The 72,089-nt window shown below is 31.6% G+C and overlaps 5 protein-coding genes across 10 annotated transcripts; 3 read left to right on the top strand and 2 right to left on the bottom strand.

Moving 5' to 3' along the window:
- Nucleotides 1-26,294: 26,294 nt before the first annotated feature.
- On the top strand, nt 26,295-28,520 carry LOC105776578 (WEB family protein At2g40480). Its single transcript, XM_012599307.2, has 2 exons — nt 26,295-26,656; nt 26,937-28,520. Exons 1-2 carry the CDS (start codon nt 26,390-26,392, stop codon nt 28,308-28,310), a joined length of 1,641 nt encoding a protein of 546 aa, XP_012454761.1. The 5' UTR covers nt 26,295-26,389; the 3' UTR covers nt 28,311-28,520.
- A 1,517-nt stretch (nt 28,521-30,037) lies between these two features.
- On the top strand, nt 30,038-32,657 carry LOC105776579 (CBL-interacting protein kinase 18). Its single transcript, XM_012599308.2, has 2 exons — nt 30,038-30,195; nt 30,856-32,657. Exon 2 carries the CDS (start codon nt 31,100-31,102, stop codon nt 32,417-32,419), a length of 1,320 nt encoding a protein of 439 aa, XP_012454762.1. The 5' UTR covers nt 30,038-30,195; nt 30,856-31,099; the 3' UTR covers nt 32,420-32,657.
- Nucleotides 32,658-33,357: 700 nt separating this feature from the next.
- On the bottom strand, nt 33,358-34,290 carry LOC105776582 (germin-like protein subfamily T member 2). Its single transcript, XM_012599311.2, has one exon. It carries the CDS (start codon nt 34,141-34,143, stop codon nt 33,481-33,483), a length of 663 nt encoding a protein of 220 aa, XP_012454765.1. The 5' UTR covers nt 34,144-34,290; the 3' UTR covers nt 33,358-33,480.
- A 3,595-nt stretch (nt 34,291-37,885) lies between these two features.
- On the bottom strand, nt 37,886-40,777 carry LOC105776580 (5-formyltetrahydrofolate cyclo-ligase, mitochondrial). Of its 6 annotated transcripts, XM_012599310.2 has the most exons (8): nt 40,549-40,771; nt 40,332-40,469; nt 40,050-40,217; nt 39,362-39,403; nt 39,232-39,277; nt 38,723-38,793; nt 38,480-38,606; nt 37,886-38,238 (listed from the first exon to the last, which is right to left on the bottom strand). In XM_012599310.2, the coding sequence occupies exons 1-8, from the start codon at nt 40,667-40,669 to the stop codon at nt 38,226-38,228; spliced, it is 726 nt and encodes a 241-aa protein (XP_012454764.1). In that variant the 5' UTR covers nt 40,670-40,771; the 3' UTR covers nt 37,886-38,225. The 6 variants fall into 6 exon arrangements, 3 of the variants coding, with proteins under 3 accessions (XP_012454764.1, XP_012454763.1, XP_052478664.1); XM_012599309.2 differs by having other exon boundaries at nt 40,050-40,469; nt 40,549-40,777; XM_052622704.1 differs by having other exon boundaries at nt 39,232-39,403; nt 40,549-40,774.
- Nucleotides 40,778-56,122: 15,345 nt separating this feature from the next.
- LOC105778005 (adenine/guanine permease AZG1) lies at nt 56,123-58,303 on the top strand. The gene has a single exon (XM_012601550.2). The coding sequence runs from the start codon at nt 56,428-56,430 to the stop codon at nt 58,156-58,158; it is 1,731 nt and encodes a 576-aa protein (XP_012457004.1). The 5' UTR covers nt 56,123-56,427; the 3' UTR covers nt 58,159-58,303.
- The last annotated feature ends 13,786 nt before the right edge of the window (nt 58,304-72,089 follow it).

Raw genomic sequence — 72,089 nt, 5'->3', positions numbered from 1 at the left:
ACTGAGGTAAAACTTGTAACTTTTATAAAAAGAACGGGCATATTAAATCTGAGTGTTTTAAGCTGTAGAAAAAGATCAAAAGGGAGGCTGCGAATCAAAAGAGCAAACAACCAAAAAAATCCAGTGAAGCTGATATTGTAGAAAACTACAATGACGGTGAACTTCTAGTCGCTTCTGTCAATAATTCTAAAGTGAGAGGGGAGTGGATCCTTAATTCAGGCTGCACCTTCCACATGAGTCCCAATCGGGATTGGTTTACAACTTATGAAATAGTGTCTAAAGGTGTTGTTTTGATGGAAAATAATACTTTGTCTAAAATCGCAAGTGTTGGAACGATTAAAGTTAAGATGTTTGACGGAGTTGTCAGAACACTTAGTGACGTGCGACATGTTCCAAAATTGAAGAGAAATTTGATTTCGTTGAGTACTTTTGATTCAAAAGCATACAAATACACAACTGAAAGTGGGGTTTTGAAGATTTTCAAAGGTTCCCTCGTTGTGATGAAAAGGCAGAGAAAGACTGTCAAGTTATATATTTTGCAAGGTTCTACGGTTACTAGTGATGCAACTGTCGCTTCCTCTTCCTTTTCAGATTATGATATTACTAGACTTTTACATATGCGCCTAGGGCATATGAGTGAGAATGGAATGGAAGAATTGAGCAAAATAGGAATTCTTGATGGGCAAGGAAATTGCAAACTGAAGTTTTGTGAACACTGCATTTTTGATAAGTAAAAGAGTGTTCGATTCACTAGAGGAATCCATAACACGAAGGGAATATTAGAGTATATTTATTTTGATCTATGGGGGCCATCCAGAGTACCTTCGAGAGGTGGAGCTAATTATATGCTAACACTTATTGATGAATTTTTTAGAAAAGTTTGGGTGTTTTTCCTGAAGCAAAAACCGATGTGTTTTTCGCATTTAAGTCTTGAAAAACTATGATTGAAAAATAGACGGGAAAACAAATAAAACACCTCCACATAGACAATGTCTTAGAGTTCTGTTCTAATGAGTTTAATGAACTATGCAAGTCAGAAGGGATTGTGAGACACTTGACAATTCATCATATTCCACAGCAAAACGGCGTTGCAGAACGAATGAACAGAACTATCATGGAAAAGGTTCAATGTATGTTGTTGAACGCTAACTTACCGAACTCGTTTTGGATCAACAAGAGGTATGATTTGGTAATCTTGTTGATTATTCTGATTTAAAAATCTTTGGGAATCCTGCATATGCTCATATTGATAATGGAAAATTGGAACCGAGATCCATTAAATGTGTTTTTCTTGGTTATAAAACTGGTGTAAAAGGGTATTAAGTTATGGTGTCCTGAAAATAGAAAAGTTGTGATTAGCAAAGATGTTGTTTTTGATGAAACTGCTATGCTACCTAACTTATCTCTTAAAGACTCTTCCAATAAAGAACAAAAAAAGCATGTGGAGCATCAAATTAATCCAGAATCGACAATAGAGTTGACTCCTTAAAGCAGTACAAAAATTCAAAATAGAGTTGCTTATTCACCACAATGCTTTACCGTCAAAAATAGAACTAAAAGAGAGATTAAAGCTCCAAAGAAGTATGACGAGGCTGATCTAGCTCCTTATGTGGCTGAAAATGTAAATGTAAACTAAGAGTCATATAATTATTCTAAGGCAGTTAGCTGTGAAGACTCAGAAAAATAGATGTTTTCTATGCAAGAGGAGATGGAATCACTCCACAAAAATAGAACATGGGATCTTGTGAAACTTCCTAAAGGCAAAAAGGTTGTTCGTTGTAAATGGGTGTCTAAAAAGAAATAAGGGACTCTAGGAGTTAAAAAACTCAGATATAAAGCAAGGCTTGTTGGAAAGGGTTACAGTCAAATTCAAGGTGTGGACTTCATAGATACGTTCTCCCCAGTTGTGAAGCATAGTTCGATTTGAGCTTTGCTTAGTATTGTAGCCATGCATGATTTGGAGCTTGAACAGTTAGATGTAAAAAATTCATTTTTGCATGGAAAACTTAAGGAGGATATTGACATGCAACAACCAGAGGGTTTTATAGTCTCAAAAAAAGAGGACTATGTCTACTTGCTGAAAAAATCTCTTTACGGTTTGAAACAATCACCAAGACAGTAGTACAAGAGGTTTGATTCCTTTATGACTTCTCATGATTTCAAAAGAAGTAGCTTTGACAATTGTGTTTACTTTAAAAAAACTGTGATGGGTCTTTTGTGTATCTACTCCTCTATGTTGATGACATGTTGATAGCAACAAAAAATAATGAGAGATAAGAAAGGTCAAAGCCCAGCTTAGTGAAGAATTTGAGATGAAAGATTTGGGGCCAGCAAAGAAGATACTTGGTATGGAGATTCTCAAAGATAGAAAAGAAAGTAAATTGTACCTAAGTCAGAAGGGGTACATTGAGAAAGTTCTTTGCAGGTTCAATATGCAGAGTGCTAAACCTGTTAGTACTCCTTTTGCAGTCCATTTCAGACTTTCATTGGCTTTGTCTCTACAAACAGATGATCAAATTGAGTACATGTCACATGTTCCATATTTTAGTGCAGTGGGATCTCTCATGTATGCTATGGTTTGTTCACGTCCAGATTTAACATATGCAGTCAGTGCAGTTAGCAGATGCATGGCGAATCTCAGGAAAAAACATTGAAAAGTTGTTCAGTGGATTTTAAGATACTTATGAGGTACTACTGATGTTTGCTTACAATTTCGAAGAACTAGAGATGGAATTATTGGGTATGTTGATGCTGATTTTGCTGGAGACCTAGATAGAAAAAGATCTCTCATAGGTTATGTCTTTACAATTAAAGGTTGTGCAATCAGTTGGAAAGCCACTTTGCAAACTACAGTTGCTTTATCTACCACTGAATCTGAGTACATGGTGATTACTAAGCCTTGTAAAGAAGCCATTCGGTTGAAAGGACTCTTTAGTGAACTCAATGAAGACTTTCAAATTAGTATATGTAACACCCTTAACCCATATTTGTCACCGAATTAGGGTTACAGAGCATTACAAAACAAATAGAACATTTAAACATACATTTCATACATCATTATAAACATAATATAAAACAATCATTCACATACATATTGTCCTCAAATCGAGCCCTGAAGGCCCTAAAAATACCTTAAAAATAATTCGGGACTAAATCAGAAACATTTAGAAGGTTTACAAAAAAGTTACAAAATTTTGATTGTAGGGGTCACATCGCCGTATGCCTCACACGACTGAGACACATGCCGTGTCTCAAGCTGTGTAACCTTCGAACAAGGGACACACGATCATGTCCCAACCCGTATCCTCACCCGTGTAACTCTCTGAGTTGGGTCACACGGCCGTGTCACACACTTAATTGTCAGGCCGTGTAACATCGTAATAGTCTCACATGCCCATGTGTCAGGCCGTGTGTTAGGTCATGTATCTAATTGACTTGCATACAAAAAAAAAACCTACATGAGACACACAACCGTCTCACCAGGCTGTATGTCACACATGGCTGAGTCACACGCCCGTGTCTCAAGCCGTGTGGACATAATTTTGCCCAAAATCAAGCCATTTCCAACACCAAATCATGCATAAACCTATAGTCTTTTTGTGCACATAACCAAGGCATCAAAACCTTATCAAAACTTACATATAATGACCAGTTCAAGAGTCCGAAATCAACCAACCAATACGCCCTTCAAGGCACCTCAAATACATTCATCCAAAAGTTACCTAAACATGTATATGTTACCACATTTTGATCATCCACATCTAGCTCAATACTTTCCCAAAACATACCACATCTTGACCATATTCAAACCAATTCAACACATACCATTTGGGTCATTCAAACATGCAACACAACATAGTCACATTGACACAAATTAGCAATGCATCAAATGTACCATACCAAAATAACATATACATACCAAATCATCTACTAAATATTCAACTAAACATCATTATAGGTCAACTATACATGCCATTATAACCTTGGCCAAAACATTCAAAAACTATCGATATTTATACTGGATAATGTGATAGGTCTCCGACGAGCTTCCAAATCGACCGAGCTTTCAATAATCTATAAAACATAGGAAAGAAACTATGTAAGCAAATAATGCTTAGTAAGTTCGTAGAACATGAAACATAACTTACCATTTCATCTATATAACATTAAGTATAAGTATAAGTATAATATAATCCAACCACAAGCTTGGCACAAGCCTATGCATCATCATCAAATACACAAATTATTGCATTATACATAATTCACTTGAATTAAACATATGATAATTCATTTCCATATGAACATGTATCATTTGATTCGTTCATCATTTTCATGAGCATGTGCATAATTCTATTTGAAAACTTGCCATTTCAATATCTTTTCTTACCCGTTGATCTATCTAGAATATCATCAGATACTCAAGAAACCTCACACAAAGTGTGCTTAAACATATAACCGTAATATTTACTTTACATCATTACTCACACGGGCTGTGAAATAGGTCTGCTCACACGAGTTGTTGGTCAGAATGTAAGCTACACGATGCTACTCACACAAGCTGTGGAGTATCCGTAACAAATGAAGGACCTCAGCCATCGGTAGGACACTCAAGACCAACACCCGAAACATGAAATCCCTAATAACATGTCATTTGTATCTTACGAATTCCTAAGGTTCAACCGGGACTCAATAACCGTCATAACATTACTTTGGACATACATTATTCAATAACATTATAATAATATACAATTGAATAACATGAATATAGTAATTCGTACATACAAACTTACCTCGACAACTAGGCGTAGAAATGAAATCGACTTATCCGACGCTTTAGCTTTTCCTCGATCTAAATCCGTACGTGGTTTATCTTGATCATGCAAGCAAAAGACTTGTCCGAACCTTAAAACCACAACAATAGAGTTTACTAACCCTATTTTCAGTGGAGAAATAATCTAAAGAATATGATACAATTGTTTTACTTTATTTTAGTTTCATTAATTTAATTAATTATTATTTTATCCCTTGGCTATTAACTAAATAAAACACCAAATTCATGCCCATCTTTGTCCACTAATATTATGAATGGTATAATTACCATTTAAGTCCATTCACTTTAAATTTTCATAACCACTTAACCCTTTTTACAAATAGAACTCTATTTTTGCACCTTTTACGATTTAGTCCTTTTCACTTAATTAATCATGTAAACATTAAAATTTCTTAATGAAGTTTAACATGACCTTACTAGCATCCCATAAAAATTTAAATAATAATAAAATAATAATTTACTCGTCAGATTTGTGGTCTCAAAACTACTATTCTGATTTTACTGAAAACGAGCTGTTATAGTACAGTATTTTGTGACAGTAAAAGTGTCATCTTCCTTACAAAATATCAAATGTTTCAGAGAGAACAAAGCACATTGATGTTCAATATCATTTTGTTCGTGATATTATTACTCGTGGTGATATTGCTGTGAGCAAAATTAGTACTCCTGAAAATCCTGTAGATATGATGACTAAGTCACTTACCATAATCAAGTTTGAGCATTTCTTAGACTTGGTTGGTGTTCATTGTTGAAGTTAAATCCTTAAGGGTTTTTTGGAAGAGGTGGAGAACTTGTTCATTGAGAGTTCACGATGAAGAACTTGTTTGTTGAATAATTCGTGTCAAGGTAGAGATTGTTAGAGATGTGATCCAAATTCATGATAAAATAAAATAAAAGTGTGTAAGAGAAGTTCGAATAGAAGTATACTTCCTCTACTTAATGTTGATTTGAATAAGGTGTTTTTAACCTTATTGCATTACTTCTATTTTATTTTGATTAAAATATGGTTTTACACACCTATAAACAGACATAGTATACTCCTCTTGTATTCATTTGAATTCGACATAGTGAATTATCTTCTCATTTCCCCGTGATTTTTTTCCCAAAAGGCTTTCCATGTAAAAATCTGTGTGTTCTTTATTTTTCTTTCTTTTCCTTTGCGATACATTATCATTATCAACGTTCTATTTTTTACAATGTAAATGATGGAATTTTATTTAACTAGTCTATTCGAAAATAATTATAAATACATATGACGAAAAACTACACTAAGGGCATTAGATTCCAGCAATAACTGGCTTTAGAAGTGAAAGTAGATTTTGGCTTTATTGTATTACATGATTTCATTAGATATATGATCTTAAATGTTTTTTATTAATAATCTAACTTATTTAGCTTTTGATGTGATCATTAAAGTGATAGAGGTGGTTGAAAATTCCAAAGTTAGGGGAAAGTCTAAGATTTGGAGGAATAGATGGGTTTTCAGTTTGTGCACTTCAATTTTCGACATACTCGATATGCTTGCTTAAATTAAATGCTTGATATTAATATGTTTGATTTGCACATTGATTTGTTTGGTTGGCATATGATATGTTTGTTTGAATTGTTGCTTGAGTAGGAGTTGTTTTTGAGTATTAATAGGTTTGTTCAAGATGAAATGTTGATATTGTGTTGATTGAGGCTAAGTTCTTGTTTAAATGAAATTATAGTGACGGCATGATGCATATATGTTAACATGTGAATTTGTGTTGTTAGCCCCTTTTAAACTATAATGGAAAATTCTTGGGTATACTTGACAATTCATGATTAATTTTGCACCCAAGTATAGCATAGTAGTGCTTTGCACATTTTCAGAGAAAGGTTTTGTTTAAGTCGTGGTTTATACACATTGACGTATAACTATTATTCATAAACATTATAATGCTTTACGTATCATAGTTGGTGTAATGGATGGATATACATTTATCTGGTTGCATTTTCATAACTGGTTAATTGAGGCAAAGATTTATATGTATGCGTTAATGATTCAATGTGAAAAATGATTTGTCAAACAATTTTATAAGACTTGATATGATATGTCATTATATTTTTGTATGCCACATGGACGTTTCTTGGTGTTAATTATCTTTTAATTGGGTATATGAATAAGCAAAGCATGATATAAATATATTGACCTTGCTTTTAATTTTAGCATCATATATGGTATCGTTGGAAATTGCAAATGCTCCACTAAGCTTTGAGGAAAGTTCAACGTGTGGATGTTTGTTTTGTGCATATGTTTGTAGGAGTTTGAGAGTGATTCTTGGTTTTGTATAGCATTAGCCTCAGAGATCTCAGCTGGTCATTTGATTTTGTAAAATCTATTTGGTTTTCTAGATGTATTGGCATGTACTTAGGCTTGATTTGTCTTTAGAGTTACTTGTTTTAGGATTGCACATTGTTTGGCCATTGTGACATTTTGGTATATGATATTGGAATAGGTTTTGTATTGGCATGTACTGAATTTTTGACACATGTTTCAGTACTCAAGTCCCAAGTATTGGTACATGGCTTATAACTTGTGTATTTTGGGCAGTGAATATCATTCCAAAGCCTATTTATGTTTGATTTACATATGAGGTCCCTTATTAACAACTATTGTATCTATAATTGTTACTTGAATCTATTTAATGTGAAATTATTTAAGGTTATGATCCATTCTTGGGTTGTTTTAGCAACTAATGTGGCGTCTTATATCAAATCTTCGTTTAGGTTACATGTAGGGTGTTACACTTGGTCTCCAAGTATCTTGACATAATGTCTAGCTTTGTACTACATTGACCAGCCTCATTAACGCTAGACAACAAGTATGGCCAGTATCTTGGTATAACGAATTAAACCTAATTTTTAGATTTCTTTATATTTTTTATTTGTTCTTGTTAGAATTAAGTGACCCAAATCCTTATTTAAATAAAATATTGTGGTAAAATAAAATAAAAGTAAAATCCCTATAGAATTTTACTTCTTTTATTTTATTTTAGAATAACGTTTTTAAACCTTATTAAACTCCATCTATTTGATATTATTAGAATAAGGTTTACAAGCCTATAAATAGACATAGTCTACTCCTCTTGTAATTAATTCAAATTCGACATAGTGAATTTTCTTCTCCTCTGTCCGTGGTTTTTTCCCAAAAGGGTTTTCACGTAAAATCTGTGTGTTCTTTATTTTTCTAATTCTATTTTTCTTTGTGGTATATTATCATTACCGATATTATATTTTTACAAATTGGTATCAGAGCTTCCGGGTTGTTCATTTCAATCACGGTAATGACGTCTTTAAAGTATGAAATTCTGCTATTGGATCGCAACACCAGATTCGCGTTGTGGCAGATAAAGCTACAAGCAGTTCTTGCACAGATGAACTTAGAGGAACCCTACTAGAGGTAGATAAGATGCCTTTAACATTGACGGAGGAAGAGAAGAAGTGCAAGGATCGAAAGGCATTAACACAGTTACATCTGCATTTGTCTAACGAAATTTTACAGGATGTGATGAAGGAAAAGACAGCCGCTGGATTATGGAAGAGGTTGGAACAGATATGTATGTCGAAAACTCTAACTAGCAAGCTACATATGAAGCAGCGTATGTCGAAAACTCTAACTAGCAAGCTACATATGAAGCAGCGTCTTTATGCTCATCGTTTGGAGGAAGGTGCATCTGTGCACGAACACTTAACAGTGTTCAAAAAAATTCTCTCAAACTTGGAAGCTATGGAGGTTCAGTATGATAAGGAAGATCTAGGGTTAATTCTACTTTGTTCGTTTCCCCCGTATTATTCAACCTTTAGAGATACGATTTTATATAGCTGCGAGTCTCCCACAGTTGATGAGGTTTATGATTCTTTAACCTCGTATGATAAGATGAAGCATCTTGTGGTTAAAACCGATTCTCAGGGAGAGGGTCTTAGTGTTCGTGGGAGACAATGTAAGAATGATGATGATGATCGTGGAAGGACATAGGAACGGAATCCTCGCAGTAAATCTAAAGGTAGATCGAAGTCTTCAAATAGAGGTAAAACTTGTAACTTTTACAAGAAGAAATGGCACATTAAATCTGAGTGCTATAAGCTACAGAACAATATCAAAAGGGAGGCTGCGAATCAAAATGGAAAACAACTAGAAAATTCTGGTAAAGCTATGTTGTAGAAGATTACAGCGATGGTGAACTTCTAGTCGCTTCTGTAAACAATTCTAAAGCGAGCGAGGAGTGGATCCTTGATTCGGGTTGCACCTTCCACATGAGTCCTAATCGGGATTGGTTTACAACTTACGAAACAGTGTCTGAAGGTATTGTGTTGATGGGAAATAATGCTTCATGTAGAATTGCATGTGTTGGAACAATTAGAGTTAAGATGTTTGATGGAGTTGTTAGAACACTCAGCGACGTACGTCATGTTCCAAAATTAAAGAGAAATTTAATTTCATTGAGTACTCTTGATTCAAAAGGGTACAAATACACAACTGAAAGTGGGGTTTTGAAGATTTCCAAAGGTTCCCTCATTGTGATGAAAGGGCAGAGAAAGACTGCCAAGTTATATGTTTTGCGTGATTCTCATCATCGGTGATGAAGCTGTCTCATCCTCTTCCTTGTCAGATGATGATATTACTAAACTTTGGCATATGCGCCTAGGGCATATGAGTGAGAATGGCATGGCAGAATTGAGAAAAAGAGGACTTCTTGATGGGCAAGGAATTTACAAACTGAAGTTCTATGAGCACTGCATTTTTGGAAAGCAAAAGAGATTTCGATTCACCAGAAGAATCCATAACACGAAGGGAACGTTGGAGTATATTCGTTCTGATCTGTGGGGGCCATCCAGAATGCCTTCGAGAGGTGGAGCTAATTATATGCTAACTTTTATTGATGATTTTTCCAGAAAAGTGTGGGCATTCTTCCTGAAGAAGAAAAGCGATGTGTTTTCCGCATTTAAGTCTTGGAAAACAATGATTGAAAAACAGACGGGAAAGCAAATAAAATACCTCCGTACAGATAATGGCTTAGAGTTCTATTCTGATGAGTTTAATAAATTGTGCAAGTCAGAAGGGATCGTGAGACACCTGATAATTCGTCATACTCCACAGCAAAACGGTGTTGCAAAACGAATGAACAGAACGATCATGGAGAAGGTTCGATGTATGTTGTCAAATGCCAACTTACCAAAGTCATTTTGGGCCGAAATAGCCTTTACTGCATGTTTTTTGATCAACCGATCTCCATCCGTTGCCATTGAGAAAAAGACTCCACAAGAGGTATGGTCTGGTAATCCTGCTGATTATTCTGATTTAAAGATTTTTGGTTGTTCTGCGTACGCTCATGTTGATAATGGAAAATTGGAACCGAGATCTATTAAATGTGTTTTTCTTGGTTATAAAGCTGGTGTAAAAGGGTATAAGTTATGGTGTCCTGAAAATAGAAAAGTTATGATTAGCAGAGATGTTGTTTTTTATGGAACTGCTATGCTACTTAACTTATCTCTTAAAGACTCTTCCAATAAAGAAAATCAAAAGCAGGTGGAGCATCAGATTAATCTAGAAAATACTACAGAGTCGACTACTAAAGCCAGTACAAAAATTCAAAATAGAGTTGCTTCTTCACCACAATACTCTATCGCCAAAAATAGAACTAAAAGAGAAATTAAACCTCCAAATAAGTATACCGAGGCTGATGTAGTTGCTTATGCTTTAAATGTGGCTGAAGATATAGATGCAAACCAAGAGTCATCTAATTATTCTAAGGCGGTTAGTTGTGAAGACTCAGAAAAGTGGATGTTTGCTATGTAAGAAGAGATAGAATCACTACACAAAAATAAAACATGGGATCTTGTGAAACTTCTTAAAGGTAAAAAGGTTGTTCGTTGTAAATGGGTGTTTAAGAAGAAAGAATGGACTCCAAGAGTTGAAGAACCCAGATATAAAGCAAGGCTTGTTGCAAAGGGTTACAGTCAAATTCCAAGAGTGGACTTCACAGATGTGTTCTGTAACAACTCGGTTTGACTCTAATCGGAATAGTGGTTTCGGGACCACAAATCCGAATTAGAAAAATATTTTAATATTATTTTGTGTGTTTATTTTGTATGCATTTAATTGTGTGAAATTTCCTTGTTTTAATTTCGTCGTTTAAGTGTCCGATTTAATAAAAGGGCTTAATCGCGTAAAATGAAAATTTAGGGGTTAATTATTAAAACACCTAATTGTTGTTGTCTTTATAATTTAGAGGTTTTATTATGAAATTAGCCCACTATGTAAGTTAGTGGGTGGCAAAGGACTAATGTAACCTTATTATATATGTTTTATATATATATTAGTAAAGGTTAATATAGTAAAATAATAATAAGGTTAATATATGTTTAATATAACAATTTAAAATGCCATGTTCTTCATCTTTTGGCCGAATTGGAGAGAAAATAAAAGGGGTTTAAAGCTTGTTTCATTCGGCACTTTCAAGCTTTGATTAAGGTAGGGATTTTGTTCGGTTTTTGATGATTTTTATGTTTTTAAGATCGTTGCTTCGATTACTATTTGACCCATGCTTGAATTTTTTATTTTTATGAATATTTTGAGTTATGCCATTGATGAATAATTGTGTTTTATGATGTTTGATAATGAATAATGAAAGATATGTTTTAGATTAATATATTTTGTATTGGAATTTTTGGTGAAATTGAGTAAATAGGGCTAAATTGCAAAAATAATATTTTAGAGACTAAAATGTGAAATAAATAAAATGTGTGGACTTAGATGGACTATAGGAAGATTTGGCCTAGATATGGTATATACAAATTTTGTGTATTTTGTGTTTTATGCAAAAAGGATTAAATTACAAAAAGTGTAAAATGTTAGGGGCAAAATGGTAATTTGCCCATTTATGTATTTTTGGACTAAATTGAATGTTTTGATGAATAAAAAGGTTAAATTTGATTATGTTTAGATCAAGAAATTAAGAAAACGAATTTGGATCGGGGGAAAACGAAAGTAATTGAATAGTCGATCGTGTTCGCTGATATCCGAGATAAGTCTATTAGCTATTTAATTTTATTGAATCAACATATGAGTATGTATATCAATGGTATGTGTGTTGAGTTAAATTTAAAAGTATAAAAAAATTGGAATTGGAAGTATGAAATTATGTATACATATATATGTTAGATTCGAATGGCTTTGAATATGCAAATATGCATATGAATGTCCATGTAATAAATTTAGGTATGAACATATATGTATAAATTATATTCGAATATACATGTATATATATATGTAAAATTTGTTGTATTGAATTTAGGTATGAAATTTCAAAGGTATGAGATATATTTGAACATTTGTATAAGTTGAAGTGAATAAGTATGTGTACTTATGAATAATAATTATATTAAGTATAAGTATGAAATTATATTCAATTATATATATATGTTAAATTCGTATATGTATGAGTATTTAGGTATATGTTCTTGTTTGAAAATAAGTATAGAGTAATATATGGTTGTTAGATTGAATATGCATATATGTACATGTATAAGATCTTGTATTGAAATGGTATATGAAACTATATAGGTATATAGGAATTCAAATGTTTAAGGTACCTAGTATATTATAAGTTAAATTTTATGATATTAGAAGTGGAATCTATAGTATGAGGTTATATATACATAAATATGTTTCGATTGAATCATTGAATTATTTAAGCTAGATTTGATGATTGGGATTTATATCTATCCATGTGTTTTAAAGATATAAGTTATGAATATTGAGCTGAATTTTATGTGGATTTTATATACAAATAAGAGATACAACTTCTGTGAATTGAGATTCTTTTGTTAAAGCTCAGTATCAATCGGATTTATTGCCAGTGAAATTGTTCAGACTATACGTCTAGCAGGCTAAGTGTCGGTGAATTGAATCGGACTATACGTCCAGCAGGCTAAGTGCCAGTGAACTGAATCAGGCTACAAGCCTAGCAGGCTAAGTCTTGAATGAATCGAATCGAGCTATAGGCCTAGCAGGCTAAGTCTTAGGTGAGCGAATTAGACTATAAGCCTATCGGTGAAGTGCCAGTGAATCTGTTTAAATTAAGTGATTCTAAGCATTGGAGATAAATATATATATGATTTTAATTATATGAAATGGATAAATATATGAACATTGTTTCAAGATGTTTGATGAGTATATAATCGTTCGAATCTTTGTGATTTGTGAGTATGTATATATATATCGGTTGTCATGAAATCGTTTGATATTTAAGTGTGTATATGAATGCATTCGGCATAGGTGGATATATATATATGTATGCATTCGGCATAGGTGGGTATAAGTGAATATGTGCATTCGGCACTTATAGCTGATAAGTATAAAAATTTTGCTTTTGGTATATGTAATTGAACAATTATATATAAATGGATCCGAGGAAGTGCGAACAATAAGTACTCTAGAAATCAGTATATGCAGTTAATGATTATGTTAGTAACTTGATTATATGCATATAATGTATATACCTATGTCTGTTTATGTATATTAGTTAAATATACATTCTTTTAGATTTAAACAAAATGACTTAATATAGCAATGTTTGGTTAGTAATTATATTTGATATTTGTGATTTCAATAAATTTACTTAAAGAATTATGTGACTCTTTTATATGTATTTTTAGATATGCTATAGACTTACTAAGCTATAAAAGCTTACTTTGATTATTTTTGTCCATTTGTATTTATAGATTTTGGAGACGCGTTACGAGCTCGGGGATCATCAGCATAGTCTATCACACTATCAACTTCTTTTGGTATTTTGTTAAATATTTGAACTTGATCTTATGGAATGTATAGGTTTGAGTACGATGTTGGTTAGATTTTGATTGTATATTATAAATAGCTATGCGAAAATGATTTAATTTTCATGTTTGTGATCAGTTTGGTTTTTAAAAAAAATGGTTGTGTTTGTTCGGTAATGCCTCGTAATCCTAATTCAGCGACGGATACGGGTTAGGGGTGTTACATGTTCTCTCCAGTTGTGAAGCATAGTTCAATTCGAGCTTTGCTTGGTATTGTGGCCATGCATGATTTCGAGCTTGAGCAGTTAGATGTAAAAATTGCATTTTTGCATGAACTTGAGGAGGATATTTACATGCAACAACCAGAGGGTTTTACAGTATCAGAAAAAGAAGACTATGTTTGCTTGCTGAAAAAGTCCCTTTACGGTTTGAAACAGTCACCAAGACAGTGGTATAAGAGGTTTGATTCCTTTATGACTTCTCATGATTTTAAAAGAAGTAGCTTTGACAGTTGTGTTTACTTTAAGAAAAACAGTGATGGTTCTTTTGTGTGTCTACTCCTTTATGTTGATGACATGTTGATAGCAACGAAAGATAAATGAGAGATAAGAAAGGTCAAAGCTCAACTAAATGAAGAATTTGAGATGAAAGACTTGGGACCAACAAAGAATATACTTGGTGTGGAGATTCTTAGAGATAGAAAAGAAAGTAAATTGTACCTAAGTCAGAAGGGGTACATTGAGAAAGTTCTTTGCAAATTCAATATGCAGAATGATAAGCCTGTTAGTACTCCTTTAGCAGCCCATTTCAGACTTTCATCGACTTTGTCTCCACAATCAGATGATGAGATTGAGTACATGTCACATGTTCCATACTCTAGTGCAGTAGGATCTCTCATGTATGTCATGGTTTGTTCATGTCCAGATTTATCATATGCAGTCAGTGCAGTTAGTAGATGCATGGCGAGTCCCGATAAAGAACATTGGAAAGCAGTTCAGTGGGTTTTAAGATACTTACGAGGTACTACCGATGTTTGCTTACAGTTTGGAAGAACTAGAGATGGAGTCATTGGGTATGTTGATGCTAATATTGCTGGAGACCTCGATAGAATAAGATCTCTCACAGGTTATGTATTTACAATCGGAAGTTGTGCAATCAGTTGGAAAGCCACTTTGCAAACTACAGTCGCTTTGTCTACCACTGAAGCTGAGTACATAGCGATTACTGAGGCTTGTAAAGAAGCTATTTGGTTGAAGGGACTCTTTAGTGAACTCAATGAAGACCTTCAAATCAATACAGTATTTTGTGACAGTCAGAGTGTCATCTTCCTTACAAAAGATCAAATTTTTCATGAGAGAACAAAACACATTGATGTTCGGTATCATTTTGTTCATGATATTATTGCTCGTGGTGATATTGTTGTGAGCAAAATTAGTACTCATGAAAATCCTGCAGATATAATGACTAAGTCACTTCCTATAACCAAGTTTGAGCACTGCTTAGACTTGGTTGGTGTTCATTGTTGAAGATAAACCCTTAAAGAGTTTTATGGAAGAGGTGGAGAAACTTGTTCGTTGAGAGTTCGCGATGAAGAACTTGTTCATTAAGAATTCGTGTCAATGTGGAGATTGTTAGAATGAAGTGACCCAAATCCTTATTTAAATAAAATACTGTGGTAAAATAAAATAAAAGTAAAATCCCTATAGAATTATACTTCTTTTATTTTATTTTAGAATAAGGTTTTTTAAATCTTATTAAACTCCATCTATTTGATATTATTAGAATAAGGAGTTTCACTCCTATTAGAATAAGGTTTACAAGCCTATAAATAGGCATAGTCTACTCCTCTTGTAATTAATTCGAATTCGACATAGTGAATTTTCTTCTCCTTTGCCCGTGGTTTTTTCCCAAAAGGGTTTCCAATTAAAATCTGTGTGTTCTTTATTTTTCTATTTCTATTTTTCTTTGCGATATATTGTCATTACCGATATTATATTTTTACAGTTCCCTAAATCATGGATGTTAGAACTAGACCAGAACAATTGGTTGAACATATTGAATAAAAAAAACCAATAGGCCAAGAGATTAGGGATGAGCAAAATTCGATTTGATCTAAAAAAATCGAAAAAAAATCAAATTTCGAGTTAATCGAAACAAGTTATTCAAATTATTCGAGCCAACTCGAATAAGAAATTATGGATTTCGGTTAGAGTCGAGTTGAATTTTTACAATTTGAATAACTCAAATAATTCCAATAAAAATCAGTATAAATACCATTTTGGTCCCTATCAATTTTAAAAATGAGCAAATTGGTCTCTCTCTTAACAAAATTACAAAAATTCAAAGTAATTTTCAAATTTTGAAAAAATTTTAAAATTCAAAATATTTATAAAAATTCTAAAATTTGTATTTTAAAAATTATAAATTTTAAAAAATATTAAAAAATATAAAATTTTAAAATTTTATAAAATAATAATTTTGGAATCTAAATAAGTGATTATTGATTCAATTTTATCATACTAAAAATCTTATTTTTTTATTATTTCGCTTTAAAAGAGTTTCAAATATATATTGTTTCAAATTTATGTGTTCGACATGAAAATAGTTATATTGTACAAGATTTTAATTTAACATTATTAATTTTCTAATTTAACTCGAATGGTTTCACTCGATTTGATCGAATGCTCACGACTAATTCAAGTTATCTGAAAATCCAAATAAGAAAAGGCAAAACTATGTTGTTTTGATAAATGTTTATGTAACAGTCCATTTTCAGTGAAATCGGAACAGTGGTTTCGAGACCACAAATCTGAGGTCAAAAAAATTATTTTAATATTATTTTATAGTCTATGGTATGATAGGAATTTCGTATGAAAATTTCATTAAGAAATTTCACCGATTACATGTCTAATTTGTTAAAAAGAACTAGATTGAAAAAAAATGCAAAACTTGTTAATTAAAAGAAATGGTGATTAAATAGCTTAAATAGTAAATAAGGAAGGACTTTAGGCATAAATATGCCTAAAGTAAGTGGCTGAGGTGGCATAAGCTTAGAAAAATGACAAAATGATGTGAAATAAGGACAAAATTGTAAATTTTGCCAAATTTAATGAAACAAATGGAAAATTAAAGGATTCTAGACAATTTCATCATCGTTTTCAGTTCAAAAACAGACATTGAAGAGGGTTTAGACTAGTTTTTCAATTTTTGCTTCTTGTAAGTTCAATTCTTACCCGTTTCTTACAATTTTTATGTTTTTGTGATTGTTACAAATAGGTCCAATTAACTTATACCTTAATTTCTGATTCTATTGAAAATATTAGAAATTATCATTGATGAGTTCATATGATTTTAGTTATTAGATGATGAATTTGAGATGTTGATGAGTATTTAAAATATTTTATTAAAGAATTTTAATGAAATCATGATTTAGGGATTAAATTGAAAAGATGTTGAATTCATGGAAAATTCTAAATTTTATGGAATTCATGGGTTGCTATTGTTATATATGAAAATTTCTAGGCCTGAAATGAAGATTAAATTTCATGAATTTCATTTTCCGAGCCTAGGGATGAAATCGAGATTAATTAAAAGTATAGGGGCAAAATGGTAAACTTTTCCAAAGAAGTGAATTGGACTGAATTGAATATGAAATGTATTGAATTGATGTTAAATTTATTTATATAGATCCGAAAATATCAAAAAATGAGTTAGATCGAGGAAAAGAAAAAGTGTCAGATTAGTAGATTTTCGTACACGAACAAGTGTCGAGGTAAGTTCATGTAACTAAATTGTATATTTATACTTTTTAATTTAATATTGTGTGTGTGAATTAAATTGTGTAATTGACATGTATGAAAATTGAACACATATCCAAGTATACCCGATAAGTGTTAAATCCCGTTTGAATAAGTGAAATTCGATGGATACAGGGTTCCTGATTGGTTGTGGTCTTGCATGTGTTACGGACACACCATAGCTCGGAAGAGCATTTCGTTATTAGCTCTCATGAGCTTCCCGTTATATGGTTCTTGCGAGCTTCCCAATAATTGCTCTTTAGAGCATCCCGATTTGATTGTGACCCTATATGTGTTGTGGACACGCTGTAGCTCTTATGAGCATCTCGATATATGGCTCTCGTGAACTTCCCGATTAAAGGCTCATTGTGAGCTTCCTGATTAATGGCTCTCTAGAGCTTCTCAATATTGGCTCGCTTGAACCTTCCCGATATTGGCTCGTATGAGCTTCTCGTTACATGGCTCACATGAGCTTCCCGTTATATGGCTCAAAAGAGCTTCTTGTTTATGTGCTCGTATGAGCATTCCCAAATATGAATTGACAGATTACAGATTTGTACACTTCAAGTGTACTACCCATGTATTCATCGATATTTCAAATGATTCAACGAGCCAAGTTCTGACATGAGGCCACATGAAATTGAAGTGAACCATTATCTGTATATACTTGAATTACATGAAATTGATATATAAACACAAGATTGAAAAGTTTATATACATGGAAGTTTGATATCCAATGAGTTCATATATGTTTCTTGATATACTTATGTAAAACATGACTAACATGTTTGATGAAGTTATATGTTTAGGCTATTGGCCAAATTGTTGAATGTATTTTGTATAATTACTTTTAATGTAAATGAATGGTAAGTTAATTTCAGTTATATGAACTTACTAAGTATTAAATGCTTACTTTGTTTTATTTCTTTTGTTTTATAGTACTCGAAAGCTCGTAAAGGTTGGAAGCGGGTTGGAGCTACATCACACTATCTCTCAAACTTCTCGGTATATGTAATATACTAAAACTTGGTTATAATGGCATGTATAGGATATTTTGGCCAATGTTGACACATATATGTTTTAAATTGTAACTAGCCATTGGAATGGCTAGTGATGACATGTTTTTATGTATATTTATATACTAGGATATATCATGTTTGTCATGTTTGTGCTTGGTATGGTTGTGTTAGATTTAGTAAATTAGACATAAACATGTATAAGTGTGTATTTGATTAATTTGGTAAGTTTATGTGTTAGAACAAATAAGTAAGTTCATAAAGTTGAACATAGGAGATGATATATCATGCATAAGACTTGGTTTTGGCTTGATTCAAATGTATGGAATTGGCTTGAGGATGTGTTAAAATGTAGTTGTTGGCTAAAGACAAGTTGGGTGAGAAAAGTGGCCTTGAAAATTACCTATTTTCGTCTCCACGGGTAGAGACACGGGCATGTGTCTCGGCCGTGTGTGACACACGGCCTAGCATATAGGCGTGTGATCTAGCCGTGTGTCCCTTGCATCCTTAAAATGGAGAAACAGAATGCCCAGGTATTTTCACACAGCCTAGCACACGGGCGTGTGGCTTGGCCGTGTGACCCCTGCACCTAATTAATGCAAATTAAATTGTTTACACGGCCTAGCACACGAGCGTGTGGCTTGGTCGTGTGGCCCAAGTTAGTAAGCACCCTAAATTGGACACGGGCTGGGACACAGTCGTGTGCCCCTATTTCAAATGTTCACACGGCCTAAGACACGAGCGTGTCTCTTGGCCGCATGAGCCACACGGCCTAGCCATACGGGCGTGTATCCCCTGCACCTAGGAAAAATTTTAAGATTTTGCGAAAAATTCTCTGGGTTTCTAGTTTAGTCCCGACTTATTTCTAACGCATATTTTGGGCCTCGAGAACCCATATAAGGGACAATATGTTTGAATATGATTTATTTCTGATATGAATAATAAATTATATGAATTAACTGTATTTGATCTATAAACTCCAGTAATGCTCCGTAACCCTGTTCCGGCGACGGATATGGGTTAGGAGTGTTATAGTTTACCTTTCCTAAAGTTAAAAGTCAAAACTATCAAGTTAAAAGGCAAAACTATGTTGTTTTGATAAATGTTTACCCATTAGTCTTACTTTCCTTCCCGAATCGCCCCACTCTCCTTTTTTCCTTTACTCATAAAATAATCGGTCCATGTAAACGGAACATTGAGTATAAATAATAAGATTCGTTAATTCGACTCGAAATTTTTTGACTCGATTCGAAAAAAATTCAAATTGAGTTCGGTTGCTAAAATAGGATTCGTCAACTCGACTAACTCAAAATTTTTTGACTTGATTCGACTCGACTTGATCGAATACTCATCCCTACTAGAGATTCACCTAGTACCATACACTCGAAAAAAAGTGAATCAACACAAAAAAATCAAACCAGTTAAAAATCTTAAAACTGGGTTTAAAGATCTAGTTTTATTTTTACAATTAATAAATGAATATTTATATTTTCATTATTATTTATTTATGTTTATTAATTTATTTTTATATCGTTATGATCTAATTTGTTTTTAAACAATGGTTTTCCTTTGTTTTTTTCAAGATTTTGTATCAAAATCATGAATGCATTCATTCTATAAACAAAATTGTCTCCAAAGCAAATTAAGTTTGTGACATGCTACCCTTATTTTAATGGAGTGCTATCTTGGTAACCAAAATTCGGTTAAAGGATCAAAAGCCCTAATTGAGATCTAATACTGATTTACGGTGGATAGTGAGAGAGAGAGGGAAATAATTAATATGGCAGCTCTATACCTTACTAAAACTTTTCTTGAAAAATCTGAAGCATTGATTAGGTAGAATTGATGTCGCTTCATGTGGACTGTCGATTTTAATCTCAATAAATAAAAACATTTGAGATGTTGGCTAACTTTAATTATATGGAACATAAGTTACGTAAATTATTAATTTTGTTTTAACAATTTTATTATATTCCTTTTTCATGCGAATAAAACTTGTTATTATGCTTCATCACCTTCACCTCCTCAAATCACAATTTCGCCCACCACCCGCATTTCACCAACTATAGTCTTCAATATGTGGAATGCTTCCTGTTTATCTGGTCAAGGAGTGTGAAGCCTCTTCTTTATAATCAAATCCATATCAGTCTCATAATCGCCTAGCTTGAAAGATTCTTATGTTCTCTAAAAGACCAATCACGACAAGATCAACGCGAACATATGTCAAGATCTAATGCCAAAAATATAGCTTCCTTTACCTTAAGGGAACCTTCTTCAATCTCTTCTCTTTCTGCCCCATTCTTTCCCTATCTTTCCACTCAACAACTCTCAATACATCACTACCATATTAATTGCCATCCTATTTCTTCTCCTTTTCTCCCTCAACAAAACCATAGCATAATATTACATGTACCTCTCATGTTGACGTATAAAGACTAATTTTAAACTGTAGAAATGAATTAAATTTTTAACAAAAAGGACCAATTTACTCTTTGATTTAATGTATACAGATTAATTTACCCATTTTTTAAGTAGAAAAGACAAAATGCAATCTAAATCCTAATACAAAAGCCTTCAAAATATTTTTTACCGTAAACAAACATATATGCTAGTTTAAAATATCTTTTTGAAAATTTTTTTTTAAATTTATATACCATATCAAGAGTTTGGATTTTAGCTCAATCAATTATTGAAGTCAACCAAATTTATTTATAAAATTAAAAAGATAAATTGTGATATAACAAATCACATAATCTTTAAATAATTACATACAATTAAAAGAAAAAAAAAGGGTAAATGCATGTTCTTGATTTGGTCCACAGAAGGCAAATGAGAGGTAAGTGGGTAGCTACAGAAAAAAGAAGTAGGACCACTATGACTAATTAATGGACCACTATAATTTGGGCACGACGTATCATCATCTTTTGTACATATGAAATATTGGCCCAATTATTGTTTCAAAACCTTCTTTGAATTACATTATGATGCTTTGACCCAAATCATTGTATTTAATGAATCATTTTTAATATTAAGTATGGAATTTTTTGCTTAAAATTTTGACATATATTTTAGTTTTAAAATACTAAATAGAAAATGTGAAATTAAAGAAAATTAATAGTTTTCTATTATCAATTCATAAGAAAGTAACAAAATAATGTTTTTATTTATTTGAAGGACAAGAGAATTTAAGAATTTGAGCATGAAGATACGCAATATTTATAAAATTAATACTTTTACGGCCAATAATTTTTTTAAAAGGAATCCTTAAAGAGACATCAAGCATTATTATATTGTGTAAGTACTATATCTGACCACCCCATGTATGATGTATTTAATATGTTATTCACTTTTGATTAGGAAATAATAAGTCTGAAATATATATTATTATTATTACAATTATGGATTCATAATAATATCATACTAAAAAATTCCTAGTGGAAATTCCTACGTTATAATATTATATCTATTTATATTATATTTAAAATTTTGATTGAATTGATATAATCCACCAACTGGAGAAATTATTTTCTGGACTCTTCCCACCACATTATCCATGGTCCATTCCCAATTATATAATGACATTTCAGCAATTTTTTTCATATCATTGACACATAATTTTGGTATTTTTTTTATCTTGAACTATAAACCCTGAATCCCGAACCTTGAATCTTAAACCCTAAACCTCGAAGTTCAAACTTAAAACCCTAAACTCCAAACTCAAACCCCAACCCTTATACATCGAACACTAAATTCAAATAAGTTTGGGTTTCAAGATTCAGGTTCGATGTTCAAAGTTTAGGATTTAGAGTTCGAGTTTGAGGTTTAGGGTAAAAAAACTACAAAAATTATGTGTCAATGACATGGAAAAAGTTGTTGAAATATCGTTATATAATTAGGAAGAGACCATAAATGTTGTGATGGGAAGAGTCCATAAAATAATTTTTCTATCAACTGGGTCTCAGCACAGTTGTAAAGTTGTCAAAATCACCTCAATTTATAAAGCAATAGTTATTATTTTAAAGACAATTTTACCTTTTTATATAAACAAATACTTGAACATGATGAAATCAAACTATTTCAACTAAAATCATAATTAATCATTATATCATTTTTTTTAAATTATTAAACAAACTTTTTGCTCACATAGATTTAGTGACTATCACTATCTATGACTAAAGCATGTTACATATTTAGCATCAATTTTGCTACTAATGTCGCTAAGTAACTCTTTTACCTACATTTCCTTTTGCAATGTTACTTTTTTTATTCATATTAGAATTTATATTTAATATAGTAATTATGTATAATTTTATACATTATTAATGAATCATACTATAACACATCCGTAATTTTTTTAAAATTAAATAAAATTTAACTTCATCTTTAATGTTATATCATAATCCGACAGTAACAATGTATGAAATTATACACTACCATTATATTAAATATTCAGTGTTGATATAAAAATGAAAATAAAACACATTTCCAAAAATGAAATTATGCAAACAAATTTAATAATTAATACTTATTTTTTAATAATAGGAACATAAGAAATAAAAGAAATCTACAATTATATGAATTTGAATCAAGGTCAAAATTTTAATCTAAAAATTGTTTCCAATTTATCAAAATTAAAAAAAACATTATCTTCAAGTTTTCCAAGGTTACAACACATTTTAAGTGAGAAAAAACAAAATATTTATTTTCTTAATTTTCACATATTTTCATTTTTAAGTTTTCAATCAAATAAAATTTTCTTTATTATTTCTCATTTAAAAAAATAAAATTTACTTTTGGAAACCAAATGCATCTTAAAATAATTTTCTGCAGAACTTTCACCTTTATGGTCATTTGTGTGATATTACTTTATACATTATATATGAAAACCATAGATATTTTGGGGGGTCAAATATGAAAATCATGGAGTAGGTGGTTGGTAATGAGAAAAGAAAATAATGCAGGTTTTTGAAAGGGTGAGTGAGCAGGCGACATGATGAGAATTGATGGGTTGGAAAGTGTCGCATACATGGTAATTATGGTGACGCATTGCACGGCCCTTTTTCACTTTACTCCTCCAACCATATAAACCACTTTTTAGAAAGAGGTTTCCTTTGTAATTAAATATGTTAATTTATGACACTCGGCTGGTAAAGGTAAAGCTCTGGATTTTGAATATATATGTTCGAGATTTCTCATGCGTAATTATATGTGTCGGTTTTTAAATGTCATTATATATATGGATTTTAGTCTAGTTTGTTTGTTTTACTCTGGATTGCACTAGTTTTTAGTTCATTTATGCTGTAATAATTTGATTCTGCTTAATAGTTATTTGGACAATCTATTTATAATAGTTTGATACTTGTATTTGCATTTGTAATTTGATTATTAGGCACTTCAAAAAACATTAACTTATATACATATATTTGTCTCGATTTATACTAAAATTAATAATTAGTATTAAAAATTATATTACACGTGTATGTGTGTAGAAATTAGATTTAGAGCATAGATGTGTGTTTAAAATAATATTTAATAGACAATAAAATATATAGTTTGAAACTAAGTAATCATAATAGCACATGAAATGTATATGATACTAAAATAAATAATTAGATAAAATTATGAGTAAAACAAAATTTAAACACATAAATACATCATATAAACAATATTAAATTTAACAACATTATTAATATATACAATTGATGGAAATAATAAGTTATGCATTTAAAATATATATAAAATACATTAAAACGAAACTTTGCTTAAATGGTAAATTTAAAGCTTTACCAATCTAAATTGTGTGAATTCAAAATAAAAGACTAAAAATTGTTGAATAATATAATTTATTTTAATTATAAAAAACATTTTCGTAATTTTCTAATCAATTCGTGACACCCATCCAATCACAAATTTTATAATAGTATAAATAGTATAAGTTCTAATATATTAATATTAATACATTCTTAATGTTGATGTTCTTTTGAAAATCCTCATAAAATGCATTTTCTGTTTGTTGTCTGCCGTATGACTTACTAGTCAACGACAATATCGAAAGAATAAAATATTCGAAACCCATGTTTCATTTTTAGATTTATTTATTTCTATATGAGATAAAAGCTAAAATCACCTTTTATTTAAAAAATAGAGCTTAAAATTATATATGAATTTTGGTCACATCTATTCTAATTCTCACAAATTATTAACATAATTATTTATAACACAAATAATTATATTTTACAATATAAAAATAACTTGATGTAGAGGTGAGTAAAAATCGATTCAATTTGGAAAAAATTCGATTTTTGAGATAATTGAATCGAGTTATTTGAGTCAACTTGAATAAGTAATTCGAGTTCGAGTCGAGTTGAGTTTTATAATTCAAATAACAAATTATTGTAAATACATCTTTGATTCCTGTCAAATTTGAAAATGAGCAAATTGGTCGCTTAGAAAAATTACAAAAGATTAAAATAATTTTCAAAAATTAAAATAGTTTTTTATAATTCAAAATATTTATAAAAATTATAAAATTTATATTTAAAAAATATAAAGAATATAAAGAATATATAAAGAAAGTTAAAATTTTAAAAATTTTCTAAAATAATAATTTTAGGAACCTAAATTAGTTAATTAGTGATTTAAGTTTATCATACTAAAGTATTTTTTTATTATTTTACTTTGAAAAAGTTTTCAAATATATATGATTTCAATTTTATGTGCTTTAACATGGAATGAGTTCTACTATAATAAGATTTTAATTTAACTTGTTTAATAATTTTACTCGTTTGATTCGAAAAGATTACAAATGAAATTAGGTTGATAAAGTATGACTCATCAACTCGAAATTTTTGCATTCAGTTCGATCGAACACTCACCGGTATTTATTTAAATATGTAAATTAATAGGGTTTTTCCATATATTGGATTTTAAATGTTGGAGCTATATTGAGTGCAAATGGGAGTCTAAACAAAGAGGAGACTAATCTCAAACAAAATAATTTGGTTATAATAAAATAAGAGGGTTGAGATTTTAGCATAAGTCCGGAAGATATATTTAAATTTATGTCCCATGATTCGACCATCCAACATCAATTATCTTCAAATTTACGCAAACGTTGTCGTTTAGTTTTGAATGATTTTGATTAGACCTCGGCTTTCCTTACCAAACTGCAATTCCCAATATTCCTTTCCCTAAAACCGCAATCAGCGGCCAAATGCAAATTCCGCATCTCATTTTACTATGCATCCTTCTCCGCCAACCAATTACCACTGAACACGTCACTAACATATCCCAACAAATGAAAATCACTTTTCTCTCCCATGCCATGCGACATCATGATTGGATTATAATTCCACTTCTTAAAATCTTAACCCCATTTTATCTTTATATTAAAAATAATTTAAATATTCTATATAGACATATTTTTCACCATATTTATAAAAGTGATTTTGGAACCTTATCAAAAGTTATAAAATCAGACAAATATATAATTATATATTGTTTTTTATAATGTTTTTTATTTTTATATATTATTTTAACTTTTAAAAATTTATAATTATACATTTTTGAATTTTATAAAACACTATGTATATATATATATATATGATACTTTTACATTTTTAATTGATATCATATATAATACTAAAAATAAAAAAGACACGTGGTATGTTCTAATAACGTCACGTGGCTAGTCAATGGTCGATCAATGCGATGAAAGTCAAAAATATTTTTTAAATATTAAAATATTTAATATTACATTAAGCACTAAAATACTTATGATACTACATCAATGTATCTTTTCTCTTTTTCGCCATTAAAGCTGAAATTACACACACCCTTTTTAAATTGAGACCTTTGTCTTTGCATTACACTCGCAAGTCACATTGACATTTTCACATTTTATCTATTTACTCTCTACCTAAGCTTATTTGTGTGCCTATGCAATGGCAGTTGATCCTCAAAACTCCCCCATGGAAGGGTTCCCGGCTACACCTAAGATCCGGGAAGTGAGGCCTGAGTCCGGTTTTGAGAATTTCGGGTTTTGCACTGACCCCTGTCGTGTCCGGGGCGGTGAACCCAACTCGGGAATAAGAAGAGTGAGTTTGAGGGCTGAGATTGACACTTCACCTCCTTTCGGATCGGTTAAGGAGGCTGTGACCCGGTTTGGTGGCAACGGACTTTGGGTGCCATTGAACAAGTTTGGAGAATATGTAAGTATTTTCAGCTTTTTTGGTTTGACTATATTTATATATTTATAATATAATGTAACAATAAAGGTATTCTTTGTTTTGTTGTGTAATTTGCATGCAGCCCCAAAATTATTGGTTTAATATGTTATTTTCTACTTTAACTTGTATGTTCATAGATTCTGAGGAGAAAAAAAGCAATGGCAATCATCAAATTTCAACATGTTATCATCATTTTTTGTTTGCAAATTGCTCGTATTTATTCCTGTGTGAATGTATAAAGGGAATTTTGTTATGAACACAGCATGGAATTGAAGAGTTTGATTTAAAGAAAGTGGAGGAACAAGCAGCGGAATTGGAGAAAGATCTGATTGTGAAAGAATTAGAGACCCTTGATGTGCTTGAAGAACTGGGAACTACAAAAAAGATTGTTGAAGAGTTAAAGAGACAGCTGCAAAGTGAAGCTATGAAATGCATGAACAGTACTAGTCCAGGCTTGGATTCAGACGATATCAAAGAAATGAACAAGGAGTACTATGGACAGGTGAGAATTGGGTATTCGAAACCGTGCTCGATTTCGTCTCCAGATTCGATCTTGATGGAGTTGAAGCAAGCTAAGTTGAACCTTGGTAAAACTATCAATGATCTTGGGGTGATTCAAGCTTCTGTTGAGCGTCTAAATAAGAAAATGAAGAAAGAAAAAAGTTTACTTGAAATGACCCGTGAGAGACTAACTTATAAGTTTGCAGGGTTGGCATTGAAGCCACAGGTTGGCAACAATGGCAAGCCTGAGCAGTTTAAGCAAATGGTTGATCCTACAATGAATGAAGTTCCAAGATCAATGCCATTGCCAGGGAATGAACAAAACAAGCCTTGTATTAGAACTGCTGAAATGAGGTGGATTGCAGCTAAGAAGATGGAGGAAGCTGCCATGGCAGCAAAGGCACTTGCTGTTATTGAAATGAAGGGTTTGTCAAGCAATGAGAACTCATCAGGATTTTCCTTGCCGGAACCAGAGCCGTCTCCTCGAACCCCGAAAGTCCAACGGGCGGAAGAGGTTTCTAGCAGGGAAGCAATTCATGCAATGAACAAATTGGCTGAAGCAAACATCTCCAAGCTTACAATCCTGAGGAAACTGGAGGAAGCTTCAGAGGAAGTTAAACATAGTAAAGAAGCATTGGAAGAGGCTCTTAATAGAGTGGAATTAGCAAACAGGAAGCAACTTGATGCTGAAGAGGCTCTTAGGAGAATGATTCCAGATCAAGAACAGAAAAAACAGGTCGTTTACAATGCTACCAAAATCAACAATTTCCCTCTCCCTCATCCTCATCCTCATCAGCATCAGCATATTCCTCGATCTCCATTACATGATCTAAACAACCAAAACCCAACAGTGGATGATGGAGCAAATCCTGCTTTAAGGCCAACAGTTTCAATGGGAGATATCCTCAGCAAGAAACAAGTCCCTACTAAAGGCCAGACTGAAAGGCAAAAGGTAGCTTTGAGCCAAATGCTTCATGAACTAAGGGAAGAACATCTGGCATTTTCTCCAAAACCTGGTCAAAAAGATGACCAAAAGCAGTATTTGAACCAGAGAAGAAAGTTTGGGTTCATCCACATATCTCTTCCATTGCCAAAGCAAAACAAGAAGAAACCACAAGCTGTAAACACAATGTGATACCATTTGGATGCATGGTAATTATTGAACAATAGTAATTCTGTGGTCATATATAGTAACATGTTTTATTCAGTTTGCCTCATTTGTTTGTGTTGTCTTCTGGGTGATCATTTCTGTTTTTTAAATGTTGTTGCTATCTATGGATACTTGTTTTGAAATCTCCCTGTGCTGTAAATGTGTTCTATAATTTGCAATAATGTATTATGCAAACAGCCCTGAGATATTCAATGGGTGGGGGGGGGGGGGGTAGAAATAGAATCTCTTGTTATATATTAGCTTTTGGAAATCTTCTCTTCAATCTTCTTAAATAAAAGCTCAATTATGCTCGAGGTTGACTCGAGTTCAGCTGACTCAATCAATGGAGTTACTCGAGTTTGAACTTAGCTAAACAACTACCAGTCATATAATTAGATCATAAGATTCGACTCTGTAACAGGAATCACAATCTTTTTTCCCCATATTAATATAGACAAACAAAATTAGATCATCAGATTGGCAACTTTGGACTTCTCTACAGAGGAAAAGATGGATCAAACTGAGTGATTTTTTTTAGCCATGAAAATGATGTCAGTTGGCCAGAGAATTGCAGATTCCACATTCAGCTTAGCTTATTTATAAAAAATGTCAAATAGGTCAGTAATTGAATCTGCCCCTTCATTTATCTTTTGGATTTTACCTCTTAATCTGCAAGTTGATTGCCTCCTGGCTTGTCTGCTACTAATGATGCTTCTTAAATATGAAATTTTAGGCTTTCAAAAAGACATCAAAAGGGTAACCCCTCCCATTGTTGATACAAAAATCGTCGGACTATGTCCGTTATTATGAGGTATTGTCTATTTCGGAGATCTAAAAATGGTCTCTATGATTTTGTCCTTTTCAGAATAAATGATATCAGACCTAACCATTCTGAATTTTCTAGTAACCTGTGGCATTATTGGTCAGGTCTATCTGTACATTTTGTATACATTCAAGCTTCAAAAAACTAAGACTTCATGTAAAACTCCAAATCCTGGATCAACTTGAACAATTTTTACTAGTTCTTGGACCTCTTTTAAAAGAGAGCTAAAAAAGGCTTGCATTTTTTATGAGAAGTTGGAAAAACAATGAGGCAAAAAATGGAGGTTACCAACTTACCTACCATAAACCACACAAAAATATACCCAAATCTTTATTATAATGGAAGGTCCAAGATATCATGGAACATCCCAAGTACTCTACCATTTGCAAGACCTTACACCTATATTAAATTCAAAATCTTATTATAAATACTTTGTTTAATACATATTCGAATATGAGAATGAAATATAATGCTTCACATCGATCTAAATATTTGAAAACCTTAAAAAACTTTGAATATATCCATATTTGTATCTTATATTGGTTTCCATGTTTAGGTTTTCCCCCACCCTTTAAGGGGTGATCTTTTGTTTTTGGAACATGAATAAAATTGGGTTCAACTTGTTTCCTTTTTCAATATTAAGCACAAAGTTTGTTTGAAGCAAAAGCAGAATATTTGAGGGTTATTGTAACAAATATATATATATATATACTAATTTCCCAAGTGCCCTTATTGTTAAGGGCCCTCTCCTCATATCACATGCTCTTTTTTAGTTCTTTTTTTGTCAGTTTTTTTGTTTTATTCATTGTTTTGTAACTGCAGAAGCTGTGCATGATTCTTAATTCTAAATATAGTTCAAAAGCTGTGATGCCAATTATTACACGACAAATTTCATTATATTTCATACATTTAATAGTTTCGACATTTGTGCCTTTTTATTGATTGAAAAAACAAATTTGAGCCTTTCATCTTTATTATCCCATCCCACCTCAAAGGTGCCATCTTTCCACTCAAAAGGACTATCTCTTTCTATTTTCATTTCAAAAAGTAAGTCTTTCTTTCTCAATTTATTATTATGTTTTTGGTAGATTTAAAATGTTTATTTCTGGGCATTTTTCTAAATCTAATCTAAGCAACATTGTGTTCTTTGCTGTGTTTGCTCAAAAGTTTTCTTTTTTTTTTTCTTTGTTCTTTCGAGATTTACATCTACAAGTCATTAGTAATGTTGTTGATTCCTTTTTCTTTGTTGAATATCATCAGCATTTTGAATCTGTGAATAAAAGATCATATAAAATTTGTGAATTTGATTCTGGGAGATGGTGGTGGATCTGGTTTTGGCATTTGATGCATTATTTTTGTAGTTTAGTTGACCGAAAAAAAATATACCTCTAAAACAAGCTGATTCACATGCAGATTTATTTGATACCATGTGTATCATATAATAATTTATAGTTTTAGATCTTTAGACTATAATTTCTAGAAATAAAGTTGAGAACTTTTACTTGATGTTCTTATGTTTTCTGGCTAAAATGGTAACATTCATCTATGTTACTCGAAATCGGAGTGTATCTCACGCACAAATACACATACTTTAAAAACAAATGAAGAGTCGGAGAAACATAGCCATCGGTTACCGTCTCATGGTTGTGCATCATTGAATATTTTTGGATCTTCGTTCGGTTCTAACACTGATTTGTGTGGTTTCAGACAGCAACCAACAGTACCAGGGAATGCAGCAAGATGTGTTTGCACGCTGTGAACTCTTCATCTGAACCCCATAAGCTTGTCTCCATTTCTGAATCACCCATATTCATTCTCCTTGAGCTTGGATACTCGACAACAGAGAAGCACTTCATGTCCCATCTCGAAATGCATGACCTTGTTGAAGACGGTTGATTTCCGCTGTATATAAGATAATAGTACATTGCAGCGTGATAGGGTTGTTCAAAGAATGGAAACTAAGGGGAAAATTGTGATGAAAAAGTATGAACTAGGGAGATTGTTAGGGCAAGGTAACTTTGCTAAAGTTTACTATGCAAGGAACATTGAAACAAGCCAAAGTGTGGCAATTAAGGTGATTGATAAAGAGAAGGTTTTGAAAGTAGGGTTGATTGATCATACAAAGAGGGAGATATCAATTATGAACCTTGTTAAACACCCTAATATCTTGGAGCTTTATGAAGTTATGGCAAGCAAAACCAAGATTTATTTTGTTATGGAATATGCCAAAGGTGGTGAGCTCTTCAAGAAGGTGTTCAAAAGAAAATTGAGAGAAGACTTGGCAAGGAAGTATTTTCAGCAATTGATCAGTGCAGTCGATTTCTGCCATAGCAGAGGTGTTTATCACCGTGATTTGAAGCCTGAAAACTTGCTGCTCGATGAAAACGGTGATCTGAAAGTTTCGGATTTCGGTTTGAGTGCGCTTGCTGAGTCCAAGCATCAAGATGGGTTACTACACACAAGTTGTGGAACACCAGCATATGTGGCTCCTGAAGTTATAAACAGAAAGGGGTATGATGGATCCAAAGCTGATATCTGGTCTTGTGGGGTGATCTTATATGTTCTTTTAGCTGGTTATCTGCCATTTAACGATTCGAATCTTATAGCCATGTATCGGAAAATAAGCACGGCAAACTACAAAATTCCTAACTGGTTTTCAACAGAAGTGACCAAGTTGCTGTCAAGAATCTTCAATCCTAATCCTAAAGCTAGAATTCCAATTGCGAGAATCATGGCAACCCCATGGTTCAGAAAGGGGTTTAACTCCAAACCAGTTGAGAGAAAACCCGAAACAGAACAGGACCCTCGCGATTTGGCTGCGGTTTTGGGTTCTGAGACTAACTACAATGCATTTGAAGCAAAGAAGCTCACTAATTTGAATGCCTTCGACATCATTTCGTCATCAAGCGGGTTCGATTTGTCGGGATTGTTTACAAAAAACGACGAGAAAAAGAAGGAAATACAGTTCACTTCCATGCATACGGCCTCTGCTATTACATCTAAACTAAAGGACATTGCTGAGAGTTTGAAGCTAAAAGTTAAGATGAAAGATGGAGGACTGTTGAAAATGGAAGGTTCAAATAGAGGTAGAAAAGGTGCATTGGCAATTGATGCAGAGATATTTGAGTTCACCCCTTCTTTTCATTTAGTAGAGATAAGGAAGTGCAGTGGTGATACATTGGAGTTTCGAAACAAGCTGCAAGAAGATGTTAAACCAGCTCTCAAGGATATAGTTTGGGCATGGCAAGGTAATACAGTGCAGTCGTGCTAACTGTGTTTGTCCCCGGGGGGGTGTTGGATGCTATATCATGTTAAACTGCGGTAAATATAGGCGACGGTAAAATCCGAAACCGGAAAATAGTGATGTAATAGCTATAGCTAGCATGTTTCTTGAGTTGTGATCTATGGTCACCCAATGAGTGAATTATCAAATACTTGGCTTTTGTAGTTAATGTATGAATAACACTATGGTTCTAAAATATCCAAATCTTTGAAGGTGCATTATACTATTTTTCTTGATTGAAAGTTTATGTATTTTTTAACTTTTTTAAAAATAAATTTTAAAATTTTTTTGTAGTTTTTTTAATTTTTAGAATTAAGATCAAATAAATAAAATGTAAAAAAAATAAAAATGAAGGAGTGTGAATAACATTGATGAAGAAATTGAAAAAATTATTCTGGTTTTACTTTAGAATTTATTATTTATATGCAACAGAAGTTAATTTTATTTTTGTAGATTTAGTTGATTAATATTTTAGAGGATAGGTTCCTGTTCTGTTTTTAAATTAATTTATATTTTGATATTTTTCTATAACTTTGATTTTTAAGTAATTTATATTTTAATAAAATGATTTAAATAATTCGTTGGTCTTTAAAAGAAAAAAATTATTGATATTTCATAGCTTAAGTGCTTAATCTTTCCATATTATAAAATAATTTTCTCCAAAGAGACTTTAACTAATTATTTTTATAAATTGAATAATTTTCATAAGTTTCCATAAGGTTAAATTATGATTTGTCATACTCAACTTGAGGATTTAGTTTCTTTCATTTAAATAATATTTTGTTTAAGATTTATTATTATTGAAAGTCCTAATGTTTTCTTAATAAATATGTAAATATTATTATTCGAAGCAGAGTATATTTTCCAGTAACTAACCAGAGACATTTTTCGGATTAAAAAATCTCAGCATTTTTCCGGAAAATCAATCAAAGCTAAAATCGGAAACTTTTTATTCAATGATCATTATAAAAGAACATGGAAAGATACAAATGTGGATAATAGCATAAGCAGCCAATTCCCCAAGTAGCAGAGCAGGGTTTTCGAGTATCTTACGGCCTAAACTTGGATTTTATGGTATTGATAAGATCCGCATCGACTTGGAAGGTCTTGGTTAACACTTCATTAGGGATAGAAGAAGCGAAGAGATTTAGGGGAACAATCGCAGCACCGGGCAAGTGGCTGTTGAAAGCCGTGTAAGCTAGTGCCTTCCCATCTCCGACGTTGAGTTGGAAGTGCACCAGTCCTCGAGGGATGGCAAACATATGCCCTGCAGTCAAGACTTTCGAGTAATACACATTGTTAGTAGTCACAAAACCCACGAGGAGCTTCCCTTCAATGACCACACCGACCTCGCTCGCACGAGGATGCGAATGAGGAGGGTTGATTCCACCCGGGGCAAAGTCCACCCGGTTCATTGAAATCCCAAGAGTATTCAGCCCTGGGAATGAGAGGACATTTCCAGGTGTGAGGAACGACGCAAAGGTGTTTGTGGTGTTACCTTCCTGGGTGAACCCATCAAAGAAAAAGTCATCCGAAGTCACTTCGGATGCTGGTTTGCAAGGAAAACCGTTAACAGATATAGAGGCACTCAGGTTTGCTACACAAAAGTCCTGTAATGGATCAGGGTCAGCTGAATGAGAAGGAAGAGGAAGAAGCCAGAAAACTGTGAGGCAACACAGTAGGTGGAATAACAAGGAAGCCATGGCAGACATGAATTTCTCTTCCTGAGATTACAGCTAATGGAGTATAAAGATATTACAAGTCTGTAAAACAATGCCAAAATATACGAACTTGGTAAATTTTAGTTGGCTTTTAAGGGTGCATATTTACTTCAAACTATAAAAGATGACACGCAAATGGCGATGTAATTCTTAAAGACTAGAGAAATATTCAAGATAATGACAGCGGCAGAAAATCAACACCTAATCCTAATAGAAATTGCAAATGGGGCAGAGAAGACAAAATCTACAACATTTATGAAGACATTTGCAGCTAATAACTGGACCAAGTTTAACTTGACTCGGTCAAACTGAATTGAATACAGTTAGATAGCTAGCTTTATGAGACACTAGTCAATGAACCATATTCACAATGACAAATTCTATTGCCCTTAGTACAAATCTCCGGTGAAGAAAATCTCGAACACAAATAAAACTCGAACAGAAAAAAAAGAAATAGGATAAGGCTCCAAGGCGTGTATCAAGTCACTATCTTTAAGGTTATATTCGCCCCCACCTATTTTCGGTGTGCAAATGAGTTCCAAGCAAATTAACCTCAAGGATACAATGAAGCCAATGACTATTTACGTTTTGCACTGACGAGAATAGTTCATTACGCACTGAACAATGTATAACAAAAACTCAATTCCTACAAAGGATTTCTGCAGTAATACTTTATAGAATAATCTAACAATATTAGAAAATAAATGAAGGAAATAAAGAATATTAGAATTTGTTGGTGTGTTTTCCAAATGAAATTCCATTCATATTTATAGGAATTTTCATGTCTCTTCATAGAGACATCTTTCATCAATAGGTGTCTTTCTGAATAATAATGTCTTTAAAATAAACACATAATTATTCATTTAATATTATAACTATTCAAATAATATTATTTAAATAGTTATAATTTTTTCAAAAAATCAAATAATATAACTTTTGATTAATTACACCCATTCATTTATAGTTATTAGAACACTATAAATATTTGAAAATGTTCCAACAATCTCCTCCCATTTTCAAAATATTTTGGATTTTGATATTCTTGGAAATCAATTTGCATAAATGAAGGTATCTTACGATTGAACCTTCACTTAGTGAAAACATATTAAAGTTAATCGAAATTGCATGATAGACTAAGCTTTGAACCAACTATTCTATTTGATTAACCGAACATATCTCACACAATGATTTCAACATCGGTCAATGCATAGCATCTAAGGACACTATTATGGCCATGTGTCTATATCCTCTTTTCATAAGTGTTGTCAGAGTCAAGCCATTGAGCTCCTAAAAGCGGTCATACTTCTACTCACATAGGTAGATCCCATCAAGAGTGTTCCCATAATTATAACACTCTAACATATTTATGTTATGGGTCCATTAAGAGTACCTTACTCATCATTCCCTTATTATTACGGGTACCTAGCACTTTAATCTGTGGATGGATTTATTTATAGTGCTAACAGTCACATACTAATTATGTACTTTGTCTCATTGAACTCAAGACTTGACGTTATACCAAGCGTTGAGTCGAGTTTCCATCATGGGTGACTCTAATTAATGGGCTTGAGTCCCATCCCTTTTGAAGTCATTTTTAGTGCATCTCTAGCAAGACTTTTTGTCAAAGGATCCGCCAAATTTTCACTTGACCTCACATAATTAATAGTGATCACTCCATCAAAGATTAATTGTCGGACATAACTATATCTTAATCCAATGTGTCTAGACTTTCCATTATATACTTGGCTATATGCCTTTGCTAGAGTAGCCTCACTATCACAACGAATAGAAATAGGTGAAATTGGCTTAGGCCAAAAAAGTACATCATAAAGCAAATTTCTTAACCATTCTGCTTCTAGATGCAGCGGCTAATGCAATAAATTTTGCTACCATGGTGGAATCAGTAATACATGTTTCTTTCTTGGAACCCCAAGAAATGACTCCACCAAGAATGAATATCCATCCACTAGTAGATGCATGATCTTCCAAACTTGTAATCCAGCTAGCATCCGAATACCCTTCTAAAACTGGAGGATATCCATTATAACACAATCCATAGTTAATAGTTTTCTTTAAGTACATAAGTACTTTATTCAAATCTTGTCAATGCAAACTACTTGGATTACTTGTGTACCTACTCAATTTTCCAACAACATATGCAATATCTGGTCTTGTATAAGTCATTATGTACATAAGACAACCAATTAGACTTGCATATTTCAATTGATCAATTTTTCTACCAGCATTAGATACTAATTTTATTTGAGGATCCATGGGTGTAGATGCTGGTATACAGTTGAAAAAATCAAACTTTTTAAACACATTTTCAATGCAATGTGATTGTGATAAAGTTATAGTATTTTCATCTCGGGTTATTTTAATCCCAAGAATAACATCTGCTACACTCATATCCTTCATAGCAAAGTTGTTTGACAAGAATTTTTTTGTGTTTTCTATTTGTTCCAAATCCGTGCCAAAAATGAGCATGTCATCTACATATAAGCAAATTATGACACCTTTTCCATTTTCAAATTTGCTATATATGCACTTATCGGATTCATTTATTTTATAGCCATTAGCTAAAACAACCTTATCAAACTTTTGGTGCCATTGTTTTGGTGTTTGTTTAAGTCCATATAAAGATTTAATAAGCTTACATACCTTATACTCTTGTCCTGGAACAACAAATCCTTCCGGTTGCTCCATATACACTTCCTCTTTCAATTCACCATTTAAAAATGCAGTTTTAACATCCATTTGGTGAACAACCAAATTATATATAAAGGTAAGTGATATTAAGAGTCTAATTGTAGCAATTCTTGCTACTGGACTATAGCTATCAAAGTAATCAATACATTTTTTTTGTGTAAAACCTTTGGCTACCAACATTGCTTTAAATTTATCAATGGTTCCATCGACCTTCATTTTCTTTTTGAAGATCTATTTACAACCTATTGGTTTGAAACCCGGTGAAAGATCAATTAAGATCCAATTTTGATTTTTTATTATTGAATCCATCTCATCATTTATTGCTTCTTTTCAGAAAGCAGTCTTGTGATTTTATTGCCTCTTCAAATGTAATAGGATCAGATTCCGTATTAAAACAATAAGGTATCTTATTGCATATACTTTCACCTTTTCCTTCTACAAGAAACATAATGAAATGGCCCAAAATCTTTGACCTTTTTAATCTTCTTACTTCTTAATTCTTGACAAAATTTATCATCCAATGAAATCTCATTCTCATTTAAAGAATGAATCAACACCTTTTCCTTCTACAAGAAACATAATGAAATGGCCCAAAATCTTTGACCTTTTTAATCTTCTTACTTCTTCTTAATTCTTGACAAAATTTATCATCCAATTAAATCTCATTCTCATTTAAAGAATGAATCAATTGTTGTGGCTGTCCCAATCTGAGCAAAAAGTAACAGTTAACTAATCCTGTTGACTTCCCAATTTGTTCACATGAGAATCTCTTTCAAGTGAAGTTTCAAGGTACACCAAGAGAACACTGAATTGACCAAGTAAATTAACTCTTAGATATGACATGAGAACACACAGTGTGAAACCAAAAATATGTTGTAAGATGCTTACACTTTGATATTGTCAAAGAGAAGGAATTTCTTAAAGCATGAAGTTACAACTGACAGGGTATTATTGTCAAATGATGCAGAAAGAAAAAAAGAAATGTAATTCCAGCATTTCATATTTAAAGAAAATCTAAGAAACGTAAAGCAAATTGGAGTAAAAATTTTATCTCTATGAGAATTCCGACATGGTTGCATATAGCGAGATCAGTCAAATACAATAAAATATCCCGAATCCATACCACAATTACAATCTCTGCTTTGAGCAGGCAAAGGTCATGACAATTCACTGGTGGACAGGCATTCATGGCCTCTGAGAAATTGCAATGCAGAACTGTATCCCATTATTCAATAACACAAGCCCTGCATCTCATACATTGTAGAAAAGACAATCCTCTCAAAATTTGCAGGCTATTCAAACTGCAATTTCAGAAGAATCCTATTGAAGAAAAGCAGTTGGATCTGACTCAGAGGAGCACAGCATTAAGGCTTCATTCTGCAAGGGTTATATAAGTTATATGACAAGAAAAAGTATAAAAACTCAATGTGTGTGAGAGAGATCCTATGTTACTTAGGTGCAAGTCTTGGACGCATATATATGTATGTCTGTTCAATATTTTCTTAGTTTTTTCATAAATTTGGATGACTGTACCACAATGACCATTTCTGAGTCGGAAACAGTTACTTCATGAAAAAATGAAGAGTCCATAACATAGGAGAAATCTAAAAAATAATACCTCCCTAAGGCAGCTGAGGTAATGGGAATCACTCCAGTGGGGGAAACCAAAGCATCCACCAGTACATCATTTGGGGTGACTGGTATTACTTCTTCATCCATTATCTGCACAGAATAAGACAGTGCAACTGCAAAACCACAGCAATTGTTGAAGATAAGAATCTGAAAAACTTAAGCAGAACAGAACGACCTAGAGCATGTAATATAACATGAAAGTAGACTAAGAAACAAAACTAGCAAATACCAAAGAGTGGGAGCCTCCAATTCTTTTCCTTGGCAAGCTCCTTGTAGTTCTTCAAGAATGTATCATAATATCTTTTCCATCGCACATGTCCACAAAAATAAAAGCAGAAATTATCAAGTAAGAGTTAAGCGATGACAACGAGACATGCACTAAAAGCACAGATAAACCGAGGCAAAGACAAAGTGCGCAAACCTACAGATAAGCGCATACAACTCATGGATGTCTTCGCAATAGTTGATTATGAATTGTTTTAGGGACAAGACAACATAAAGTTCAACAAATGTAATTGCCTGTAGATATTTGATAATGATTTATTAACCAAGATAACCCAGGGCCATGGTGTAAGATAATGTTTCAATTGCTTTGTAATTGGAAGCTCAATAATTTGAGACTTAAGAACTTAGTTAAAAAGCCTGCTGGATGCTCACAAATATAAAGTATCTCTGAATTATGAAAGAATAACAAAATGCAGAAGATAGGCTAAATTTCAATATGAATGGTAAACACACCCTCCACCACGGCCTAACCGTCTTCCAGATCTGTCAAAAGCAAGTCCTAGCAACATTGCAAGAAGAATGTTAAAGAAAGCAAAGATAAAAGAAAGAGAAACTGAGCAGAAAACAGGACAAAAACATCTACCAGGCAAAATGAACAAATCAACTGGATCATTCGCATGCATCACTGCATCAAGAAATACAATTCAACATTAGAAAACATAAATATGAAAGCAAAAATGAGAAACGAACAATAGCCATCTAATTTACTTTCCTGGAGAATAACTCAAATGTAAGACCAAAACTAAAATGAAAATGTAACAGCGTTAACATAAACAATGATTTGCCTTGGATTGAGAGAATGATTTGGTTCAGCTTAGATTAGAGTAAAGAGAGCAAGGAAGTTACCTTAACAAATATTAACATAGTTGTTGTAACAAATAAATTATACAAACAAAAACTTAAAGATTTATTCTATCATAGAGGTAAGAGATGAAAGCACAATAAGCAATTATAGAAAAAGAATGAAAGCAATTCTTTTAGCAATCAAAAAGTAAGTGGTGAGAAACAACAACTGGAAAATTATTTAATGGTGAGAGGCAAAAGGATGAAAACCAAGTTACTCAAACTCAGGTGTGAGTGTCGAAGAGCGATATATATCTGAGATGGGTATGCCCAATTTTCTTTTTCTCTTTTTCATATATTTAGTGAGTCGGAGTATCACATCATCGAACCCATATCTAAATACGTGCAAGGAATGAGTCACACTGGAACCAGGAAAAAAATGATCATAGCAACATATAATGAAAATATATAGAGATCAACTTGTATACCATCTTCACGAGCATTTCCATCAGCATCAACTGAAGCAGGTTCCAAAATGTTCATGGAATTCGCAACTAAATCATCGATGCGCGAGATATTGAACATCCTCATGTTACTATTCTTATCCTCCACGCGAGGAACATAAAGTTTCTTTGCAGTCGGAAGCTTATTACCATCTAGCACAGAGACAAAAAATAGGTTAAAAAAATACCTGAAAACAACACAATAAATCACACAAAGATAAAGAACAATGACTACTTCAATACTGAAATTTTGGTATATAGAAGAACCTGGGGCAGGTGATAGAATTTGAGATAACAACTTAGAGGTATCAACTTCTCGTAAAGCACTGCAACTTATATAGGCACATAATCTCTTACTTGATTTGAACCATGGAGCTTCCAAAACTATACTCTGGATTATATCATCTAAAAAGAAAGACCCAGGAATTAGAATTCGAAATATATTGATAAAATCGAAAATGAGGAGAAAATAGATGGGGGTTACCTTCTTGGGATCGGAGGGAGGGATCCATGGACTTGAGGGTCTGGCGAACATTGGAGCGGATGATCCGCTTCTGCTTGAAAACCGATTCAAGATTGTCAGCTTCTTGATCGTTGTTGGACATTGCTACGATAAGGGTTGGCTGGCTACAGCTACTGCGTTATTTTGCAAGAGGGGTTTTTTTGAGTCTAATTGGTTTGAAACGATACCACGATAGACCTTACACAGTCTTTCAAGAATTTAACTCGTCTAATTTTGCTCACAGTCCATCTATTCATCCAAAGTTTGAAGTTCGATCCCTCTATTTCTTTTTAGGTTTATTTCACAATTTGGCCCCCAAAATATACTATTTTTCCGACTTTAGTACATAAACTTTTTTTCACAAATTAGGTACCTAAAGTACCATTCCGTTATATATTTTAGTCCAATTTTTAACGCCACTTAAAAAAAATAGGTGGCCAATAAAAACATGTGGTGTTTTTACTTAAAAATATATTTTATCATATATTCATATATCAATTTTAAATAATTATAAAAATAGAAACAAATATATAAATAATTCAAATATATATATAATTTCAATAATGATCAGTATTTGGTACACTGATAGTTTATTTTTTATTTTACAAATAACCTCAAAATTCGTGAAGTGACTCTTTTTTTTAAATGTTTTAACCTAAAAATTCTAACAAATTTTATAGTGTTCATTGTGTTTTTCATGTGAGAAAAAATTTTAAGAACTCTTATATTTTTGTTCACAACAATCTAAACAAAAACAATACCAAGGATATTTACAATTTCCTTAAATTAAATTTTTGTTTAATTACATTACTTTAATTAATTTAAAATTTAAATCATCTTTCTTTTAAAGTTTCAAATAATAACTCAAACTAAGCCTAGAGAATTTTTAGATTCTTGCGTCAATAACCATTATCGGCCACCATTCTCCACCGTCAATCTTCACTCACCGATAGTTATTTGAGTTCAAATTTCATCATTCTCTTGTTTTTTATCTTCTCTTTTCATTTTCAGCGTTTATTTTTTTCAAAAGAACACTATATTTTTGTAGATCTATAAATAAATCTCAAGACTTCAACACCAAATTTAGGTGTTTTTCACCTTCAGATTGTCTTCAAATTTCAGTATATTCTTCCCCTCTATAAACTTCTCTTTCACCGTTTAGATTGACCAAACAATACCCAAAAAAACTTCTCTCTAATATTTTGCTCTCTTCTTTGATTGATGAATGCAAGATGGTCCTCCGCTTTATGACTTCTAACTTGATGAGGCATGTCTTTTGTGAAGGGAACAAATGTGTGAATGCTCTAGCTCATCTGGGGGGTAATTTTTAACCTTCTTCTCCTTCGGATTTTCTTTCGTTTAATGACTTGTTTTGTATTTGCTCTAATCCCCCTAGTAGCTTAATTCTTCTACTTCTAGATAATGCCTATGGGTCGGTTATGTATCGAACTCTATCTTAGTTTTTTATTAAAGATCGTTCCCTTTTCGACCAAAAAAAATTAATACAAGAATACTTTTGTCTTTTCATATCTTTTAATAACTGTAATACTATGATAATAATTGAAGTTTTTTTTAATCTCATTATAGGTTCTAATCATATATGTTTTTTATACAATGCCTAGAACTACTCATAACCCCTCCTCAATCCTTAAATAAGAGGATAATGCACTTCAACGCATTCGAACCCACGTCCTCTTGCACTAGCAACAATGTCGATGTCAATCAAGTTAAGACTCAATCGACATGATAATAATTGAACTTAAAGACGCATAAATTTTAAATTTTTAACTTGACCATTTCAACTAAAAATTCACATGGTTTTAATATAAAATTGTTATAAATATAAATTTTACATAGATTTTTTTCACCGACGTTATTATGGATGTGTGATAATCTAGTGTTATTAACTTGTGTTTGGTAAATTTCACATATAATTTTTTTATTTGAACTATGTTGAATATTCTTTTATATGATGCCAATATTTTATTTATAATTCAAAAACTTCATTCAAATTTTTAACATACAAAATACAAAATTAAAAATAATTGCATTGTGCAGTAAGCACTTTTATTTATTATTTTTAAGTGCATGAACATTTATGCCCACTTGGGCTGTGGGCCCAACATTTGATTGATAACTATTTCATGCATGCCACCAATTACCACATTCCTTTGGTTTCATGCGCATTCTTTATCCTTCTTCTTTTACATACCCAATGAATAAATTTTTTCTAATTTCATAATTAATATGATTAGTTTTTAAAATTTTTATAATAAGGATTTTCTACATATTAAATTTCTATAAATAATATATATATATGTTAAGCATATTTATGATATGATAAAATATACAAATATGATATGAAAGCACAAATTGAGTTATGATAAAAAAATTTTAATGAGAAGATGCTTATTTTTTCTAAACTTTTCAAAAAAGTTGGATGAGTTATAAGAATAATATTTTTCCCTCAAATTTTATAAAAATAATTATTTTAATCCCCATTTAATTTTTCCCTATTTCAATTCTTGAACTTGTATTATTTATCAAGTTACTCTAAAAGAATGATATTTGTTAACTTTGTTGATGTGGTATACAAGTCAACAATTAAATTTTTAAAATTAAAATTTATAAAAACTATTTTAAAATTTAAAAAATCTTAAAATTATTTAAAAATTATTAAAAATATAAAAATATTTTTAATTTTTAAAATTAAGTAATTGCTATAGTAGCATATACCAAAGTTAATATACATTAAATTTTCCTTTTATTTTAGGATGATTTGACAAATAATGCAAGTTTAAGGGCTAAAAGAGACGAAAAATTAAATGGAGGGTTAAAATAATTTTTGTAAAGTTAGAGGCCAAAAAAATCAAGATACCTATTTTTCATAAAAACAAAATATTTAACCTTATATTACTTTTAAACTTGATTAATTTTATTGGAATTTCATCATTTGGATTCGTCTCACTCAATTCATGACAATAAACTCAATCGATAAATTATAATAATATTAATTTCGGACATTTTTAAGTTTGAAATCACTTTTGATTAAGAGTATCACTAAAATTTCAAGTTTTTTCAAGGAGAATATGTTGAAAAAAATATTAAATGTGATAAGGAGTTATCTTAGGGTTGATTTGGATGGGCAGTGCGTTTACCTGCGGTTGGTGTAAAAACAACGATAGCTATGAGATTTAAATACCGTAGCGTGAGGCAAAAAGTAAACTAATAATATACTGCACCGCAACCAATCATCCATCCAAACCCACCATTAAAAGTTAGATATTCATGCTTTGGAACTTATCATGCAAAGGAGCTAGAAACACCTTTGATTGCCTTAAAACCATCCAAAGACCCACTATTTGTAGGTCCACAATTCACTTTTTTTTCCCTATTCCCTACTGTTTTCTTCTAATTGTGCCATCATTTGAATTGCAAATCCTTTTCATCATTTTGTCTAAACCTAGTTGTGGTTCAATGAAACCTTATGATTAAGGAATAAGAAAATTATTACAAAAACTACTCTTAGCCCACTTAATTATGCATTAAAAGTAGTCAATTAAAGCTTCATAAAGATGATCATTTTCTATTTGAATACTTGATTCATTAAGTGTGTATATTCATGTTCAATGAATATCAAACTAGAGCTCTTTTCAGCTTGGGTGGGGTCAAATCTATATGATATAAATATTCCTTTATTGTCTAGAAATATTAGAATACTAAAATATATTATTATATTAATTTTTATATTTCTATAACTAAATTTAAATTTTTATATAAGACCAACATTAAAATATTATAGTTCAAGCTTAATCAGATTGGATATAAATATAATTACTTGTGATTATACATGTATTGCGCGTATGGATAATTATTGTAATTTGTGGATCTCACCAAATTGAATGTAATTAAAGGATTTAAATACTTGTTCTAATTCTTATAAGGATCGAGGATTGGGAGAATTTGCGAATTATGACTTTCCAACTTTTTTTTATTTTTACTTCTTCTAGGTATACAATTGCATAATTATAAATTGTATTACTAAAGATAGAATAAGAAATTAATGCATAAATATGCTTTATCAACCATATACAGCTAGAGAATTAGGTTTTGTTTAGTTTTAATAAGTTGAGACCATTTGCGTTTTCATTTTGTTAGAAAGTGAAACACAAAGGAAAATGTGTTTGGTTAAAACTTTTGAAAAATGATTTTGGAAAAAGAAAATACATGAAAATTAAAAAAAAATTATTTTCACTAACAATATTTTGTAAAGTTGAAACTGTATGAATATCTTATTAAGTGGATGTCTATTATGATCAATATAAAGTTTTAATGTACTTTAAATTCGATAGTTATTAGAATTAGATCTCTACTCCTATTATACTTCTTATACCTATAAATAGAGACTTTGATAAAGCATTATAATCATCCCTTTGATTAATACGTTCTCTATTGCTTTCATATTTTCTTTGTTCTTTATTCTCTCCATCTCTCTTTATTTTATAACACGTTATCAGTACGATGATTCTCTATTTTTTTTTCTTTTAAAATCTTTTGAAGTCATCCCCCAAATCCAATTCCTCTTTCATCTTAAACTTTCACCCTTACAACTTCATCTTCAGGATGTTAAAAGATTCAATCTCATAATAGATCATGGTGATGACAATGATGTTAAAGATCTTCAGGTATATTTTATTATAGTGTCGAAACCATTTTTTTGTAAAACGGAATTGACTTGGATTTTGAAAATAAAAATGAGTATGAGAGTCGCCACCGATCTTTTATTAAGGTGTGACTGAATCACCTTAAAAATAATTTTGGTCCACGGATTTCAAAAAAAATGGGTTCGGGAGTCAGTTACGTACGAAGAAGGGTTAGTCCCCTCGTAACGCCCAAAATTGGTACCTAATTGATTATTTAATGTCTTAAGGTCGAATGTCGAAAAAAAGATTGAAGAGTGATTCCCCTTATTAAAAATATTTATTGACATTTATTATTTTACAAACTAAAAAATCGATCATTTTGCTTCGATGAGATGAAGAAATCGAAACCCCGTAAGTTAGGGTACTATCCTTTGAAGTTCCAAAGACTACACATGAATTTGCTTTTATTTAAAAACCGCGTCTCAAGATAACAAAATGCCATATCGAATGAGCTAGGACACAAAGTTTTGAATCGTCGAGATAAGCTTTGATTTGGAATTTTTATGCTTTAATTGAAAAAGAAATACTCGGTTATTTAAATTCAACGAGGAAAATTGAAGTCCAGTATGTTAGGGCACAATCTTCTCGAGAATCTTAGATACCGAATATTTTGAAAACTTGTGGATAAAATGATTTCGATATTTTAATCAAATGCAACCTTCTAACGAAATAAAATGTGAGTGAATGATAACGTTCAATGTAAAGGATAATTTGTAAATAACATACACTAATGAATAACAAATAATCAATAGATAAATACAAACAAGCATAGCAACAATTATCTCAATCATACATTATGCCAATATCAATATCAACATTCAAAAATTTAATGAATTAATAATCAAATTTAAAAAACACTTAAAATTAATAGCAAGAGAAGAAATTATAATCAATAAATTATGCGTTAAAACAAATAGTATTTACATAATATGTAAATTGAAATAAATCAGAAAAAATTACATAAAATAAAAGTATCTAAATGCATTTTAAAGTAAATACTGTAGAAAGAGAATCAAAATACATAATATAATATACACATATTAATTTTTTTAAAAATAATACATATGGAGTGGAAACTTAATATAAATTATAATATATATATATAATACTATATGTAAAAGTTAAAATTAGCGAAATATATAAAAGAAATAAATTAGATATTTATAAAGATAGATTTAAACAAATATATATACAAATATGTTAAAGAAAGAACTTAAAATTAATGGCTTTAATAATATGAAATTCATAACATACAAAATGAAAATAATTTGATATCAATTATGTTTTATAAAATAAAACCAGTAAAAAAATCTATTGGATTAACATAAAAATGAAATAATGATAATAATATAAAACCCTTAAAATAAAAGTACATAATACAAAAAAAAGTTAGGTAAATAAATATAAACAAAAATAAAATAATAAAACCAATAATAATAATAGTAATAATACTAATAACAATAATAATAATAAAAAATAATATTAAACTGAAAAAAATAAAATAGCATAAATAACAAAAAAATGATTAAATTAAGCTTAAAAACAAAAGTTTGAGGCAAATCTGAAAATAAATGGAAAGAAAGGGACCTCACTGAACGCGCGAATAACAGGGAAAGACTAAAAGGAAAAATAATCCCTGCCTTCCAAAACGCTGCGTCTTGCATGGACCAAATTGAAATAAAAATAAAATGTGTGGCTAAATTTAAAGAAGGCAAAAGGATCAATCTAAACGCGATATAAAAATCAGGGGACCATTTGTGCAAACTTCCTACACGCTATAAAACACTCGGATCTGGGATCGGATCGGGTCAGTGTGCGTGTCAGCCTCAAAACGACGCCGTTTTGGGTTATTGGAATCCTAGCTCAAAACGACGCCGTTTTGAACCTTTATATAAACCAAAATTTTTTACAAAAACTCAATTTCTCTTCTCTTCAAAAAAAAAAAAACAGAGAAAAACACTCTCAATTCTCTCTCAACTTCTCCAGAAGTTGGCCATCCTCCAATGAGCTGCTGTCACGTCGCCAAAATTCACCTTTTTTCCGATGAAATCAAGGGTAAGTTTCTCTCTCTCTCTCTCTTTTTTATATATTTCGTATGTAAAAAAAAGTAGAATAAAAATAAAAGATTAAAATGAAAGTAGAAGTAAACCTTCGGAATTTTTTCTGTTTTCGATTGATTTTTTTTCTTCCCCCCTTTACAGTGTCACAATCAGCTTTATATAGCCACATTAAATTACAAAAATCATATATTTTCCTCTATTTTTTTGCTATTTTCTCTGTTTTTACATAGTGTTTTTGTTGCTATTGGACTCTTGCAGGTACAGTGACGTGGCGGCACACGTGGAGGTGCGGCGTGCAAGGGGCGGCGATGGGTGTGGCTACTGTTGAGGGCGGCGGCTGCTGAGTTTTCTGCTTAGGGTTTCTTTTGTTATTGTTTTTGATATGTTGTGGGCTTGTAATTTTGGGCTAGATTTTTTTTTTGGGTTGGTATTTTGTTGTAAATGGACTGAACATTATTTTTATTCTATTAGTATATGGGCCTGGGGCAAAATTGGTATTACATATAATTTATTTATTATATCATGTTTATTATAATTGGAGACTAATCATGACAACATTAATAGATAGATTATGATTTAAAATCTACGCATGTTTGCGATGGTGATTATGAAATAAAGAATTTATTGGAATGTTTATAAGTCTGTCCTACTAGATTTGTTGCATTCCTCGAAGTGGATGTAAACATAAAGAAAATTAAATATATAATCATGGACCACTAAAAGTGGAAACATAGTAATAAATAAGAGAACAATGAGAGTTCTCAAGATAACTCTTCAAAGGGTAAAGAAAACTTATGTTATCAATGTGATATGAAAGATTATTGGCCACATATGCGGCATATGCCCAAATATTTTGTTTCTGTTAATATTCTTTGAGGAAGAATATGAGAATGTAGTAATAAATTCTATCATTATAGATAGAAAGTATTTATCTTATTTGGTACTAAAGCAAACAAATATTATTCCAATATTTGGTAGTACAAAATTAGTCGAAAGCTCTAGAAAAGTTGATATATTAATATCTTGTGATGGTTAATCCATTGGTTTTAAAAGATATTTATAATAGATCTTATATTGAGATTGTGAATGAGGAAAATATTATATTTCATATGAATCACTATTGTTATAAATATCTATTTTGAAAGGATGAAAAGAGAGGATTGTGTTATTAATTTATATTTATTTTATAATCTTTGTGATATTCTTTTGTCATCATCCCCATTAAGGGGTTGGAAGTAAAATATTGACTGTGAAAGATCTATTTATGAGCAATAAAATATGATAATTCTATCTAAAGCTCGTTATGGTTGGTTGCACCTGAAGTTGCAAATTTTTTTTAGATATTTGAAAATTTTGGCATATTCCCTGAAGCGAATATTGCATATAATTGTTTAGAAATTATATTTATTTTGTTGACTTAGTGACATTATCATATTCACATTGATTTAGACATTTCCAGTAGTAAATGTCACAATAGCACTTATATATGATACAAAATAAAAGGAATGATAGTAAAATTATTAATTTGTTACAATTTAGTACAATTAAAATACATGTTAAAGTAAACCAGAAGTTTACTGATACAAATGCATTTACTACTTGGCGTGACCAGTTAGACCGTCTTGGATCATATATGATGCGAAAATTAATTGAGAATTTATATGGACATTCATTAAAGAACTAGAAGATTCTTTAATTTAAAAGAATTCTCATATGTTGCTTGTTCTCAATGAAAATTGATTATTAGAAACTCATTCGCTAAAGTTGAGATTTAATGTCTTACATTTCTGAAATGAATATGGACTCATTCATCCACCATGTGGATGGTTTTGATATTATATGATTTTGTTATATGCATCTACAAAATAATCACATGTGTTATCAATTTATAACTGTCGTTTGTAAGATTGCTCGTTTAAATAATTAATTTAAGATCATGCAATTAAGACAATTCATCTTGCTAATACTAATGAGTTTATATTTCAATCTTTTATTGATTGAGTTTGAAAAACTTTTATAAAAGTTTGTGCATAATGGTTTAGAGAAATTATTTATTGAACACCTCGATTAATGTTTAAATCATTACTTATGAGAACTAAACTTCCTATTTCAACATTAGATTATGTTGATTTATATGTTGTACGATCAAGCCAATAAGTTATAAATACTCCCCATTACAATTGGTTTTTGATCAAGAGCTAAATATTTCTCATATTTGAATTTTTTATGTGTGTATATGTTTCTTTATATTAATTACAAGTTTCTTTATATTATTAGATGTTTTGAATGTATTCGAGATTCAATTATGACATGATTTGTGATTTCAATTTTGATTTGATAGTTTTCCCGACATTAAGAGAAGAGAAATAATAACTTATAATGAGTTAGGGGGAGAGTAATTTGAACCAGAAGTTCAACAATGATAACTCATTACAAGTTTACTATCAGATGTATTTACAAAATTAATGAGAATAACCAAGTTAATATTTTAATTAAAAAAATGTCCTAGTAGGACAATCAGTTAGAATAAACAACAGATTGATCGGTTCCAAAGATGAAAATTCTTCTAGATGGTCATATAGTGAAGGCGGGTGCTCTAGAAGAGACCCAAGACATAACTAATAAGTAAAACTCCAGAAGAGATTCAGGTACCTGAAATTGAATTTTAAAATAATGAAAATAAGATATCTCGATAAGTTATGTCAATTTGATAAAATGTGGAACCGAATAATAAAAGTGGTCGACAATGATTTTGCATGGAATATTATTATTGAAATAATGAAATAAAAGGAGGATCTTAAATAGATTATAAAAGGAGGATCTTAAATAAATCTATTGAGAAATATAGATATAGAATAAATTGATCAAAATAAAAGACACAACTCAAGTACAATTAAATTCATGGAGTTTTTGGACAAGTAGTCCAAATATCTAAAGGTATAAAGCCAGTAAGGGTGCAGATGAAGTAATTTTGCAATGGAATAAAAATATGAAGTTTTTCCCTAAGTCTTGGCATTGATTATGAAAAGATATATAATATTCTTTTGTAGTGGATGCAATAACTTTTAAATATATTATTAAATTGACAATTCATAAAAGATTTAACTTATGTCTAATGTTATTGTTACAACATTTTATGAATCACTATATAGTAAAGTTTATATTAAAATCCTTGAAGGATTTAGGATGTTAGAAGCATATTGAAATTCTAGAAATTGTTCATTTATATGAATTGAAATAATTGGAACATATGTGGTAAATTTGACTTAGTGAATAGTAGTTGAAGGAGGATTATAAATGATCCAAAATATCTATTTGTGTTTTATACAAGAATTATGATTAAAGTTTATTATGATTATTGTTGAATCTCCTGAAGAAATCAAAATATATTTCCCAAATTTCTCTCACTTGTGACTTTTAAAATAATGGTAATATAAATGTTTATCAAATACATTCAAATAGTCATTTGAAAAACTAGTATTCAAGATTGAATATGTAGAATATGAGAAAATATGTGATGTTTTCATGAGGGAGAGTAAACACGCGTTGCACTCTTTTTCCCTTAATCGAGGTTTTGTCATATTGGATTTTCCTAGTAAGATTTTTAATAAGGCAGCATATTATGCGTATTATAGATTGTGTACTCTTTTTTTTTCATTAGGCTTTTATCCCACATGGTTTTTCTTAATAAAGTTTTAACGAGGCATATTATCTATCAATGGAGATCCAAGGGGGAGTGTTATGAATATCTTATTAAGTGGATGTCCATCATGATCAAGATAAAGTTTTAATAAATTTTAATTTCTAATAGTTATTAGAATTAGATCTCTACTTCTATTATACTTCTTATGCCTATAAATAAAGATTCGATGAAGCATCGTAATCATCCCTTTGATTAATAAAGTACATTCTCTATTGCTTTCATATTTTCTTTGTTCTTTCTTCTCTCCATCTCTCTTTATTTTATAACGAAACCAAGAAATTTTTGTTTTCTTTTAGATATAAGAAAATAGTATAAGAAACATATTTTCATAATTTCATTATTAAAAACAAAATTTTATTTTATTTACCAAATGTATTTTCTAATTTAAAAATTTAAAATTTAAAATCTTTATAATTATTAAAGAATATAATTACTATCTTAATAATTACATTTTTTTAAACAGTCTTATATACAATACTTAGAACTACTCATAATTCTTTCTCAACCCATAAATAGGAGGATAATGTGCTTCAGCGCAGCCGAACCTACATTCTCCTGTATTGACAACAATACCCATACTAATTAAACTAGAACTCAATCGACAATAATTACAAACTTTGAAATATACATATAATATAACAAGATAAAATGGTAAGGAAAGTGGGGGTCCAAAAAGATGTGATGTATAGAAAAACCCAACCCCATAATTGATCACCATATAAACATTGCTTTCTTATCTCATGGATGAGATGGATATTCAAAAGAAAGTATGAGACAAATGGTAGTGAAGTAAGACTAAACTACAGATATACATATTCATTGAATTGCAATCCCCTTTTCTTTTTTCTTAAAAGAAAAACCAGAACTTCCTTAGATGGTAAGGTTGTTTTGGCCAAACCTTTTCCTTTTCACCCAAACAAACTAATCACTCCTTTATATCAAATTTTATCTACATTTATTCATTTCATTTGTGCTTGTCCTTATCATGGAAAGCAAATTTCAACATCAATTACTCCTTACTAATTTATAATTTCCACAATGAATGGTGCTGTCTGATCTTTGTAGTCATGCTATCTATTCCACCACTTTGCTCCGTTGGCTGGTTCGACCCTTTTTAGTATGATTATAGATGTCTTTTTCTGATTTACGGTAAGGCTAGACATATTCTGCAAGGGCGTAGATAATACCGCACATAGTGACTTTAACTACCCAAAAACTGGTAAATGTACTCGTTTTTATGAAATTATAAGTTGGTATAATGGTTCTCAAAATTTGTGATTCATCTCTGGCCCTCTCATTGCCCCCGTTGTTCGGATAAAGTGTGATATTCAAGTAAAACTTTCCCAATAATCACACTCGAATTATATCTTGGACAAATGTTTTTATTATGACTTTATATTAATCTGGGGTTTATATTTAATAATAAATATATATTTGTATTTAAATTTAATTATAAAATGTAAAATATACATAAAATTTTAATATTATTTTGAATAATAAAAGACATGATGATTTATTTGACTTTTCAACTTCACAGAAAAGTCATTTTAGCTCACGGTTCAAATTTCTGTCTCTTTTAATTTTTAAACTTGTATTTTTTATGAAATCACCTCAAAATAGATGAAAGCGATTAAATAAAGGATAAAATTGATTTTATTTAAAGTTAAAAGGACCAAAAGATCATTATACCTAATAAGAACTCTCCAACCTACGCTGCTGGAGGGTAGGGTAGAAAACTAAGAAAAATAGGGCGCAGGTGTGGAAATAAGGGAGGTATGCCAAAATTTGGGTCCCATTTTGGTCCTATGATAATTTATAAAAACCCCTCGGAATATACCATTTTATTATTTCTAGACCAACTTATGTGTGACCGACTGATAGGTAATATTATTGATGAGGAGATTTTAGATGTAAATGGATTAATTTAATTATTATATTATTAAAAAGAATTAAAAAAATAAAATAGAAGTAAATTGAAAAGGATAGATTTTGGATATTAATAATGATGCAGTGGGAGTAGATGAAACATTGAATTAAAAATTAAATAAATAAAGGTACATTGTCAGGCGAGTGAGGGCATCGATGTCTGGTGCTTTGCCTGTCTGCCTGCCTGCCACCCCTTTGCCTCTTCATTTTTTTTTTAATATATGTGCTGTTTTTTTTTTATTTGAGAGAAATAAAAACACGGATGAATTTTCACTAAAAATTAATAATTTAACTATTTTGATCCCATAATTAGATGTTAGTGTTTTTGCCTTTAAATTCCAAATTTGACATATTAGCTCTTTTGGTTAAATAGTTAAATAATTATGATTTTATCATTGAGTCTTAAATTTGATTTCTCTTATAAGCATTTTAATTTGTATTTTTATTTCATATTGTTTAAATTTTTTATTTTAATTCATCTCTCTTTATCTATAAAATTAAATAATAAATATGTAATTATTTTTAAAAATATTAACTAATTATTTAGATATATTTATATATATATATAATATTTATATCTCAAATATTTATTTTCTCCACCTATACTGTGGGGGTATGGTGATTTCTAATATTATAAAATCAAATAATCATTTCAAATATGTAAAATATTTCAAATATTATTATTTTTCATCTGCTTGTGGGTATGATATTTTAAATATTTTTATATGTTAAATGTTTCAATTAATTATTTCAAATACACATACAAAAATATATAACATGTCAATTAACTACACTCATGATACGGATTGAAAGATAAATATTACACATATAAAAATATATTTACTAAAAATAATGACATTTGCAATAATTATTTGATTTTATAAATAAAAGAGTTTATTAATTAAAAAGATGAATTAAAAATAAAAAACTTGAAAACAATATATTTATTAATTATAAACCATAATAAAAGAGTTTGAAACAACACGAAATAAAAAATACATAATAAAATACTTATAACAGAATTAAACTTAGGACTTAAATATGCAATCACAATTATCTAACCATTTAATCGACAGAGCTAATGTGTTGAAAATATTAATTAAAATTTAAAAAAAAAAACTTAAAACAACATGAAATAAAAAACACAAATGTGAGTAGGAGAGGAATTGAACTCGAGACTTAATAACAAAAACACTAATATTTAACCATCTAATCAAAAGAGTTGAATTGTTAATTTTTAGTAAAAACATGCCCCATAAAACACGTTTTTAGCTGACGTGGCTGAAAGTGCGCCCTGTAATATGTGTTTTCATTGACACAATAGTAAAAATATGTTTTCATTTCTCTCTCTAAAAAACATCGTATATGAATAAATTTTAAAAAAAAACAACAACACATACTCAAATGGTTTTCTTCCGGCATATATTGAAAAATTAGCCTAAAACATCACTGCTAAATAGGGTCACTTCCGGTCATCCCCATTTCATATTTAATATATTTTGGATGTGGGATTTTAAATGAGGAATAAAATTTTTCAATATTTTTAGTTATTAGTGTTATTTGAATTAAACTGAATCAATTAATTGGATTGAGAATCGGTTAATATATTAGTTTGAATATAGAGATTGAATTAACTATCGAGTGAACTGCTTGAAAATCAAGACTAATAATTTATTATTTTATAAAATTTTAATTATTGATTTAATTATTGCTGAGTCGATGATTATATCAATAAAGTCAATTAAAATTAAAAATAATTATTTGACCGATATTTTCAATTATTAAAACATTATTTTTCTATCCACAATCCTTCTCAAAATTAAACCACCCAAATTTTTAACCCATGAGAACAAGGTGAAACATGCAGATATAAATTATTTTTAAAGTTTTAAAATGTTTAGAATTATAAAACTCAAAAATGCTAACTCGTTTAACGTTACATTTGCATTGGAATATACTGTTTGAAGTTAAAAGTTATATGAATTAAAAAGAAAAAGAAAAATAAATACTGACTAAGTGTTGATCAAAAAAAGGAAACAGGTAGATTAACTAACAATGGCAGCTTTGTTACTGACTAAGATTAGCTTGGAAAATGTGCAAAGATGTAAGGCTTTAGAATCTTACTATTTTCATTACTCGATTCGCATGAATATTATTGTCAATGCAGGAGAGCGTGGTTCGAGTGTGCTGAAACGCATTATCCTCTTATTAAATGGTTGAAGAGGAGCAATAGATAATTCTAGACATTGTGTTTCAAAAATAGAAATCAAAAAGTGGCATCAAACCAAAAACATTAAAAAAAAAAAGAGAGTAAAATGAAATATTTGGGATGGGAAGTCTTAATCATGACTTTTAATACTTTATTAATTTTATTAAAAGAAAGAAGTACAGCTTGTACAGGAAAGTCAACTTTAGGTGTTTGATGCTAATATTATTGTCAATCTCTCCCTCTAATTTTCTTTCAAATTAGGCAACATGTTTGAAAGATATTGCTTGCTTGCCGACAAATGTTCCAAATTTCAAACCAATTTAAGTTTCATGGTTTAAAATAAAGATCATAATCATGTTTCAAATATGTCTTAATAAACAAATTTAAAATAAATATGTTAAGTATGAATGTAATGTAGTAAATCAAAACCAATGCAAAAGGTGGAATGTGGTTTCTCTTTTAACAAACAAACCAAAAATATCATAATGATAGGTTTTTCGAATGTTAAGTCAAATAAAAACCATATGTTTTCATATTTCAATTTCCTTAATTAATTGGATTCTTCTGTATTAAAACCAAAAAATGGGGTGCACTTGTAATTTCATCACCTTCTTAAAATATTTATATATCTATTGACAAGCCTACGTGGGTTAGTCGCAATATTTATGGTTTTTACGTTGGCCATGTTTTATTTTCTTCCTGGTTTAATTTTTCTTTCACTCCCTATACTTTTTTATATTTGGTTCTTCTACTTATAATTCTACAAAAATTTTAAATCTCAACATACGGACTTTACCTTTCACATCAGAGCATAATTCTAAAAATAAAAGCATGGAGACTAATTTGAAAAAATCCAGAAAGTACAGAGACGGGGAGAAAATTAAACCTTTTTATAGATTAGAAAAGAGGAACACGTAGTAGCAAGTAAGCGTGAATAAATCTGGGCGTGGTTCACACTAAAGAAATAAAACCTGTCTGCAAAATAAAAAAGTTTGATGATGATCATCATCATCATGGTCGCGCTCGTAATCTATATTAATTTGTTGTGCAAATTCTCAGATACTTTTTCCTTATAAAAAAAGATCCTTTCTTCTCACTTTCTTTCTATAGAATCTCTTCCCTTTTTCCTCTAATCATCTTTTGCCATCAATTTTTCCCATACAATTTCGCCATTCTTTAGGTAAATATCCATATGTATTATATATAAATACTCTTTTCTTCTTACATTCTAAACCAAGTTTATTTCTTTTTTCATTTCCCATGGTTATGGATCATCATTCACCACCCAAAAACTTCTTAACTCGACTCAATTCAACCGTAGCCAATAGCCGGGTGGGGAAACGTTTCAAACTAGCGGAAAGGAACTCTACTTTCACCACCGAGTTACGTGCCGGCACCGCCACTTTCCTCACCATGGCTTACATCTTAGCCGTCAACGCTTCCATCCTCTCCGACTCGGGCGGCCCTTGCGGCGTCTCAGATTGTCTTCCTTTGTGTTCCGACCCTTCCGTTCCGTTATCCAACTGCACCGGGTCGACTCTCCGAATCATCCAGCCCGATTCGTCATGCAAATTCGACCCGGTCAACCCGGGTTACTCTTCGTGCTTGGAAACAGTACGCAAGGATCTCATAGTCGCCACCGTTGCTTCTTCTCTTATTGGCTGTTTAATTATGGGTACTTTCGCGAATTTGCCCCTCGCTTTGGCTCCAGGTATGGGGGCAAATGCGTATTTCGCCTATACCGTTGTCGGGTTTCACGGGTCGGGTAATGTCCCATATGAAAGTGCTTTAGCGGCAGTTTTTCTAGAAGGCTTAATTTTTCTGTTCATTTCAGCAATTGGGTTCCGGGCCAAGTTAGCTAAGTTGGTACCTAAACCGGTTCGGATCAGTTCTTCCGCGGGTATCGGACTTTTTCTCGCCTTTATCGGGTTACAAAATAACCAAGGAATCGGGTTAATCGGGTATAATCCGTCGACCCTTGTGACTCTAGGCGGGTGCCCAAGTTCATCTCGGGTTTCAGTCGCCCCTGTTTTAGCGGCGGTTAACGGAACCGTCACTCTGATACCCGGCGGCACCGTCTCCGGTGATATATTATGTTTACGTGACAGAATGGAGAATCCCACATTATGGCTTGGAATCGTGGGGTTTGTGATCATAGCATATTGTTTGGTGAAAAATATAAAAGGTGCTATGATTTATGGTATAGTATTCGTGACGGCCGTGTCTTGGTTTCGTAACACTAGGGTGGCGGCTTTTCCGAACACCGACGCCGGGAATTCTGCTTACGAGTATTTCAAGAAAGTCGTCGACGTCCATTTAATCGAAACCACAGCTGGGGCTTTGAGTTTTAAAAATTTAGGTAAAGGCTACTTTTGGGAGGCCTTGGTCACCTTTTTATACGTTGACATATTGGATACAACCGGTACATTGTATTCCATGGCGAGATTCGCCGGTTTCACCGACCAAAACGGCGATTTCGAGGGCCAATATTTCGCTTTCATGTCGGATGCAACGTCGATCGTGGTGGGATCATTGCTGGGGACATCCCCAGTGACGGCATTCATCGAATCATCGACGGGGATACGAGAAGGTGGACGGACGGGATTAACGGCGTTGACGGTGGCGGGTTACTTTTTCCTGGCATTTTTCTTCACGCCGTTGTTGGCGTCGATACCGGCGTGGGCGGTGGGGCCGCCGTTGATATTGGTGGGAGTGTTGATGATGAGGGCGGTGGTGGAGATAGAGTGGGAGGACATGAGGCAGGCAATCCCTGCATTTGTGACATTGATAATGATGCCGTTGACATATTCGATAGCATATGGATTAATAGGTGGGATCGGAACATACATTGTGCTGCACGCAGGGGATTGGGCGGCGGAACTAATGGTGAGAAAAGGGGTGGTGAAAAGGAGAGGGAATGCGGTCAACGGAGCACATGAGGCAGCAACTGGGGGCGGAAGTGTGAAAGCAGTTGAAGTGGATCATGTCTAGAACTAGAGCGCTCTGATTGAAACGAATTTCGGTCTTTTGTTTTGTCTCTTTTGGACAATATCTTTGTAGTCTTCAATATTTGTAAAGAACCAAAAAACAAATTGAAGAAGTAGGATAACAAATGGATTCCCTTTTCACTTGCAAACACTGTTGGTAGTAATTCTTTTTCCCTAAATTATTAAACCAAACTTTTAATTATTTTATTCTTAAATATGTTCATATTTTTTTATTGAAATTAGGATATTTTCTACTAAAGCTACATTTCTATGAACGGAAATCTAGCCTCTAATCTCATAATTAAGAAATGAGGTAAACAACCACCACATATTTTAATTCTTCTTAAATAAGCATTTAATCCTTTCAATTGTACTTAAGCAAGAGCAAATCCTCTTTAAATATCACATTTTGATCCCTCCCAAAATTACAAATTTAATCCTTTGAAAAATTACTAATTCACTTTAAGATTTTTTACATAAAATTTTCCTTTAATCCTCTAAAATTTTATAATTTATTTTGACACTAAAATAAAATGGTCTTTCCTCTGTACCTAGAGTTTATTTAAGGAGTTTTACCTATATAAAGCATATGTACTTTTCCTTATACCTAAATAAAATTTAATATAAGTTTTGACTCGTGAAAGTGTCAAGTTTGAAGTAACATAGTTAGAATGTACCGATGAATATATCATTTTGTATTGATATTGATAAATATTGTTTTGATGTACTGCTTCAAATTTATCGTTAAATTTGAAAAATATTTATAAATATCAAATCATGAGATATATAAATCTCTAATATAAAATACGCTTCAACAAGCTTTACAAATATAATCTATCATTAAAAAACTCAAAAAGAATTATTTTATAATTTAAACAATAAGATCATCCCATACTATATATGCGGATAATGACTTTAAAATAAATAAATTGATATCGAACGCAAGTGAGAAAATGAAAATGAAATAATATTTATTGTTTTTATTTTCTCTATCTTTTAAATTATGCTTCTAGAAAACTTTGTGAAGAAATTAAAGAAGAGCATAAAAGAGCAGCTTTCTAATTTGTTATCTTCCATTGAAAAATAGACACATGAGAGGGGCACTGTTTGGAATGATTTCCATTCTAAATAGAAATTTCATCCACTGAAGTAGAAATAAAATGTGTCTGGATTATAATGATGCAAAACAGCTCTGTGGCTGTTATTTTTTGATCGAGAAATCAATTTATGAATAGGTCAACTGCGCATTACTCCATTTAATTTTACACGACTACTCACTACATCAAAATGCATGCAGAAGTTATTTAATTATACACCTCATATTAAAGGATTCCTAAGAGTGATTGAAAGGAGGAGCAAAGAAGCTTGATTCTAAACAATTTGGGACCAATATTTATTGTTACTTGTAGATAAGGGATTGTTTTGCATGTTCCATGGTGTTAGAATCATTACTCATGTGTCGTATGAAGAAGCTCAAAGCATCAAAAGTGGGGCAATTACCACTTTTTCATATCACTCCCACACTCAAGACTTGATGTTTGATCCCCCAATAACTTCAATTGCAGAAATATATGATTGAGATTTTAAAATAATGTTTATGGAAAGGTAATTCAAAATATTGGGATTCGAATATTTATTCAATTACAAAGATATTTATAGGTTGAGTCAAACCGTAATTTGATTGTTTTTATAGATAAAAGAAAGCTACGCACCATCTGCAATCAAATTATTTGTACATGTGAATCGCCTAATTTGTCTTCTATAAGAGGTGTAGGAACATCAACATAAACTAAGTTACCATGAAAGAGATAAATGAAGTATATTCATAATTGATTTTATCATTTTATGTATCAATTTTATATGATTAATAGCACCATATAACAAATCAATCCTTCCTAACCAAAATGAAAATGATATTTTCACATGTATATAAATGTAAATTATTTTATGCTTATTTCTATTTAAGAAAAAAATTTTAAATTTTAATCATCAAGTATAGCATGGTGATTTTTCACATCATTTTTTAATTATATGGTTAGATCAACGCTCATGGGAATAGAGCACATTTCTTAATCAATCATTTACGGTTTTAGAGAACACGCAAAAGAGTTAATCTTTACTATCGACATTAAATACCTAATTTCAAAAAAAATCTTAAAGTTTTTCGTTTTATTTAAATAATCTTTTACATACAAATAGGTCATTTTGCTTTTAATTAAACCTAACAAAGCCCTAGAAGGCTTTTATCTTAGTATAAATTAAAGTTTAGAGGTTTATTAGAATACAAACTAAACAATTAAGGATTTGTTAAAAGTAATAGCTTAAATGTGATAGTTAATAACGTTTTATCATCAATACTCTTTTAGGAGTGTAGAACATCATTGGCGCTACCTTGTAACTCCCGTGATAGTCTAATAGTTAAGGATTGTTTATTCATAGAATATATCCAAGTTCAAATCTTTGAGAAGTAAGTGATAGGTCTTTATTTGGACAGTTTCCTTTGAATATAGAGTGTGCGTGTGCAGTATAAGTACGTCTTTACCGTGTGTGTGAGTACTAGTCCTTTAGTACAAACACAATCTTGAAACTAATTGCTACAAAATATTTTAAACTCAATTGTAACACAACATGAATTATGAGATTATTGATGGAAGTAATTTGAATGTCAAAGTGTTTTTGAAAAGTGGAAGTCGCTATCTTTCTCAAAATAATGCTTCCATTTATGAAAAGGAAAAGGATGGGCTAAGAGTTTGGAGATAGGAGGAGACTATGTGAAGTGAACATTTTATGCCTTCCACCACCATTTTCTTGGCCCCAATTCATCCACCTACTACTACTACTTTTTTACATACTTTTCAACCTACTCACATTATTTTCAACTTTTCTCCTTTTTTTCATTGCACCATCCCACTTATTTCCAATTCATTATTATTAGAAAATTAAATATATATATATTAATGAGAATTAAATTGTATAAAATAATGGAATTAAATAAATATGAAATGTGTTTGGTTTTGGTATGATGTAATTTAAGATCTGTCATTGTCACAATAGGTCGTTTTAGTTGCTTTTATTTTGATTTATGATTCTTTTTGCAACAATGGCAACATTAAAATTAATAAATTGGCCACTAGTTAAGATTCAAGGTATTTCTTTCTTTTTATATGTATATATTTTCCATACTCAGTCATTAGTCAGTAATCCAAATTAGATTATAATTTCAAGCTTAATTTTGCATGTTAACAACATAGGTATCCAACTGCACTCTAAAAAGCCAAAATAAAATAATAAAAGTTTGGTTAAAGTAAAATAAAATTATCATTTCCACCTTCGTTGAGTTTTATATTTTTATATTTGATATGCACTTCAACCTCAAATTTTATTCTATATTTGAGAAATTTTGATTAAAATATTTAGATAAAAATAGACTCGTTTAAAATACGGGTTGAACTTAGATTTCAACACTCAAGATTTAGACACGACGTAATTTGGTCCAACCTACTAATATATTATATCATTTTATTTTCTAACTATGTATTGTGTTATTGCGTCATATTTTAAAATTATCGAATATAAGATAAGAACAAGGGAAAAAAGTAATAATCTTTTAAAGTCTACTCTACAATTTAAGAAAAATGGCTTCCAATGGAAATCTTGGGATATCGAGTTATAGGATGGTGATACAATTACATAGACTATTGATGGTATTTCTCGGATTGAGTTCATGATCTAATTGAAAAAATTATGGCTCGTACAATTATCATCAAATTGTTGGGACAAAGGATTGCTTTTAATGCTCTCGTGAATAAGGTGCACATGTTATGCAAGCCAAATCAGTCATTTCAACTGATGGCTCTGGAGAATGACTACTATCTAGTCAAATTTCAGGATGAATACTATCATTCTAAGGTACTAAGGCAAGGTTTGTGGGTTATTTTTGGCTAATACCTTACAGTACAACCATAGTCCCCTTTCTTTACAATGGAGTAGGATCATCTACACAATGTTACATTGGGCGAAAATCCATAACTTTGATAAAAAAATTGATAATCAAATTGTAGTATAACTTTGAAGTATTTAATCTTGTTTAGTTCTCGCCTATGAAATTGGTAGTAATTTATTGTGAAACTTGATATTATAAATTAAATCAAATATGAATTGCTTAGTATATGTTATCCCTCTTGATCATCTGATATTTATGTTGAGTTGTGTTATCGGGATTCACCTTAAAACAAGGAAAGTACAATAATTTCCATATGGATTTATTAAGTATTTTATGCTTACACGTTGTTGTTTTTCCACGTTGATTTTGTTTTTGAATTCTCAAAGCCCAACTCAATTCCAGATCATTACACTATCATCAAGATTACCGAGAGTATGAAATTAATGTACATGTAATTTGTGGCATGCACTTAGAATGTCTACATGTGTGTATATATATATGCTAGTTTTATATGCTACATAGTATTTTGAAGTATTGAATTGTTCAGTTGGAGGCTTATTTAGTGAATTTTTAACTTTGACTTGTATGAAATATTGTTAAGCATGCATGCTCTTAACTATCTTGACTTGAACTATTTGTGGGTATGTATGGTATTCATCTGATTGTCTTGAAATGACAAATGAGTTTAGGGTAAGTTAGAATGTGCTTGAGATTAACATCATGTGCCTTGAATTGATGTTCAAGAAGTTTTATGTTGGTATTATTAAGGGTGGTTTGGAGTGTGTTTAAGTTTTTTTATGTGAAATTTTGGCTCCTAACACCTCGGTTTCAAAATTTAGGGTGTGGGTATTAAAACTTTGCAAGTCAGAGGTCAAAATTTTGGTCACAGCCTCACAGGGGTCCAGGTTTCGAGACACATATTAAGGTATTGAACCCCGTGAAAACAGTAGCTAAAAAGCTACAATAATTAGGTCTGGCTATCGATACCCTATCCAAGGCATCGAAACATGGGGCCTAAGGACCAATACCTAACCCCTGGACAATATCCCTTGCACTGTTTTTTGAGTTTTTAGTCTATCAAATCTTGTTTTTGCTCCCAAACACCCACGAATTATTAAATGTTTTCAAGTTGATTTCTAAATTTATTGAATCTCAATGGTAGGATTTTATTAATTTATTTAAATTTTTAAATTTCAAGTAATTTCAAAATTTTCTTTTGGATTGTGCTCCGGTGACATCTCCCATCCATACCCGATGCCGGGACAATTGTGGGGTGTTACATTAGTAATAATAACAATGATTTGCTTTCAGTCAATATAACTTGTGCAGGGAGCAAGGCTACTAGAATGGTACAAAATTGATAGAACATTTTCAAAATATATATAGTGTTCCAATAAGTGCAAATGAAAATTATAAATAACCAAAAGTTATGTCACTTGATTATTAACAAATAGTCATAATCATTCAAGTAGATATCTATTGAATAACTTGAATGATTATGTTTATTGCAAAAGATATGACTATCCATTTGGGTATTTTTGTCTCTATAAAGAGACATGAGATCTCTTATAAATATGATTGGAATTTCATTTGTATGACACACCCAAAAACATAGAAACAAATTTGTTTCTATTCTCCCACCATCTTTTATATTCCTAGATTGTTCTATGAAGAATTTCTGTAGTATTTCTTTATAAAAATTGATATCCTTGCTATATTCTGCTCAGTGCTCAATGGACTGTTTTCTCAGTGCAAAATGTAGATAGTTATTGGGCTTCCATTGTATCATCGAGGTTCATTTGTCAGTAATTCTTTTGAACACCAAAATGTTGGAAAATTGTATTTTATAGGAACTTTGAGGCATATTCTCAGTAGGTAGAGAGTTGAATCATAAAATTATGGTTTCATATTCTACTCCATGAGACATTTACAACGATATATCATATGATCAAAATAGTTGAATGATGAATGAGAAATTGATACTCAAAGTAAGCTACTTGGAAATATTTGTTGAGGAAAAGTAAAAGCTTACATTGGTTAAATACCAAGTGTGAGATGTATTTATATATGGGAACACTCTTAAAAGGTGATTGAATGACTAAACTTATAACCCTGCCTTGCGAGCAGGGAGTGCAAGTCCAAACTCGTTAAGGTTGGGGGCGCACTTGCACGATGTGAGCAATGCGAAATGTCTAAACCGATCAGACCCAAAATGGGATTGTTTTTCCTCAACAGATATACACATTTATATTATTTTATTTGATTCCAATCAATTTGATTTTGTTAGCTCCTTTAATGACAGATTTTGTGGAAATTTCAAAAATTCCACCACATTAAATGCCTATAAAAGGCTACGAATTCTGTACTACACTCATACTCTCTCACGTCAAATTTATTTTGCTCTCAAAATTCTTTTTTTCCTCTCCATATTTTCCAACATTCCAGTGATAGAAAAAGGCAACGTTCGTTTGTTGATCGCTACAGAGGTGCTACTGCTTTGATCATAGTGCTGTTATATCCTAGGAGACATTCGACCAACATTTCTCTAAATACTGTAGGAGTGGCCAAACCTGTCTTAAGAAAACTGTGTTAAACAGGCCTCAACGTTTAGTAAATCTCTATTCTTCCTTTCGACAGCCTGATTTTAACTAAATCAAAACAGTGATTTCAGAACCACAAATCTGAGGTTGTAAAATTATTTTAATATTATTTTTAATATTTACAGCATGATATTAGTGTTGTGTGAAATTTTCGTAAAGAAATTTTATCATATAAGTGTTTAATTTGGTAAAAATGACTAAATTGCATAAAGTATAAAAGTTGTGTTCTATAAGATAAAAGTATTTAATAGCTATAGAACATTACAGTATGAGTCCTTAAGTTGTAAACAGACCATTAATTAAAGTAGTGGACTAGTTTGGACATCATTAATGTGACTAAGTAAGGTTATATAAGTAATTTAATAATTAAATAATTAAAATAGGTAAAACAAAACAAAATTCATTTGTTCATCTTCTTTTAGCCGAAAGTCTAAGGAAGAAACTTCACCATTTTTAAGCTTCAACATTCATCCAACTCCTGGTATTGCATGTAAGTGCATTTTTGTTTAGTTTTTAATAATTTCTATGTTTTTGAGATCGTTGCTTCGTAATTTAGCTAGCCCATGCCTTAATTTTTGGATTGGTTAATAAATTTGTGAGTTGTCATTGATGATAGCTTGATGTTTTTGTTTTTTGATGATGAAAAATAAATATTTGATGTTAGATTATCATTGTTTACTAAGTGATTTTTGATAAAAATGCTTATTAAGGATTAAATTGTGAAATTTGTAAATTTAGTGGTTGTAATGTGAAATAAATGCAAGAATTGGGCTGCTACGGACCCCTAATGAATTCGGCTAAGCATGGGTGTGTTGAAATTTTGTATGATTTGTGATTTTGTGAAATAAAGACTAAATTGAATAAATGTGAAACTTAAGGGGCTAAAGTGCAGAATGCCCATTTATGTTTTTTTTGGATGAAATTGAATGAATATGTTTTTAAATAATTTAAATTTGAATTGATTTGGATCAAGAAAGAAAGAAACCAGAGTTAGATCAAGGAAAGTCAAAAGTTTTAGAGTAATCGATCCGATTTGCCAATTCCGAATACGAGGTAAGTTCGTAAATAAATAAATGTTTTTGAAATTAAATATAATGTTTTTACCTTGCTGAAATTTAATTGTTCATGGTTATAAATTATCGATATTGAATTGTTTATGAATATAGGATGTCGAATTGGATTTGTATATGAGTATACAATATCGAACTTGATTCGTGTATGGTTATATATTGTCGAATTGTTTGGTATATGGATATAAGTTGACGCATTGATTCGTATATAGTTTTACCTTGCTGAAATTTAATTGTACATGGTTATAAATTGTCGATATTGAATTGTTTATGAATATAGGATGCCAAATTGGATTTGTATATGAGTATTATTGAACTTGATTCGTGTATGGTTATATATTGCCGAACTGTTTGGTATATGGATATAAGTTGATGCATTGATTCGTATATAGTTTTACCTTGCTGAAATTTAATTGTACATGGTTATATATATTGTTCATATTGCATTGTTTATGTATATAGGATGCGAATTTGATTTGTGTATAATTATACATTGCGTAACTTGATTCGTGAGTGGTTATACATTGCCGAATTGTTGGGTATATCAATATTCATTGTTGAAATTAATTTGTTTATAGTTATTCATTATTGAAATTGATTTGTAAATGAATATAAGTTGTCAAATTGATTCGTATATGATTATTCATTGCTGAAATTAATTTGTATATGATTACACATTATTGAAATTGATTTGTATAAGGATATAAGTCATCGAATTGGTTCTTATATGATTATTCATTGCTGAAATTAATTTGTATATGATTATACATTATTAAAATTGATTCGTATATGATTATTCATTGTTGAAATTAATTTGTATGTGATTATACATTATTGAAATTGATTTGTATATGAATATATATATTATTGAATTGATTTGAGCATTGGATGACTAGTTTCTTGCATGAAGTGATTTAATTACGAAGTCGACAACTTTGAATGAACTTTAGAAAATGTATTTGATATTGATGACATGATATTAGGACTTTAAAGGTGTGATTTCGTGTAAGACCATGTCTGGTACATTGGCATCGAAGTAAGAAAACATGCAAGACCATGTCTGGGACATTGACATCGTATATGATTCATATAAGACCCTGTCTGGGACAGTGGCATCGATACGCGTTAACATGCAAGACCATATCTAGGATATGGCATTGTACAAGTTTTATAAGATTTCTGTGTGTTCTTAACAAATCTAAATGTTATTTTAAACTGAATGGTTCAGGTAGGTGTGAATTTATATGTTTATAAAAATATAAAGGTAAGTTAGCACTTAATGTAATAATATGAGTTCATATGAGATAGTTAATTGTATATGTGTTTGTGATATGTTTGAGTTCAGCTTAGTCAAATTGTGTAAAGAATAGAGAGAAAAGATTGATTTCTCATTGATTATTAGACGTGAATATATACATACAAGTATAGATAATTAAGCCTATGATCAAGCTATATTACAAGGAAACTACTATCTATATACAAGTCAAAATTCTAAACATGGAACTTAACATATCAACCCAACACCTAAGCATGGTAACTGCATATTTTCGTAATACTCCCCCTCAAGTTGGTAAGTGAATATTTTGAACTCCCAACTTGCTTTTCAGATTTTCAAACTGGTCTCGACCCAAAGCCTTTGTAAAAATGTCTGCCAACTACATTTTAGTCGGGATATAACATGGTCTAATAAGTCCAGACTATAGCTTTTCACGTACAATATGACAATCGATCTCTATATGTTTTGTATGTTCGTGAAAGACTGGATTCACTGCTATGTGTAATGCTGACTGATTATCATAAAATAATTTTACCGGTCTTGTTCTTGTCACTCCCAAATCCTATAGGATATAATGGAGCCATGCAATCTCTAAACAAGCATTTGCCATTGCTCTATACTCTGCTTCAGCAGATGATCGCGAAATGCTCGCCTGCTTCTTTGATTTCCATGAGATTAAAGAAGATCCAAGAAATATACAATATCCTGAAATAGATCGTCGGGTCATACTACAACCTGCCCAATCTGAATCGAAATAAGCCTTCAATTTGAAAGAATTCATGGATGGCAATAGAAGACCTTGTCCCAGCAAGCCTTTTATATATCTCAGTAATCGAAGTGCTGTGTTCCAGTGTATTGTTCGTGGTTCTCCCACAAACTGACTGAGCATATGTACGGCATACACTATATCTGGTCGTGTTACTATCAAGTAAATGAGACGACCAACAAGTCTCCTATATTTAGTTGGTTCGTGAAGTAATTCCCCATCGGTTGCATTAAGCTTCATTCGTTGTTCCATAGGAAAACTTTCTGGTTTGGCCCCAATTAAACCTGCATCCTGTAGTATATCTAGTGTATACTTTCGTTGGGACATAAAAATTCCTTGTTTTGATCGTGAGAATTCAATGCCTAAAAAATATTTTAATGAGCCCAAGTCTTTGATGAGAAATTGCCTAAGTAAAGTCTGCTTGAGTTGGCTGATTTCTTGTAAATTGTTGCCTGTTAATAAAATATCATCAACATAGATGAGTAATGCAGTAAAAGATGTACCTTGTATCTTTGTGAATAAACTGTAATCAGCCTTGGATTGCTTATAACCAACTTACTTTATAGCGATAGAAAAGGTGGAGAACCAATTACGTGAAGCCTGTTTAAGTCCATAAAGGGATATATTCAGCCGACATACCAAATTCTCCCCCTGATGGCGAAGTCCCTGTGGAAGAGTCATGCAAACAACTTCTTATAATGCACAATGTAAAAAGGTGTTTTACACATCTAACTGATGAGTATACCAGCCTCGGGCAGAAGCAACAGACAAAAGACGTCGAAGAATAGTTAACTTTGCCGTTGGTGAGAATGTTTCATGGTAATCGATTCCTTCAACTTGCGTGTAACCTTTGGCAACAAGACAAGCTTTATAACATTTGACCGATCCATCAGAATTGTACTTTATTTTATAAACCTACCGGCAACCGATAGGCTTTTGTCCTATAGGAAGAGAAACAATCCTCCAAGTATGGTTACGTTCCAAAGCTTGTAATTCTATATCCATAGTTTTTTGCCAATGAGGGTGAAGTGCAGCTTCTTTATAAGATTTAGGTTCAATATGTGTTGTAAGGTTAGCTAAAAAAGCTCGATGTTTAGGTGAGAAATGAAAAAGAGTCAAGTAATTTGTAATGGGATACCTGGTATTGTGAATCAGACTTGCTTCCGGGGCAGCGTGATTGGCTTCAGATGACATGAGATACTCTTGATGCCAACGTGGTGCTTGTTTAGTTCGAGTTGATCTACGGAGAGTTTGGTCATCAGGTAGAGCTACGGAAGGTGGTTGCATTTCTTCGGCAGTAATAAGAGGAATGGATAGTGATGATAAAGTGATATTAGGTGGCTGAGTAAAGGATGGTGGACTGGTCAAGGATGATAAATTGTCCGATGGTAAAGGGTCACTAGGTGATGGTTGATTTTCAGCAGATGGGGCATGACTTGTTGGGAAAGAAACTTGATCAGCATCCAAAATTAATTGTGGTTGCGAGTTTGGTGAATGTTATGAAGCTTTTTGAGAAAAAGGAAAAATATTTTTGCAAAAATGTACATCACGGATGAAAAAAATTTCTGAGTAGTAGGATCATAGAGTTTGTATCCCTTTTGTCCATTAGGATATCCGACGAAAACACAAGAGATAGCTCGAGGATCAAATTTGAGTTTGCGGTGAACATTGGTGGCATAACATTGACAGCCAAAAACTTTGAGATGGTCAAGTTTTGGACGTTTGTTGTATAAATGCTCATATGGTGTTTGATTTGATAAAACTGGTGTAAGATGTTGATTTATTAGGTAAACAGTAGTCAAGACACAATCGCCCCAAAAGGTTAAGGGAACATTAGATTGGAACTTAAGGGAACGAGCCATGTTAAGGATGTGACGATGTTTTCGTTCAACAACACCATTTTGTTGTGGTGTGTTGACACAAGAAGTTTGAAGCTCAATACCATGGTCATAAAGAAAGGTTTTAAGAGGCTCAATACCATGGTCCTTAGGATTTTAATGGAAGTATCAAACTGTGTATATACAAAATGGATGAATTTTGATAAAAGATATTGAGTTTCAGATTTATGTCTCATTAAAAAAATCCAGGTGCAACATGTGTAATCATCTACAATGGTGAGAAAGAAACGGGCTCCTATATGTGTGGCGATTTTATGAGGCTCCCACACGTCACAGTGTATTAAGACCAAAGGAACTTTTATTGTGATTGAACTGATAGGAAAAGGTCGTCTTGTTTGTTTTACTAAAGGACAAACACTGCAATTATGAAAATCAATAGACTTCTTATTCAAGGATAACAAAGGAGAAATTAATTTGAAACGGGAATGTGATAGATGTCCGAGGCGTATATGCCACAGATCTGGTGTGCTAGAGGCTTGAAAAGAGTGAACGGGTGAATACGTAGGCATCATGTGATAGAGACCTTTATGTTGTTTACCCGAGCCAATCATCTTCCCCGTCGTCAACTCCTACAAGAAACATGAGTCAGGAAGCAATATAATGCGGCAATTCAAATCTCTAGTAAGTTTACTGGCAGAGATTAAATTGAGATGAAAAGTAGGAACACATAAGGCATTTTTATGGGTAATATCAGGACTGAATTCTATGTTCTCGGATTTTGTGATTGGAGCAGTGACTCCATTCGGTAGATTGACTGAATGTACTATCGGTGGTTTTGTATATCTAAAACGATATGGATCCGAAGACATGTGGTTAGTAGCACCATTGTCTAAGATCCATGAGTTTGACGTGGCTGAATTGGCAAAAGCTTTGGATATCGAAAATAAACCTGTCGCGTTTGCACAAACATCACCATTACCAATGAAAGTTCCTTGATCCACCGAGGCTAATACCTTTGCTATTTGTTGAAGATATTCAACCGAAAATCCCTGAAGATTATTCGAGTTCTTTTCCTCATTTTCATGAGAAGTTTTAGAAAGATTAGCTCGAGGGATAGCTTTCCCATTGTTTCGATTTCCTCCTCGGATTTGGCTTGAAGAATTGCCATCTGCTCTTTCATTCTTCAGCCTACAACGATCTTCAGTATGTCCACGTTTATCACAGAATTTGCAATGAAATTTCAAGGTACGACATTCATTGATACTATGTCCAGATTTATGACAATGATCACAAAATTTAGAGGATGATTTGGAAAATCGCACCTTGTTTTGCACAGCTGCAGCAATTGTGAAGTTCTTGACTGGTTCGGATGAAAGTTATCTTTATGTTTCTTCCTGTACAATCAGAGAATATGCTTGCCGTACATTAGGAAGATGCGTCATTATAAGAATGTTGGATGTAACAGCTTTATATGACTCATTAAGTCCCATTAAAAATTGCATTAATCTGTCTTCCTGAAGTTGCTCCAGATGTGAAGCGGTCTGGTTGCAGGTGAATGGATTGCGATAAGTATCCAATTCATCCCATAGCGTTTTCAGTTTGATGTAGTAAGATGCTACGGACATGGTCCCCTGCGTGATCGTAGCAATGGATTTTTGGAATTGGAAGATTGTTGGTGCATTCTTTTGAGAAAATTGATCTCGAAGATCAATCCAAACTTGATGTGCAATTTTTGCGTGCACTCTGCCTTCGGCAAGATTCTGTTCAACCGAGTGCATTAACCATGATAAAATCATGCTGTTGCATTGATTCCATAGTGTGAATTCTGTAGGATTTTTGTCTTGTGAAGGAGCTTCAATGGATCCATCGATAAAGCCAATTTTGTTTTTGGCAGTAAGAGCATGGATCATGGCTTTACTCCATGATTGATAGTTAGCACCATTTAGTTCGATGGGGACAAGTAAATGGCCAGGCTGATCGGAGTGATGAACAAAAAAAAGATGAGAGGGGTCGGATGAAGACTGCGTTGATGAGTTTTCTTTGCCAGGCATGGTTGTTTTGAATGTGATAAATAAGAATGATAATCAATAGCCCAAGAAAGCTCTGATACCATGTAAAGAATAGAGAGAAAAGATTGATTTCTCATTGATTATTAAACGTGAATATATACATACAAGTATAGATAATTAAGCCTATGATCAAGCTATATTACAAGGAAACTACTATCTATATACAAGTAAAAAATTTTAAACATGTAACTTAACATATCAACCCAACACCTAAGCATGGTAACTGCATATTTTCGTAATAAATTGAATTATAATTTTCATTGAAATGATTTATTTGCTTATGATTTACTGAGCTTCCAAAACTTACTTTGTGCATTCTTCCACTATTTTATAGATTATCGAAGTTAGCTCAAACTTAGGGATCGTCAGGAAA

The sequence above is a fragment of the Gossypium raimondii genome, chromosome 10, assembly GCF_025698545.1.
Source record: "Gossypium raimondii isolate GPD5lz chromosome 10, ASM2569854v1, whole genome shotgun sequence".
NCBI lineage: Eukaryota > Viridiplantae > Streptophyta > Magnoliopsida > Malvales > Malvaceae > Gossypium > Gossypium raimondii.
Note: the sequence above shows the minus strand (reverse complement) of the source record. Positions and strands in the feature narration are given on the sequence as shown.

What these genes read in the sequence shown, in the direction of transcription:
- LOC105776578 (XM_012599307.2), top strand. Translation starts at nt 26,390, where the DNA reads ATGGCAGTTGATCCTCAAAACTCCCCCATGGAAGGGTTCCCGGCTACA. An exon ending in TGAACAAGTTTGGAGAATAT is followed by an intron (nt 26,657 to 26,936) that starts GTAAGTATTTTC and finishes TTATGAACACAG; the next exon opens with CATGGAATTGAAGAGTTTGA.
- LOC105776579 (XM_012599308.2), top strand. Translation starts at nt 31,100, where the DNA reads ATGGAAACTAAGGGGAAAATTGTGATGAAAAAGTATGAACTAGGGAGA.
- LOC105776582 (XM_012599311.2), bottom strand. Translation starts at nt 34,143, where the DNA reads ATGTCTGCCATGGCTTCCTTGTTATTCCACCTACTGTGTTGCCTCACA.
- LOC105776580 (XM_012599309.2), bottom strand. Translation starts at nt 40,669, where the DNA reads ATGTCCAACAACGATCAAGAAGCTGACAATCTTGAATCGGTTTTCAAG. An exon ending in TGATTTGTTCATTTTGCCTG is followed by an intron (nt 39,278 to 39,361) that starts GTAGATGTTTTT and finishes CAATGTTGCTAG; the next exon opens with GACTTGCTTTTGACAGATCT. An exon ending in CGGTTAGGCCGTGGTGGAGG is followed by an intron (nt 38,794 to 39,231) that starts GTGTGTTTACCA and finishes GCGATGGAAAAG; the next exon opens with ATATTATGATACATTCTTGA.
- LOC105778005 (XM_012601550.2), top strand. Translation starts at nt 56,428, where the DNA reads ATGGTTATGGATCATCATTCACCACCCAAAAACTTCTTAACTCGACTC.